Raw genomic sequence first — 72089 nt, forward strand, 5'->3', positions numbered from 1 at the left:
GACAAGAATAGCTTGGGTCATCCAGGTGTCCTCCTCAGTTATTGGCTCTGCAAAACCCCCTCTCCTCTGCGCCCTCACAAAGGCACCGTCCTTTTCTTGTTGTCGACGGGCTGTGTCCCTTATGTGTGTGTGGGAGCATACCAATGAAAGCGGCCATCCAAATGGGGAATGGCATGTTCCCCTAAAATTATAGTTTAAAGAGGAGAGACTAGTGCCGCCTCCTTGCCATAGTCTTTTTCCTTTTTTGTTTGTAGACACACATGCACAAGAAAATGTTGATGTGGTCCAAACCATATCAATGACTAATGTTGGTTAACACATGAATGTGCAAGGTTTCTGTGAGGGAGCTTATTTTATGTTCCACGATCCAATCACCTGGCTCATTTCTAAGAACTGAACTTCAAATTCTAACAAGCATTTTTTTTTTAAAGATAACATCCCTATTTTCATATTGATGAGCAATCAAAATCAAATTTTCTTATTCCAGAACTATCATGTGCCTATACAACTGAATTTTGATACAGTGTTTTCTTTTTAACAAAATAGCTTTCTAATGTTTACTTCCATCTTCACAAGCGATTCTTCTCGAAATATAGATCAATTTACGAAGGCTTGTGTGATTAAGAAAATCAACCAAGAAGGGAATGAACCAAGGGAAATGAATGCTTCTTGGCTTATTACCTGAATGTTTTCCTAGGAATTCCCTAAGCAACACAGAGAAATTACTTCCATGCAAAGAAATTCACCAAATGGTGCACCAGGCTAAGGAGAGCAAAAGCACATTACGTTATTGACATTATTTGGCTGACAATGATGATCCTATTCTAGAGACTATGGCAGAAAGCACTACTTAAAAAAGGACCCTTACACAGTTTGCTTTGGCACTTTTCGGCCACAACATACACATAGATCATTACATCCTTTTTCCTGATCCATTCTCAGCATCCAACAAGTTCAGATAAACAAATATCCTTGAGAAGATTATTACACAACCGCGATCAACTGAACAGTATGTAAGCAACCCTCAGTAATAAACATGACAACAGTTCCATTACAGCCAACGGTGACAACAGTTCCACTTCAATTAAGGTTTTCTGTTATATTGTGAGCAACTGCCCTCTTATAATAACTTATACATGCTATGTCTCTTACTTGTAAGACACGCTTTACAAATACTTTACTTTTGATGTTCCGTACAAATCCTAATAACCTTCCAACCAACTAAGCACCAGGCTCTTTTTGGTCCAGTATAGTTGACACTCTACATGTTGCCTGACAGCACATTGAATTCTTGGCAGTATCATGATGTGATAAAAAGCCCTAATTAACGACATTCTGTGAGCCATCTCACTGTGACGTATTTGTTAGATCTGAAGTATACCGCTACATACAGTCTGGTCATGCAAGATCCCTCCTTAGAGACCACACGATGTGACCTAAAGCTTTTTTACATGTAGCTGATAATAAACCGTACACGTTGCATAGAACAAAGGAATACCAGACAGTGTCTCAACCTATGAGCTACGTACAAGCTGTCCACCTATCTCCCAAAATTGCCCAGCTTTCAACAAGGGCACATTGTTAGTCATTTTTTCAAACTTGTGCGAGAAAGAATACGCTTCCCATAAGGGCTACTGCGAAGTGCTGGCAAATGTGGGCGTATAGCTTCAACCAATCCAAAATGGAGGGCCCCCTGAATAAATCAAGAAAATACAACAGTTAATTCATTAACCCTCCAGTTTTGCCTAGAAGTAGTGAAAAAGTAATAGTACAGCATGGGCTGTGCTTTTGAGTACCTTTAGGGGATAGGCTACAATAGTTGTACAGACAATTCATTGTAAACATTCACCATTAATACAAGGACTAAAGTAGGATACTTGTGAATGCTTGTGTGTTGAACTCTTCCATTGTTCATGCACCTAACCTTGCATCAACAAGATTTGTGCACAGGTTGTTCTAGAGTGCAACTCTACAGTTTGGCTTCAGAGCTTAGGCTAGCCTAGTTTTTTTTCCTCACACCCAATGTGTGTGTGGCGGATAGCACCCTTAGAATCAAGAGTGCACGAATCGGGATTGGGGAGAGAGATTGTGGTTAGTTGGCTTAGTTATCTATAAATTCTTATTCCGTACATAAGGTCTGCCTGATTAGTAAGTGCCCCTAGAACATCGAGGGAGCATAGTAGGGCTTGGGAAGAGTCAGTTTAGGTGTATGCTGATCACCAGTTGCTCCTGTTTCTTTTCCTCCTGACTTCAAATAAGATTTTGGCTGCTATGGACCATCTTGGAGCAGATACCAAGGTTTCCCCGTTCACTGCATAGAACAGAGCCACACCAAAGTCAACATCAGTGTTTCCATAATAGCCGGCATGACCAGCAAATTGAGATTTTATTAGCAGGTTATGAGTTGTGGACAGAAACACAACTGGCCAACAGCTTTTCATCTGGCCGACCTGTGCATACATGGGCTAGCTTTTTATAGGCTCCATAATGCACAGGTCGGTCAGATGCAAAGCTGTCGGCCAGTTGCCATTCTGTCCATGACTCATAAACTGCTAATAAAATCTGAATTTGCTGGTCGGCCAGCCCTGATGATGCCCACTTCTGATCATATGCTGTCAGCCAGCTTTCTGCTACTGTAGAATAGCAAAACGATGGCTAAACACTCCTGTGTGTGGGCTGGTTAGAGGCTGAGCTCGAGTGATGCTTGTGGACCTGTTTCTGAGCCTGCTAGTGCCCTAAATATATTCTATGACTGCTACCTAAATCAGGGGTTAGATCTGAGGTTAGCCATGTCCACAGCTGTGCACGTGACAGAAACAGTATGCAGAATTCAGCTATGTGTTGTTATGTGTCAGAATGCACAGCGGAAATGAAGACAACTGCTGTAGAGAGCAAAACGCAGATAAAAGAGAGAGAGAGAGAGAAGCTGTGTAACTCTGCTATATACACCAAAGAAAATCCCGGAATGACAAGTGAGAAGTGTGGGGGCAATGGGCATTTTATATGGCCCCAAGCTGCTGGTCGGCCAGCCTAAAACAGGCTGACAGCAGCACAACCAACCTTGGAATGTCCACGACTAGCAAATGAAGCAGTCGGCCAGGACACCTGACCAGGTCGAGTATCAGAACAGCAATCGGCTAGCTTCTAAGGACAGCCGACAGCCCTCCACACCTCAAGAAAAAATGGGAAAACACTAAGACGGCCGGGCAAACCCACAACAGAGGCCCTGCTATAGTGTACAGACAGGAGATGACTGCTAACACCCCCTCTCAGCTCTTGGATGTGGAACCAACCCCAATGAGCTGGAGTGCTGCCGAGCATAGTCTGAGGCATAGACTTCGTGAAGAGGTCTGCCGCATTGTCCTCCATGAAACAATAAAGAAGCAACATGTCACCAGACACGATCTTCTCACGAACAAAGTGATATTGTATCTCTATGTGCTTGGTCCAGGCATGGAAGACCGGGGTCCGAGCAACAGCGATACAACTTTGGTTATCGCACTAGATGACCGTGGGCTCCTTCTGTGGAAACCCAATCTCGCCAAGCAACCTCCACAACCACACAACCTCGCAAGCAGCACCACAAGCATCTCGGTACTCTGCCTCTGTAGATGACAAGGCAATAGTTGACTGCCTCTTGCTGCTCCATGAAACAGCTCCTGAGCCGAGGGTAAAACTGTAGCCTGATGTAGATCTCCTCGTGTCTAGATCTCCTCCCCAATCTGAGTCACTCCAACCTTGGAGTCGAACTCGGTCCTTCGTTTCACCTCCAGTGTCATAGAAGAGTCCAAGATCCTTCGTACCCTGTAGATACCGCAAGATCCGCAATCTTGCGTCCCAATGAGACTTCAACGGCATCTGCATAAACGAGCTCAAACAGCCCCACAGGAACGCTAAGTCCAATCTGGTGTTCAGCAACCAGATCAATGAACCAACCAGCTTTCGGTACGGAGAGGCATCAACTGGCTCACCAGGATCATTCACTGTAAGTTTCGTGTTCGGGTCCATCGGTGACGTGATAGGCATGCAATTCTCCATCCCAAATACCATTGTTGAGAGACAAAGAATCCCCTCTGGGTCTACTAGATCTCCAATCCAAAGAAGAAGAGGAGTAAGCCTATGTAAACCAGCCTCCAGCCTTCGGACAAAACCAAAGGGCGGTGCAAAAACAAACTTGCACACAAAACACTTCAACACCTTTGAGGACCTAGAAAAAGAAAAACAAACAAGGGGAGCTAGAGTGCTCCTGCAAACAGTACATGGACACCGATTGGCCCCAAAACGCAGTGGCGCCCCTTGCGATATTTCTTTAATTGATTATAAGAGAGCTTTGATTACAATAAGGCTGGAAACTCAACCGTCACAGTAGAACCCCTGCATCCTGCGAAGACCCTGCATCATGGCTTCTTGTCCACTCGGCATCCACAAACAAGTCCAGCCATTGTTCACATCGAAAGACTCTCTCACATTGAGTCTTGCATACAAAAGCTTTCTCCCATGATCACGGCTACCACAACCATCCATAGCCTCTCACCCTATGAACAAAATCACACCCTGACACATCTAGTGCTTCTGCATCACAATAAAGACTCTCAAATTGTTTCCAAAAAGAGAACTCACATCACAGCACAACATACCATACAGTAGGCACACCTGTACACTCCCTTTCTACCTTCCAAGGGTACTATCCATCTCAGTCATGGATTTCCTGTCCCCTGTCCAATCAGTAGCAAGGCTGTACCAAACATGTGTCCACTTCTGTGACCGCTGCTTGCATGTGACCTATCTCCTGCAGAAACCCAAATACATGTTTCCACATGAAACAAAGACTTGTTTCAGCAAACATCAGGCGACATGTTTCCCCATTAAACATTTGGTCTGGCCCAGCAGGAAACCCATGTCCTGTTTCCACGTGAAAACATTCTCGGCACACACTCAAAAGTAGTGCCAACACAACACACAAACAAAAGAGAGAGCTCTTACTGAATATGTCTGGCTGTATATGCCAAGAAACATAACCAGGTTACCTTGTACTTGCAGCCAATAGCTCATGTACATAGTGTACTTGCAGCCAAGCAAAACAGCCCATAAACAGTCTCAAAACAGCCCTCAATGGGTCTCAAAACAACCCTGGAATTGCTCATGTTCGTAGCCACATGCACTGCCACGAAACAATCCATAAACCCTTTCAAAACAGTCCTGAACCAAAGCAAAAAGAAGCTGAAAGTTCCATCAGTTGAACACCATCGACATGATGTCTGTGTTCATGTGTTCGGAACCACCAAACACCAAGCTGATGCCCCACAATTGTGTAGGAGAGAGAGAGACCCACATGGCTGTGAACTTCCTGCAGCCACCTACAGCCCTGCGCCTCCTTCCAACCTGCTGTCCAGCCCCCTTTTCTAAGAGAAAACGCACATGTTTATGCTGCCCGATTCCTAGCCAGCCAGAGTAGGCGCACAATTCAGCAATGTGCTACCTATGTGTCCAAAGAAACCAGCCCCCCTGGCCGCCTGTGTGTCCAAAGCAACCAGCCCTTCGCCACAGCCCTTGGCCGCCTGTGCGTATGTTCTGGAGTACGGCAGCCAACTAGCCTCTCTCCCCAAAAAGCAAACCAATGCTTGGTATTCAGCAGCGCCTGTATGTGTTCCAGCGCAGCCCGCCAGCAGCCTTTTCCAAAAAGCGAGAGAGAGAGAGAGAGAGAGAGAGAGAGAGAGAGAGAGAAGAAGCATGCTACTCCAACTCTCCAAAAAAAACATGTAGGCCCCCCATAATAGCATATGGGCCACGATTCCTTTTAAAAAGGGTGTTCTTTGATTTTTAAGGCTTCTAAACCTTTGTCCCCTTGGGTTATGTGAAGAGACTTTAATCACTTGGCCCCAAACTGGTGCCATTCACACTGTCCACCATGTCCCCATGCACACCTGCATACTGTCTAGAGAAAAACACAAGGTCATGATTGTTGGGGTAAAGGCACTATGCCCACCCTTATAGTGTGTACAAGCCCATAGTTATAGTACATAGTACACTTAGTACTTTTAATGTACTAAGTGCACTATGTGTACTAGTGCAATATACATGTGTGATAGGGGAGTCACACACTCACTTGATGAGTTGACTTATCCCCACAACTCTCTCTCTCTCTCTCTCCCTTGTTCTTCTCTGTGTATGTCTCCCACCTAACCCTAATTTTCTGTTTTCTCCCCATCAACTGGTATCAGAGCTTAGTGATCCCTCCCTCTTCCCTCTTCTCCTTGATAGCTGAACGAGCTGCTTGCTTTGCTGCTGTCATACTACAGGGCATCAACACTCGCAGCAAGGCCTGCAGGGCATCAACACTCGCAACAAAGCCCTTCAGTGTGAGCAGCTTGTATCAAGGTCACAGTAGCCAGGCGGACAAGGAGTCAGGCGCAGCCAATCAAGTGAAGAAGCGCAAGAGCACGCACGGGTGTAGCTGGCGCTAGGCGAATACGTGGCAAACGTGTAGCGCTGGATCCGACGGAGCTGTCCTGAGCAAGTCCAACGGAGCGAAGAAGCGATAGGCGAGAAGCGTTGAGTCGTCGGCTGGCAATCGAAACATAAGCGAAGGCAGTGAACCCAACGTAATCACTGGAGCCAGGCGAGCGAAGCGACCTGTGCTAGGCGAAGTGTTGGGCGGATGAGCGTGGAACGAACACGCGAGAGCAACGGTGGTGCCTTCAAGCGTACCCCTTCCACCTTCCGACACTTCATCTCTCGCGAGAGCTCCGCTGCAATCCCTGCCGTCGCCGGCCGATACCACCTCTACATCTCCTACGCTTGCCCCTGGGCCTCCCGCTGCTACGCCTTCATCAAGCTTAAAGGCCTCGACCACGCAATCGACATCACTAGACTAGTCGCACAGCACCAGCATTAGAAGTGCCCCCCCACCTGCACAGAACAGCAGCAGCATCATCATCCCTTTTCCTACAACAACAAAACCCGCCTGCAAATCAGAGAAAAAAATCAGAAAATTACAACGTATTTTCCTCAATTTTTTTTTGGGAATTTGCAATTGAGCAAGTACAATCAACAATTGAGCAGATAGAGGTGTCGAATTGCTCAATTTTGAGCAAAATTGGCAAAATTGGGTGACATTGGTCACAATCAGGATCAATTTGCAGAAAATTGGTCACAATCAGGATCAATTTGCAAGAAATTGAATGTCGAAATTTGGGGCTTTTGATGTAATTGTGCAATTAAGCACTCATACATGTTGTATGATGTGAGAAATCGCACATTTGGGCAAAATTGCAGCAAATTGCAGTGCAAATCAAGGGGCTTTTGTGCCGATTTGGTTGATTTGCATGCAGGCAATCGCATTTGATGCTGTGGAAAATGTGCTGATGCCTTACAAGCACTCAATGTGCCTGTAAATCAAGGGGCTTTCATGTATTTGATGTATATGTGGCCAGGGGGAAGCATCGTGAACACAGGATGCCTTCATGTGCGTCAATGTACCATGTATGATCAGCAATTGATCTCAAATCAAGGGGCTTTTCGAGTTTGTATGCTTGTTGAGCTTGGCAAAGCAGCAGGCAAGACATTTATGCCTTGAATCCTCAGAAATCAGCTTGCAGTCAAGGGGCTTTTGCCCAATTTCTGTTCGGGACTGTTTTATGCAGTGTACAGGACTGTAAAAGTCTGATTTTTACTTGTTTGGACAGCCAGGAGAGCATTTATTGCTATTGTACCTGCTGGTACAGATTTGGCACAGCTTTGTGCATGTTTTGGCATGGCTGTACACTGTTTTGAGTGACCAAAAGGTTCAATTTCAGCTGCTGAACTTGCCGGTACAAGTTTGGTACATCATTGGTGAGCACTTGGTACTGCTGTACAGTACTTTGGAAGGGCAAAAGAGCACATTTAAGGTGCTGTCCAAAATCTGCAGCAAACAGATTTTGGTGTTTTCATCACATAAAGTGGGAGAAAAGTTGCATTCTTGCTTCCGCAGTGGGAGATAAAGCTTGGGAGAACAACTGTGAGCACTTTGTGTGCTTTTGGTGCAGTGTTTGCACATTTTTGCAGGGAGTCAGGCATTGACAGGTTGCATATTGCTATGGCAACCACAGGTGAGAGCTCTTCATTGCTTCACATCAAGAAGCTTGAAGGCTCGCATAATTATGATATTTGGCAAACCCAGTGCTACAATGTGTTGCTCCAGAAAAAGCAGCACAAGCCTATCAAAGAAAGGGGTGTGATGCCCGCTTCTCTTACTGCTGAAGAGTGGGAAGATATGGATGAGCTGGCAAGATCTACTATCATGTTGTCTGTGTCAGACTCATTACTTTTCAGCATTCGTGAAGAGAAGACAGCTTGGGGAATGTGGCAGAGATTGCAGGACTTGTATGCCCAACAAAGTGCCTCAAGCAAAGTGTATTGGTTGAAGAAACTCATAGGCCTTCAGATGAAGGAAGGGGCTTCTATGACAGCCCATCTAAATGAGTTTAATAGTATTGTCAGCCAGGTCATCAATCAAAAGTTGGCAATGGACGATGAGTTCAAAGCCACTTTTTTGTTATGCACTTTGCCAGAGAGTTGGGACACATTCAAGACAGCCACTAGCAATTCGAATGCTATGCTGTCATATGCAGATGTTGATGGTGCTCTTCTTCAAGAAGAGATGAACAGGAAAAACAACTCTGTTGGAAAGTCCAATGCAATGAATGCACGTGGGAGATCCCAGCAAAGGGGGGAAAAGCCAAGAAAGGGGAAGGAGCAAGTCTCGCTCCAAAAAGGATTTGGAATGCCATTATTGTGGCAAGAAGGGACACATTAAAAAGCAATGCTACAAATGGAAAAATGATCAAAAAGAAAAGGGAAAAGGCAAAGACAAAGAGAAGGATGAAGCCAAAGATGTAAAGCCAAAGGGCAAAAGTGGAGTCAAGATTGAAGAAATCAATGTGTCACATGCAGGTGGCAGTGAGGATGAGGTCCTATTTACTTCTTCACTTGATGCCCATTCACTTCTTACAGGTGGTCATGGTATGCACTCATGGATCATTGATTCAGATGCCTCCTTTCATGTCACAGGTTGCAGAGACTTGTTTGTCAGGTATACTGCTGGCAATGAAGGAGTGGTTTATTTGGGTGATAACCATGCATGCAAAATTCTTGGCAGAGGTGATGTGAGGCTTGTATTTTCAGATGGCTCACAGCTTATGCTCCATGATGTCAGGCATGTGCCTGAGATCAAAAAGAATCTGCTTTCTACTGGACAGCTTGATGATGCTGATTATGTTACCACATTTGGTAGTGGAAAGTGGAAAATTAGTAAGGGCTCACTGGTTGTTGCCAGAGGCTCTAAGGTGGACACTCTTTACTTTATGCATGCAGGTGTTTGTCACCATGCTAATGTAAATGCAACCGAGCTGCCGGAAATCTCTATGTGGCATAGCCGGTTGGGACACATGAGTGTCAAGGGAATGGAGCAATTGTCTCGTTTGGGTTACTTGCCTTCTCTAAAGTTTTCAAGTTTTCAGTTTTGTGAGCATTGTATATATGGTAGGCAACTACAGTGCCCCCACAAGAAAGCTCTTGGACAGAAAGATGCTCAGTTAGAGCTTGTACATACAGATGTATGTGAGATGCCTCAGCTTTCTTTGGGAGGGGCAAAATATTTTGTGTCTTTTATTGATGATGCCACACGCAAGGTGTGGGTTTATCCTCTTCGTTTGAAGAGTGATACATTCTCAGTGTTTCAGAAGTTTGTTGCTCATGTTGAGAATCAAACTGGAAAAACACTGAAGGCTTTGCGTTCCGACAATGGTGGAGAGTATATGTCCAAACAGTTTCAGGACTTTTGTGATGCTAAAGGCATCAAGAGGGAGCTCTCTACTCCTTATGATCCTCCATAAAACGGGACAGCAGAGAGGATGAACAGGACCATTCAGGAGAAGGTCCGTTCTATGTTGTCACATGCTGCATTACCTCATGGTTTTTGGGCTGAAGCTGTTATGACAGCCGTTCACCTTATAAACAGGTCACCTAACACGAGGCTTGGTGGGAAAGTGCCAGAAGAGGTATGGACTGGAAAGCCTCCGTCATACAAGCACTTGAGAGTGTTTGGTTGCGTTGCGTACGTGCACATACGCAGGGAAATGCGCACCAAACTTGATCCCAAGTCTCACAAATGCATATTCCTAGGATATGGTGACAAAGGTGAAATGGGGTATAGACTTTGGGATCCCATGAATAGAAAGATCATACGCAGCAATGATGTCATTTTTGATGAAACATGCATGTATAAGGAGCCTGCAAGGCAACAGGAGCCTGGCAGAGTCATCTTTGATGATGATGGACATCATGGACAACAACAAAGGGCTGTAAATCAGCCATTACAGCAGGAAAACCAGCCCTTAAATGGTGCTGAAAATGGTCCAAATGGACAGCCAGAGATGGCAGAAGATATCCCTATGGATATACCACAGTTAGAGGAAATACCGGGCATGATTTTTCAGCCTTATGGCATGGAACAAGAGCCACCAATGGGTGATATGCAGGCTGGACAGCAACCTGCAAATGATGGTCATTGGGTTCGGAGGTCCACAAGACCCTCCAGAGCCCCTGACAGGTTTGTTCCAGGGGTTGACTACTTGATGCTCACTGACTGTGGGGAGCCCTCATGTTACAAGGAGGCTTTACAGAGGGCAGACAAGGCTCTTTGGGAGCGTGCCATGAAGTCAGAGATGGATTCTCTGCACAAAAATGGAACATGGAAGTTGGTGCATTTGCCTGCAGGCAAGAAGGTTTTGCCATGCAAGTGGGTATACAGGCTCAAAGTTGCATCAGATGCTAAGCCAAGATACAAAGCCAGGTTAGTGGCTAAGGGCTTTAAGCAGGAATATGGTGTGGACTTTGAGGAGATCTTCTCTCCAGTGGTCAAAATGACCACACTTAGAGCTGTGTTGGCTTTGGTTGCGCATGATGATCTGGACTTGATTCAGATGGATGTGAAGACTGCTTTTCTTCACGGTGATCTCCATGAGGAGATATATATGCAGCAGCCAGAGGGTTATGCAGTGAGTGGAAAGGAGAAGCTTGTATGCAAGCTGAAAAAGAGTCTTTATGGGCTCAAACAGGCACCAAGGGAATGGTATCACAAATTTGATACATTCATGAAATCCCAGAAATTCAAGAGAAGTGACATAGATCACTGCTTATACACCAAGAAAGCTTTGGATGGCAGTCTCTTGATTCTCATTTTGTATGTTGATGATATGTTGATTGCCGGGAAATCTCGTAAAGAGATGGATGCCTTGAAGCAGAGGCTGCATCAAACCTTTGATATGAAGGATTTGGGTGATGCAAATCACATCTTGGGTATGCGGATACTTCGGGACAGAAATCAGCATGTGTTGTATTTGTCTCAGAAGGAATACATTGGCAAAGTCTTGCAGAGGTTCAATATGGACGGGGGGAAGAAGACTAGTACTCCTTTGCCTCCATATGTGAAACTCAGTGCTATGGACAGCCCACAGTCAGATAGAGACAGAGCTGATATGGCCAAGATTCCGTATGCTTCAGCTTGTGGCAGTCTCATGTATGCCATGGTTGCTACTAGGCCGGACATTGCATTTGCAGTGGGAGTGGTTTCTAGATACATGGCCAACCCTGGCAAGAAGCATTGGGAAGCAGTGAAAGGTGTCATGAGATACCTGAAGGGCACACAGGATTTGTGCATTTGTTTTGGCAAACAGGATGCATTTGTGCTTGGTTACACGGATTCGGATTATGCCGGTCATCCAGATAACCGGAAGTCTACTACCGGTTATGTGTTTACATTCACAGGAGGTGCTGTGTCATGGATATCCAGGATGCAGAAGTGCACAGCCTTATCTACCACAGAGGCCGAGTATATTGCAGCCACAGAGGCTTGCAAGGAGGCATTATGGCTATCTCGGTTAGTGGTTGATTTGGGTTATACAGGGGATATTCCATTGTTGCATTGTGACAGTCAGAGTGCCATCCAGTTGGCAAAGAACCCTGTTTTTCATGCAAAGACGAAGCATGTGGATGTGAAGTATCACTTCATCAGAGAGGTGATAGAGAACAAGCAAATTCAGCTTGTTAAGATTCATACGGATGACAACCCGGCTGATCTGTTGACGAAGAGTTTGCCTCCGGAGCGGTTTGCTCATTGCAGACACTTGATGGGCATTGGATGAGGCCATTTTCAGCCTTGATATGGCCTTGTATATTATCATGTACATGCTGATTTTTTTTTTTTTCCCTTTACTTAAGGGCACTTTGCCTTTAAGTGGGAGGTTGTTGGGGTAAAGGCACTATGCCCACCCTTATAGTGTGTACAAGCCCATGAGTTATAGTACATAGTACACTTAGTACTTTTAATGTACTAAGTGCACTATGTGTACTAGTGCAATATACATGTGTGATAGGGGAGTCACACACTCACTTGATGAGTTGACTTATCCCCACAACTCTCTCTCTCTCTCTCTCCCTTGTTCTTCTCTATGTATGTCTCCCACCTAACCCTAATTTTCTGTTTTCTCCCCATCAGTGATAGCCTAAGTCGATCATCTCAAACTCCGTTGACAAGGCAGCCTTCGTCACTGCAACGTGCTCCAAATGACCGCTAGTGAGAATGAGGTCATCCACATAAAGGATGATCAACGTGACCATGCCGCATTCCCGAAAGAGATACAAGTTAGGATCTACAACTGATCTCTGAAATCCAATCCGTAGAAAGAACAAATCAATCTTCTGACTGCAAGCCCAGGGAGCCTGCTTAAGACCATACAAAGCCTTCCGCAACTTGTAAACCATCCCCTTTGATCCTGGAATACCAAAGCGTGGAGGCTGCTCAACATACACCTCCTGCAGGTCACCATTAAGGAGCGCAGATTTCACATCCATCTAATATACGGGCCACCGCTGAGAAGCAGCAAGGGCAAGAACGGTCCGAATCGTGGTCATCCTCGCTGTCGGTGCAAAGGTATCCTCATAGTCAATGCCAAGCCGCTAAGCATAACCCTTAGCCACAAGTCTGGCTTTGTGTTTGTCCACTGACCCATCTGACGTATACTTGGTCTTAAAGACCCACTTGACACCAATGACTGACCTTTTTGAAGGCCTCAGAACAAACTCCCAAGTTTTATTCTTCTCTATGGCATCCAATTCCACTTGCATGGCTTTCCTCCAAGTATCCTGTGCAAGGGCTTCCTTGACGGAAGTGGGCTCTTTGTCTCGTATAATACGAGACATCAAAGCATAATTTATTTGTAAGAGCTCCGCTGAATGACTTTTGTCACGAACTCTGTGATCTTCGAGGTCTGTCCTTTGTGGTCCATTCGGAGGGAAGCTCCGTAACACCCAACTCCCGAACTAACAACCACCTGGGTACTCAAACAGAACGCGGAGCCTCCTGTTGCTGCGGGGGCTCATCTCCAACTGCGGGCTCAACCTCCTCAACTGACTGAGGCTGTCCAGCTCGAACTATCGACTAGGAATCATCATCAGACTCATCTCGATCTCCAAGAAGTGGCAGCTCATCAACAATGGAAGCTGAAACATGTCATCAGAAACCACATCTCGACTGTCGACAACCTCATTCCACTCCGGATCATACATCCTGTATCTACTGAAGAGCCTGCAACTTGTTGATGTGCTCCCGCATCGTCAACGACTTTGCAGGATTCATCACCCACATCTGAACTTCCAAGGAGATCCTCTTCATGGGTGATACCCTGTTGTACAGAGAAGCCAAATGCTGCCATATCTCTCTGGCCAGCGTCATATCCTTTATGTGATTGATCACCTATGGTGTGCAATTTAGGAAGATGAAGGAACGAAAGCGGGCATTGACACGATCCCATAATGTGCCTGAGCCTCCCATTCCTTCCGTATAGAGGGTAACTCCCCGTCTTCCAACTCCGGCCGTGGAACCCCAACACAATGAAATCAGCCAAGTCAGAAGACTCCAAAACGGACTCCATAATTACCTTCCATATGCCGTAGTTATTCCCGTCCAAGTGTTGGTCCACCGGGAACGTGGGGAGTGTTGGGATCTTCACGTGCTTCTCAGCCATCTCAAGCAAGTTTGTCATCTCAAGGGTTCAAAAGGTCTTGTGAAAGGAGGGTGGGTGGGAAAAAAAATGAAGAAGAGGCTGCAAATAATATGCAAGGTGGCTGTCCAACGGTGATGGCCGCCTTCTACCCGATCTCCAAGTCCTGTACAGCCCAAATAATCTCTAATCAGCACCTCAAATTAGCAAACCCTTGACGTCCCACTGTCTCCAAGCTTCAAGCTACCTGGGGCTCTGATACCATGTCAAAATGCACAGCGGAAATGAAGACAACTGCTGTAGAGAGCAAAACGCAAATGAGAGAGAGAGAGAGAGAGAGAGAGAGAGAGAGAGAGAAGCTATGTAACTCTCCTATATACACCAAAGAAAATCCTGGAATGACAAGTGAGAAGTGTGGGGGCAAGGGGGCCATTTTATATGGCCCCAAGCTGCTCGTCGGCCAGCCTAAAATAGGCCAACAGCAGCATGACCAGCCCTGGATTGTCCACGACCAGCAAATGAAGTAGTCGGCCAAGTGCCTGCAAATCGGCCAGGACACCTGACCAAGTCGGGTACCAAAACAGCATTCAGCCAGCTTCTGAGGACAGCCAACAGCCGTCCACACCTCAGGAAAAAATGGGAAAATACATGGAGAGTGAGGAAAAATGGGAAAACACTAAAACGGGTGGACACACCCACAACAGAGGCCATGGTATAGTGTACAAACAAGAGATGACTACTAACATTATGCATAGTATTATTTCCATAAAGGCATTCTGTTATATGATCAAGATGATGCTTGGTTTGTCTAAGTTGTACACCCTATGTTGGGAATTTGTAAATAATGTCGAAGCATTGATAGTATTCCTAGATGTAATCCAAGTCCAAGAGCTACCATATGTAATATGGTTTGATGAGTTTTACTATATCCATAAGACAAGGATGATGCATGCCAGGCTGAAGCCACTTTCAGACCATATCACAATAGGTGAAAAGCTGGATTTAAAGATTCCAATCTTAAGTTCATTCTCTCTAAGTTGAGACAGGGATGTCCTAAGTTGGAGTACATACCAGTGACTTCTAAGTTGAAGTGAAGAACCCTAAGTTGGGAAAAGCCTTCTTCTCTAAATTGAGAATGAGGAAGTGATTCTAACTCGGTCCAGGGTTGGAACGAGATCAACCTTACTCCATAGTACAAGCCACTTTCAGCCCATGTCACAATAAGTGACAAGCTGGATTTCACAATTCCAATCTTAAGTTTATGGTCGCTGATGTCCTAAGTTCGACAATTTCCTCTCCTAAGTTGGACCAGATACTAGTGACTTTTAAGTTGAAGTGAAGAACCCTATGTTGGGAAAAGCCTTCTTCTCTAAACTAAGAATGAGGAAGTGATTCTAAGTTGAATCTTGCTCGGTCCTAAGTTGGAACGAGATCAACCTTACTCCATAGTATGAGTAAGCAAGATTCTGCAATTGCGGGCAACTATTTAGAAGAACAAGTGGTTGCCTTTTTGCAGGGTTCAGCTTGAGGCCTTGCTTTGGGACTCAAAAAAATTTATTAAATTTATGTGTTCGCACGCACTTAAAAATGTGTGTGAACAGAATAAGTTGGGCACCAGGCACTTGGGCCATGCTCACCACCCTCTACACCCAATTCTAATAGGCGCCCCTCTTTTGGACCAAACAGGTGTCAGAATGCGCAGCGGAAGACTAACACACGTAGGAGACGCATCACCATCGAGCTCCACGAACACCCCCAACGGGCACTGCAGCATCCCTCCACCGGGCTCCCATCTCTCGGTGAGCTGCCTCCCAAAACACCGGTCGGAGGAGGAGATGATTATGACAAGGTGCCACTCTAGTCTATATATGGCTCTTCAACTTCCCATGCTTCCACTTATGGGATAATCCAAGGCACCTTCTAGCCATAGATCACACGCTTGAAATCGCCAACCTTCCAACACCCTCCCTCGATTCAAGCTCCGCAAGCCACCGAGGCACGAGGGGGTCGCCCAGGACCACACACACCTGGGCTCTGATACCATGTCAGAATGTGCAGCGGAAGACTAACGCACGTAGGAGCCGCCCCCACACACACCTGAGCCACCAAGGACCACACACGCCTGGGCCCTAATACCATGTTAGAATGCACAGCGGAAGACTAACACACGTAGGAGGCGCATCACCATCGAGCTCCACGAGCACCCCCAACGGGCACTGCAGCATCCCTCCACCGGGCTCCCATCTCCCGGTGAGTTGCCTCCCAAAACACCGGCCGGAGGAGATGATTATGACAAGGTGCCACTCTAGCCTATATATGGCTCTTCAACTTCCCATGCTTCCACTTATGGGATAATCCAAGGCACCTTCTAGCCATAGATCACATGCTCGAAATCGCCAACCTTCCAACAACAGGGTCCCAGCCTCTTCTCTAAGCCTTGTGTGGGCTGCCCACACACTTGGCAGACAGCCCATGACGGTTGGCACATAGTTGGCAGCATAGAGGCTCACGTGTCTCTCTCTCCCACCTTGAAAACTTGGTCGACTCTGTTTGGCGACAATCGCCTACAAACTCCCATAGCTGTATGACCAGCCTTAGTTGTTGTACGACCTGTTTTCAGCTGTACGACCAACCTCTGGAGGCGCCTGGTGCTCATCACATGCTGCTGGCTGGCTGCTCCAAACACCTGGAGGTGCTCAAATCTGCTCGTCGACCTGATTTTCAGCCATGTCTACTGCCTGCAAGCCTGTGCTTGGTGGTTTTCTCGTGTAGAATCTTGCCCAAGAGGTGCCTAGTGCCTGGTAATATAATCAGCTGATGAAATTTCATCAATTAAATAAATTTTTTAAGCTCTTTGAAGACCTATGGCTTGGCCGTTGGGTTCATCCAGTGCTTAGGACACAGTTGGGCATTGCACACCTAGGCTGGCTTGACCATAGACAAAGGCTGTGTGTCAAGCTATCTCTAGAGTTAGTTTGCCCAGCCCTTGCGTAGTGGCTTGGGCTTGGAGCATTTGCTACTTTTTATTGGTTTTCATATTGTACATGGAAATCTGGTGTTTGGCACCCTTACTCTTGCATCTCCAATTTCTCTACTGGAATAAAGCTATTGCTAAGGGGGAGCGGCCGTTCAGGCCCTAGTGTGTGTACTAGAAATTTGAGTTAAGTTGAAGTGGTTAGTTGTTGTCTTAAAACTATTCTCTTGAATGGTTAATTAAACACGAGATTTGGGCTCTCTAATCTCGCCACATTATGGGACATGTTGGTGGATGTGTCTTTACTACAAGAGGTCATGCTAGAAAATGAGGTTTCATCGAGACAAATTTGTTAGTAGCTGATTAAACTACGGCCATAGTATTTTCTTCGGTGTACTAAAGGGAGTACTATTTGGAGTTTGTTCCACATGGAGGTGTCCATAGGGAGGACCTAGCATTGGCGACTAGCAAGCAGGGAGATGTGCGTCTAAGTATACAAGTGCCCAAAGGTAATGATGGATACATGGTTGATGAAGCAATTTTGAGGAGTCTTATGTTTCTGTTTGATTCATTCATCGATTGGCATAAGTGAGGTGTTGTGACACTAGGGTTGGTGGTCTTTTTGTGTATATTCACACATTGCTGAACGTTTTTTGGGAGTGTTCTTCATAATAGGCCGTTAGCAGCAAGTTTAGGTTAGATTTAGGTCACTGGCAAGTTTTGACAAGTCAACAAAAAAACCCATGTTCTGTGTGTCCAGTCGACTAGGTCATGTGACACCATATGGGACAAAGCCACCATTAAATAAGGTTTTGGCTTGTCCTCTGTTGGCTAACAAAGGTCAAATAGGGGCAAGGGAAATTGTCACACGCACTCTGCACTGTAGTGCATGGTGACAAGCTGGCTAATCATCATCAGTGCAACATTGTAATAGTATTAGTACCTTTCAGGATGATATTTGTCGTATGCCATGACCCATTGTATTCCTCAATCCAGGATAAGTCAGGCACGAGCTACGTAGGTCATTCTCAACCTCTTTTAATCTAAAAATTCATTATGCATACTGTAGCATAATTACATTTAAACCTCTTGTTTATTTTCAAAAAATATTTCATTATCATTCCCATATGAAAATAATTACAAAAATGTTAGCATAAACTCTCTTTCAACTTAAAATGAATAATTATGAATTTTCTAATCATAAAACAAGCTTGAATGAATTAATACTCATTTTAATTAGAATAAAAATCATAAAAATTATTAATCTCTATCTCTAGCTTGTTAAGCCTAGAGTTTTGATTAAGAAAATGAGATTAATACTAAGATCCATCGACGCATTCATGCATGTAAAGTCAGTAGAAACCTTAGGGTTTGCATTAGAAAGCATTCTGCATATTGCACATCATTCATTCATGGCATCTAGACCATTGCAGAAACCTCAAATATCATCTAGTATTTATCAGGATATTTACTAGGAATTTTTTGGTATTTTTTCCATCGTTTTCAGCATTTTATACATCTTTTATGCATTTATTGTGGACATGAGCAGTCAGCCAGCTCTATAGCCCGCCGACCAGCTCACTTGGTCGATATAAATAGATCAACATGTTATTAATCAAAAGCATTCATCATATTCAGCAGTAGAGCATTCAAGCGCTTGGCATCTTCCGCACAAGGAGCATAAGCAATTGCAGTTTCCAGCCATCATACCTTAGCGTTTTCCTCCTACAGCACTAGACACCTCAACGCATGAGCATTCAGCCCCCTACATCAGCAAAACGCATCAGTTTCAGCATTCAGCCAGCAGTCCACCTTGCGTTTTCTGCATCCGTACAATTTTCAGCATTCATCTACTCATCGTTTTGCTCCAGCCACGTGGTGAAGGTAAAACTCAGCATTCATAATCATTTACAGCATTCATACTCAATCTAGAACAGTCCCAAACAGCCCCTCTCTCAGCCTTAGCTTTGCATCCCTCCCTCATTCCATTGGGAAGAGTGCATAGGCTCAGGATTGGACATCATTGGTGCTTCTACAGTCATGTACAATTCAGCCATAGTTACCGCGGAACGGGAACGTTTCGGGAACGTCGGATGCTAGAACGGGAGCGGGAGCGGGAGCGGGAGCGGATCAGGAACGTCGCGGAACGCCACGTCATATGACATGTCAGCATATGACACAAAAAAATGTAACTTTTTGTATACGGATAGCCAAATATGCTTCATAATATTTGCTCCCCAAGACATGAACATACATTTCTGCAAGCAAAAAATAAAATAAAAATAAAAAATAAAAAAAAATCCCCCGGAACATCTTGTTTCAGGACGTTCCGGGAACGTGCCTTCGCCCGGAACGACGCTCCGGCGTTCCAGGAAGGCAGAACGACGTTCCGTGGTAACTATGAATTCAGCCCAACTCTCGGTCTTCAGAGGTCTTGCGTTTGGCTTATCGTCAGTCACACCGTCAGTCTCTTCAAAGATAATAAAGCAAATACTATCTCGGTAACGGGATAGGGGCCCCTTCAATGGGTAATTCGGGACCCCATACGGTGTACAATTCTCATCTCTCTCTCATCTCTCTCTAAAGTTTGAAGTATTAAAGTGGATTGCTAAACTCGCGAAACTCCGGATACAGAAGACGGTGTGAGCATTTGTGTGACAGGATCCTCCAATACGAATACTTCCGCTGCATGTTACAGAAATAGAAAGACTTAGTTCAATCATTATATCATGATCCCCCAAATGGAGTAGGTTAATACTCAATCCTTTAGATCAAAAAACAATCCATTTTAGAAGGCCAAAGGCCACAGTGTCATGTGCAAGAATTGCCATGGACATTCTTTGGAGCTAGTCCAGAAGGGGGAGCCGGGAAAAGATTACTAGAACCAGGTTTTGGAGCATGAAGAGCAGTTTTAGCCAGTGTTGGACTTGGAGCAGGGCAAGGAAGACATGGAAGGATGATGTCGACTGCATGAAAGCCTAAAGGAACTGTCGGCTGTACCAGAAGGAAGGCGGCTGCAAGCGCATCCATATATAGGATTTATGACCAGCCGACTGGTAGTCAGCCAGCACTTCAATGGTCCAAGAGGCCTATAAATAGGCAATTGTGCTCATTGATAGAGTCATTCACTCCCTTATAGAGTGGGTCCTTAGTGTAGGACTGTTTTGGGTGATTACACCTTTTCATGGAAGGCAGCCTATGGTTGTAGAACCTAGGTACCTTTTTGTACCATAGGAATACACTAAATTTCCAGCTCTCTCTCTCTCTCTCTCTCTCTACTCTCCCTTCTATCTGCGTTTTTTGCATCAGCATGTTCTAGATGGTGTTTAGGGCTGAAAGAAGACCCCCAGAGCTTCCGCGTGTTACATTGGTATCAGAGCATCGGGCTCAGCAAGGCTAAACACTAATTCAATCCCATATGATGGTGTACAGGTCCAAGGTACAGGAAAGTGCACGGGTATGAAGCCCAAGGCAAGGAACACAAGATCGAGAAGAGCTCCCAGGAGGTTTGTTGGTGGTGTTCCACAAAGCCAGAGGGGATGGCAATCCTGTGAGCCAGATAGTTCTCGGGCAATGGTCCCAAGGGAGGATTATCCTCCAAGGGGTGATGTGAGTGCCAGACTGTAACCGGCCTTCAAAAATTTGACGAGCGGTGAAACAAACACTCGCACACAAAACACTTCATCACCCATGGGAACCTGGAAAAGGAAACAAATAGGGAGAGCTAGAGTGCTCCTGCAAATAATACAAGGACACCGATTGGTCCCAAAATGCAGTGGCGTCCCTTGCGGTATTTCTTTACTTGAACAAAATTTGAGTACATATTACAACTCGTAGAATCCTCTACCAATAGGATCCCTCGAAGCTTTTCACCCAGGACTTCCAAATAAGAACTCTCATTATTACAGCAAAGCATTCCATAGAGAAGGCACACATGTACAACACCTCCCCGCTTGAAAAGATCTTCTCCATCATGGATCCCATAAACCCTTTCCCAAACAGTAGTAGGGCTGAACCAAACCATATGTCCTTCCCTATAGTCACAGCTTGCATGTAACCTCGAGAAAACTATAACCTGTTCACATGAATCCAAAGACATGCTTTCCACCTGAAACCAAAGACCTGTATCCGATAAACAAGACCTGTATCCCATAAACCATAGGTCTGTATCCTCGATACCAAAGTCCTATTTCTTCTCGGAAAAACAATGTCCTATTTCCATGACATATAAACCCACATATGCACCATCCAATCACAGTGCCAAAAAAACCTAGAGAGAGAAAGATAAGAGGATGTGTCAAGCAATCCCTCAATACACATAAGTCCAAGATGAAGAGCAACAACACATCTCTTCCAAGAACATCATCCTATGCATATGTAGCTCGATCCTTCACATCCTAATCTCGTAAACAAAACCTGCTTGCGAAGAGAGAGAGAGAGAGAGAGAGAGAGAGAGAGAGAGAGAGAGAGAGAAACCCCTTGGCTGTTAGCCCCTCGGTGCCTCCTTCAGCTCACCTCCGTCCAAGAGAGAGAGAGAGTCAAGCGTGTTGTTCAGCCCTTGCGCCTCTGTGACCGCCTACAATCCTCCTGGCTACCCGACTAGCTGTAGAGAGTCTCCCGCCTTGCGCCCGTTGTTGGCTGAAGCCCATACGTGCAACCACCTGGCGTAGAGAGCCTCCACCTGATACCCGCCTGGCTTCCCTGACTGGCTCCAACCCACTTGGCGCCCGTGGCAGACTGCAGCCCGCTTGCCTGTAGCCCATGTGCGCAGCAGCAGCCCTGTAGCCCTGTACGCAACAGCCGCCTGTAGCCATGTATGCAGCAGCGCCCTGTAGCCATGTACGCAGCAGCGCCCTGTAGCCATGTGCGCAGCAGCCTGCTGTGGCCCATGCGCAGCAGCGCCTTGGTCACCCGCTTGGTGGCCGCCTGGTAGCCATACACACAGCAACCAGCAACACCCGACTCCACACGGCGACCACCTCAAGGGGATGTGCCCCTATATATTCCATGCGACACTCTTCACCTTTTTAAAAGAAGTGATTCGCTTTTTCTAAAAAACGCCAAAAGCAAAGATTAAAAACACATGCTTTCAAAAATAATAATATTTTTATCATCAAAGGTTATTAAACCTTATAAACAATAAAATCCCTTTTGTCCCCTTTCACACTTGGGTTGGCCACCATATATGGATTTCCTTTTCATATCCAACTTGATGCTGTTCACACTGTCCATTCCGTGCCCGTGTCCAAAGGGAAAACCACAGGGTCGTAACACAGACTCGTTTCTCAGGAATGAAGGCCAAGACAGTATTGAGAGTCAGGGCAGGAACGGATTGGGGACTGGATGGAACAGATGCATAGATCTTATTCAAAGTCAGAGTGATTTTGGAGACCGGGTCGGGTTTCAGAGAAAAGGGTTGCCAGAGATGGATGGATGATAGAGGGACTTCGGGAATAGAATGGGATGATGACAATCATCCAAGAACAGGTTGGAATCCCGTCATCAAGTTTAGCAGAGGGAGATGTCATGTGCAAGAATTGCCATGGACATTCTCTGGAGCTAGTCGGAAGGGGCAGCCAAGAAAAGACGCCTAGAACCAGGTTTTGGAGCATGAAGAGCAGTTTTGGCCAGTGTTGGACTTGGAGCAGGGCATGGAAGACATGGAAGGATGATGTCGGCTGCATGAAAGCCTAAAGGGACTGTCGGCTGTACCAAAGGAAGGCGGCTACAGGCGCATCCATATATAGGATTTATGACCAGTCGGCTGGCCGACCGGCAGTCGGCCAGCACTCCAATGGTCCAAGAGGCCTATAAATAGGCAATTGTGCTCATTGATAGTGTCATTCACTCCCTTATGGAGTGGGTCCTTAGTGTAGGACTGTTTTGAGTGATTACACTCAAAACAGTGTCATTCACTCCCTTATGGAGTGGGTCCTTAGTGTAGGACTGTTTTGAGTGATTACACCTTTTCATGGAAGGCAGCCTATGGCTGTAGAACCTAGGTACCTTTTTGTACCATATGAATATACTGAATTATCAGCTCTCTCTCTCTCTCTCTCTCTCTCTCTCTCTCTCTCTCTCTCTGCGTTTTTTGCATCAGCATGTTCTAGATGGTGTTTAGGGCTGAAAGAAGACCCCAGAGCTTCCGCATGTTACACACAGTCAAAGATTTCTTTTTGTATCATATCAATATACTGAAAACACAGTTCATCTCTCTCTTCTCTCACGACCAGGAGGTCCTGAGTTCAAAACCTCACTAGGTGCTTCCTCAGTAGCATCGCCTATGGGGGAAGTGCCTACGGATGAATAGGCGATCGTGACACTCTGACACTTGGGCTGGGGTTGCTTGCAAGACTGTTATTCGTCCCAAACAAGAAGGGGAACTGAATATTATAAATCTGGTGTCACGTGCACAAGGCAGTGCCATGGCATAATCTCAGCATATTCCCTGGTTTAGGACAGCATCTTAGACTAGTCTAGGGCATTAGCAAGGCTTGTATATGGTCTATGAGCAATCGACAGCATCATGGGCACTAAGGCCACACATGTGAACATGAGACAGCATTTAATGCCGATTTCCATCAAGTCAACAGGCGGACTGCACCTTCGTCTGGCCGGCCAGCCTACCAAGGCCTATATAAGCATTAGACATCATTTATAGAAAGCATCTCTACCCTCTTTGGGATTAGGTCATCATGTAGTTAGTAGAAGTGCATCAGCCACCTTTTGAGCGGGCCAAAAGCCTCATGAAGTTGTAAAGTCATCCATCTTTTTGTAACATAGTAATATACTAAATACCAAACAACCAACTCTCTCTCTCTCTCTCTTCTCTGTCTAATCATTTCATTATGCATCTATAGGTGTTCCATAATCAGGCTTAGGGCTGGATCACAGAAGAAGGCTTCCGTGCATGCAACATTGGTATCAAAGCATTCAATAACCACTAGGCACACTGTCCCAAGAAGGTGTACGGATCCATAAGGAGAATGCAGCCAAGGGTAGCAAATGGAGTGGTCTACAATAGGCAAAGCTAGAGGAAAACATTCTATGGGATTATGTACTCAAAACCAGTACATCAATTAGCTCTCAGATCAATTCCAAAGGCCTAGCAACAAGCATGATTAGTTCCGACGGGTGACCCGCTGCTGTGTTAAGCGAAAGGCATAGCAAGCATGGGACATCAATGGAACAGATGCTCAGTTCTTCATCACGACTTGAAGTGGAGTTTTGAAGTGGACGGTGTTCAGTCAAAGTGTTAAAGACTAGCAGTCGAAGCAGTAAGTCAGAGTCAATAGTCTAGAGAGGACGGAAAGATGACAGAGTATCCACCCCACCATCAAGTTTAGCAGGAGAGAATGTCACGTGCACAAGGAAGTGCCATGGCATAATCTCGACATAGTCCCTAGTTCAGGACAGCATCTCAGAGTAGTCTAGGGCATTAGCAAGGCTTGTATATGGTCTTATAAGCAATCGGCAACATCATGGGCATTGTCAGCAGCATGAACAGCATCAAGGCCACATGTGTGAACATGAGACAGCATTTAATGCTGATTTCCATCAAGTCATGGACATATAAACATGCGGACAGCCCCGTGGACAGCCCCTTCATCTGGCCAACCAACTCTACCAACGCCTATATAAGGATTAGACATCATTTATAGAAAGCATCTCTTCCCTCTTTGGGATTAGGTCATCATGTAGTCACATCAACGGTTCAACCACCTCTTGGGGAGGCCAAAGGCCTCATGAAGTTGTAGTCATACATCTTTTTGTAACATAGTAATATGCCAAATACCAACAGCCAACTCTCTCTCTCTCTCTCTCTCTCTCTTCTTTGTCATTAAACATCTATAGGTGTTCCATAACCAAGCTTAGGGCTGGATCACAAAAGAAGGCTTCCGCACAAGCAACATCTGGCCTTCCAAGCCATCCCATGGCTGGTGGGCACAGCCAAGGCCTTCCCGGCCCCTATGGGGGTGGTTCTACACCTCCCCCATGCCCACATATATGTCCTTGGGGTAGCCCTATGGTCTGGCCCCTTTCCTATATATGCAAACCCTAACTGTCTACACAGTGGTCTGGCATCCAGTATCATACCAGATACACAGAACCAGTGACATCATTCCACAGGGAGACATAGCGCGGACTGGCACTGTTTCATGTGCAAGACAATGCACACCTGCTGAAACTTTGTGAGGAACTGTCTGTGTCTGCGGCCCGAGCCGTGCTTGAAGCGGTGCAAAAGGATCTATTCTGGAACCATAACCTCAACTTCATCAATAATATCTCGTTCCGCCTCGTCTTTAACTTCTGAAGGGATCGGACCTGCATATGGTTTTAACCAACTGACGTGGAACACATCGTGCATAGTCCAACTCGGAGGTAGCTTCAACTTCATTGAAACCTCATTAATCTCTCTGGATGGAAAAAGGTCCAAAACTCTTGAATGACAACTTTGGGCATCGCTTGCCCACCTGTTTCAACCGTTGCTTCATAATCCGAAGATACACCCAATCACCTTCTGAAAACTTCATATCCCTTCGGTCTTTATTAGCCTGTCGAGTGTAGGCCTCCTACGCTTTAGCCAACCTATCTTTTACTAACTCTAAAATCTCCTGGTAAGACTCCGTCAATCTGTTCGCTTCAGGTACTGAAGACGAGGTTCTGGTTAATAGCGACTGGAATGGTCTTCCAAATGCTGCCTCATATAGAGTCCTGCCAATAGCTAAAGAAAAAGAATCATTCAAAACAACTTGAACTAAAGGCAAATATGATTCCCACTTACCTTGCTGATCATGGACATTACACTTCAGCACATCAAAGGTCAACTGGTTGTAGATTTCTGTGTGGCCATCCGTCTGTGGGTGAAATGCATTGGAAAAATTCAATTTAGTACCAAAGTTATCAAACAATGCCCTCCAAAAATGACTGGTAAACTTGGCATCTCGGTCTGACACTATGATCCTAGGAATCCCGCCAATCGGATACCAATCCGAATGAACAACTGGGCAACATCCTCGACGGTCACATTGGCCCTGAATGGAATAAGCATAACAAATTTGCTAAATCTATCCACTATAATTGAGCACTGAGTATTACGCTTACCCGGACTGGGAAGCAGATTCGTGACAAAGTCCATTGAAATATCTTGGAAAGGTCCCTCAGGAATTGGCAAGGGCTGTAAAACCCCTATCTTCTTCCCACGAGGAGCTTTCACCTTTTGACAAATATCACAGTGTTGTGCATATGAAAACACATCTCGTCTGATATTTGGCCAATAATATTGCCGTTCCAATTTCTCCAAAGTCGAATTTATGCCCCTATGACCACCAATAATGGCGTCATGGAGAAGAGTTGCTTTGAACGACTTCATGACACATAGTCGGCCTTTGTAGAAAAGCCAACCATCACGTATCAAAAAGTCGCATAGTCCTATGACATCCAATGCCTGTTCCCACTGTGTACCAAATTCCTCGGAATCCGTGTACGTGTGCTTCATGTAGTCTAGTCCCGTACCAACAAGGTCAAGTCTAGTGGTATAAATTAAAGTTACTTGTCCCTTCCTGCTCAAAGCATCAACCACTGGATTGGCCTTTCCTAGAAGGTACTCAATCATACCACCAAATTGCTGGAATATCTCGCTCCAGCAGTGTTGTTGGTCACTCCACTGTGCACTTGGAATTGTCTAAATCCAACGTAATGCCTGATGGTTAGTGTGAACCTCAAAGTCACGGCCATAAAGAAAATGTTTCCAATGTTTCAAGGTCTGTATAATTGCGAGGAGTTCACGATCGTAGACTGAGTAATTCTTTTCTGCGGGCAGTAACTTACGAGACATGTAAGCTACTAGATGACCATTATGTTGTAATACACCTCCAATTGTAATGTCACATCGGTGATCACTTGAAATGGCTCGTCCCACGAGGCAAGTGCTAAACAAGGCACTTCTGATAAAGCCACCTTGAGGTTCTTGAATGCCTCCATCACTCGTGGAGTCATTCAAATTCGTTGTCTTCTTGTCTTGACACTCTTTAGCAGATCGGTGAGATCCGCCAAGAGGTCAGAAAACTTGTCTATGTGGGTGGAGTATGCCTGGCATATACCCACAAAGGATCTAATGTCATAAGCAGTCTGAGGTACTTCCCAATTGACAATCTTGGCCACCTTAGCCGGATCAAGTTGAATGCCTTCTGCACTAATTATATATCAAAGGTAATAAGCCTCGAATAAATAAAATTCCGACTTCTTCTCAATGACATAGAGCTCGTTGCTTTCCAGCAACTTCAGGACTTTCTCCACATCAATGTCATGTTGCTCAACCGTCGCTGAAAATATTAGTATGTCATCCAGAAATATGAACACACACTTTCCAATCAATTCCCAGAACACACGCATCATCATGCAGTTGAATGTGGCTGGGACGTTCATCGAGCCAAAAGGCATGACCACAAATTCATAGTGGGCCCGTTCCCTACTACGGAAGGCTGTCTTGGGATGTCCCCCTCCACAATCCTCACCTGGTGGTACTCACTCTTTAAATCGAGTTTCGAGAACACCTTAGCCACATTTAGCCTCTCAAGAATATAATGTATTCGAGGCATCGGGAATCTACTCTTGATAGTCAGCTTATTGAGTGTACGATAATCGACACACAAACGAGAAGACCGATCTTTCTTCTTGACAAACAAGATCGGTGCTGCAAATGGCGACACGTTAGGGCGGATGAAGCCAGATTGCAATAATTCTTGGAGTTGGCGGTCCAACTCCAATTCCATTGCCTTGGAAAGGCGATATGGAAACTTGCTCGGGGGTTCCGAGCCTGGGAGGAGATCGATCTTGTGGTGTCCTCCAGTCTGGATGGTGAGAGCTAGGGAGGGAGATTGTCCCAAAGAAAAATCTTCTAGAACTTTTCATGGAGAGCCAAATACTTCTCGGAAGCACTGGCCACCGTCTAGGCAGTCTGGATGTACATCATTGCACAATGTGCGCCTTTCCTGATTGCTCTTTCAGCATGCACGTGGCTTATGAGCAGAAAGTTCGAAATTCCTGGCTCACACTTAATGGTCATTGGAACGTTTGACACATTCCAATTAATCTAGAAAGTGTGCTTGTCCCACTTAACATCAGGAAGAAACTTGTGAAACTACTGAATGCCCAATATTATGTATGCTCTTACAAGAGAGACAACCATAAAATCTCGCACAAACTCTCACGTGACACTTCTGTGCCAAGGTTGATTTTGATGCATACTCGTTGAAGGTATCTCTACACCAAGTGCGGGATGCACGTGACTTTTGTGCTAAGGTTGATTTTGATGCATACTCGTTGAAGGTATCTCTACACCATGACTAAGTTTTCATCTCATAAAAAGTCTATGCTTTTTAGAGTTCTCCTGACATGTTAGGTTACATGGATTCTAAGAGTGGGGAAAAGATGTGGGAATCGCATGTTTAGATGTGCAAAGAACCCTTATGAAGCCCTAGTTTCTCAGGTTTAACTCTCATATGGGCTGTATTTTTGCTTAGCTATCTATCCATGTCATGTACTATCTATGTGTAGGCAAGGGCTCTGTAACATGCGGAAGCTCTAGGAGTCTTCTTTCAGCCCTAAACACTCCTGGAAACCATCTGATGCAAAACGCAAATATAGAGAGAGAGTAGAGAGAGAGAGAGATGTGCTGGAAATTCAGTATATTTCATATAGTACAAAAAGGATACTTTGCTACAGCCCTAGGCTGCCTTCATAAAAAGGTGGTAAACACCCTAGATATGGTCCCTACTTAGACCCCTAAGACCCAATCCCTAGAGGATTGAATGGTTCTAATAATGAGCACATGGCCCTCTTTAAGGCTTGGCCAACTGGCCGACTGCTGGTCGGCCAGTTCCACAACCATAAAACACTTCAGCTTGCCCGACTAGTGGTCTTCTTCGATCATTAGTCACAACTGCCGCCTTGTCCTTTGGAGCACCTGCAGCCGCCTTGCCCCCTCTGGTACAGCCGACAACACCAACTCATGCAGCCGACAAGGTTTTTCCCCTTGCTCATCATGCGCCAGTTCCTGCCTTCCTCTGGTTCAGCCGACCCCATTTCCTGGCTCCTAACGCGTGGTCATAAAGCTCCTCCAGGCCTTGCTCTGAATCCACCTTTGTCCCCTTGTGCTCCTAGCTGGTTCATAGTCTTTATCTGGCTGCCTTTTCTGGATCAGCGTCTGAAGATTGTCCATGGCATTGACCATGCACATGACATCTCCCTTTGCTAAACTTGATGACGGGAATCCAACCTGCTCTTGGATGACTGTCATCATCCCAATCCTTTTCCCGAAGTCCCTCTGTCATCCATCCATCCCTGGCAACCCTTTTCTCTGAAAGCCCGGCCTGTTCTCCAAACCACTCTATCTCAGACGAAGATCTATGCATCTGTTTCCTCTAGTCCACAATCCATTCTTGCCCTGACTCTGAACACCGTCTTGGTCTTCATTCCTGAGAAATGAGTCTGGCACTCACATCACCCTTGGAGGATAATCCTCCCTTGGGACCGTTGCCCGGGAACCTATCTGGTGCACAGGACTGCCATCCCCTTTGGCTTTGTAGAACGCCACCAACAAACCTCCTGGGAGTTCTTTTCGGTTCTGTGCTCCTTGCCTTGGGCTTCGTATCCGTGTACTTTCCTGTACCTTGGACCTGTACACCATCATATGGGACTAAATCAATGTTTAGCTTTGCTGAGCCTGATGCTCTGATACCAATGTAACATGCGGAAGCTCTGGGAGTCTTCTTTCAACCCTAAACACCCCTGGAAACCATCTGATGCAAAACGCAGATATAGAGAGAGAGTAGAGAGAGAGAGAGAGATATGCTATAGTACAAAAAGGGTACTTTGCTACAGCCCTAGGCTGCCTTCATAAAAAGGTGGTAAACACCCTAGATCTGGTCCCTACTTGGACCCCTAAGACCCAATCCCTAGAGGATTGAATGGTTCTAATAATGAACACATGGCCCCCTTTTATAGGCCCTCTCTAAGGCTTGGCCAACTGGCCGACTGCTGGTCAGCCAGTTCCACAACAATAAAACACTTCAGCGCTGCCCGACTGGTGGTCTTTTTCGATCATTAGTCACCACTGCCGCCTTGTCCTTTGGAGCGCCTGCAGCCGCCTTGCCCCCTCTGGTACAGCCGACAACACCAAGTCATGCAGCCGACAGGGTTTTTCCCCTTGCTCATCATGCGCCGGTTCTTGCCTTCCTCTGGTTCAGCCGACCCCATTTCTTGGCTCCTAACGTGTCAAATCCCCACGGATCTCCCCTCGTGATCGATCTTGGTTCAAAACTCGAATCCTTCAAACAAACGAACAAACAAACAAGCAAGGGGGTGCAAGCCTGACTCACCTCCCAACCATGACAGCCGTGGGCAAGCCCACAATCTTGGCTGTCCCCACCGAGCCACGAGCTGAGCTAACTAGGATGACGTACCAACCAATCTCCTCCTCGCGACGTCCCATACCGCCACGAAGCTGCCCTCGCGGGCCTCGAGACTGCTGCCGGCCTCGGCTGCATAAAGCAGGTGCACGTCTGCACTAGATCCAGGCTCCAAGACCATAGAGCTCTCACAAACTCGCGAGACACTCTATAATACAATAACTAACCTTGGCCACCCTTTTATAGGCTCTTGGCCGGTCATCGGGCGTCCACACTTGGGCGCCCGCCCATCCATACTTGGGTGCCCGCCCATTAGTATTTCCCTAACTCAGCTCGTCAATCAGCCTGCCTAGTTCCACGCTCCCCCAAGCCTCGAAACTAGTCTTGCATGCGTATAGCACACGGTAGATACACACTCTGCACATGACATAACGCATGGTCATGAAGCTCCTCCAGGCCTTGCTCTGAATCCACCTTTGTCCTCTTGTGCTCCTAGCTGGTTCATAGTCTTTATCTGGCTGCCTTTTTTGGATCATCGTCTGAAGATTGTCCATGGCATTGACCATGCACATGACAGGCTCTCTGTTGGCCGCCCTAGTCTCACAGACTCTATGACTCTGCTGTTCATCATCTGCCCTGTTGCTGCATTGTAGGAAGCCGGCATGCCATGCTTTTTCACATCATACCCATCTGCTGCCCACATAAACGAGCAGTCAGATCAAGTGTGCGCTTCTGTAGGATATATTTTGCTTCCTTGCCCCACCAAACCCTTGCCTCTATTGGGGAGAATCAATGTATAAGGAGTATTGTGTGTGTGCAGGTGTCTCTCATGGGAACAACCCCTTGCAATGAAAGTGTGCTTTAGTGTAGGAACCACCTCTTAGATAGGTTTCTTGTAAAAGCGACACCTCTCCTAGACACTTGGCATTTTATGTTGACGTGTCATAAGTGGTGGCAGCATATCCATGCATGTTGTAGAGAGGTCACACCTATAAAAGGACCTATAATCTGATGTTTTTAAAAAAAGCTTGACAAAATGTAGCATCTCGTGCTTTTTATGCTTTCCCTTCATTAATCCCCAAATTATTGCTAATAATTGGCATCAGAGTGTTATCTTCCATGCCCAACTGTCCCAGCTTCTGTATGCTTGTTGTACATCAGTGGATCTCCTCACACCAGTCTCCTCGCTGCCACCTCCTAGTCGCAACTTGTGGCCGTCCCTACTACACTGAGCCAGAGCCAACTGGATCTACATCTTGAAGTTGATACCTCATCGAGAGCGAGCACTAGCCCTGCCGATATAGCCTCCACGTCCACCCTCTCATCCTCCCTCTCCGCTCAGCCGTTGCTGAAGCCACATGGCGTCAAACGAGCTGGCCCGCAAGGTAGGCTACTCTAAGTCCCGTCTGCAGATGAAGACCTCCAAGGGTTCCTGCAGCAGCACATGATATGGGCCGGACCACCCACTCTACCTGGGCCCCTTCTCTGGTTTTCCTCCATCCTACCTCGTAGGGGAGTTCCTTGGAGACTATGGGTGGGGCACAGCGGGGCTGTCTGCGGACCTGGAGACGTTCAAGAAGAAAAGGGGGTTGGAGCCTGGAGGTGATTCATGCACGGTAGGCAATGCTGGGCACCCTGGGCTGCATCACTCCGGGGCTTCTGGCCAAGAACAGCGTCATGTTCTCGGCAAGGCCGTGTGGTTCAAGGCCGGCTCCCCAGATCTTCGTCGACGGCAGATGGGGCAAAGCCTACGGATGAACCAATATGGAAGTGATCAAAGGTGCATTGTGCCCCCTAGTGCTCAAGAGGGGATGTCCCATGCATGCCGTGAGCAGGATGCACATGGACATGAATCTCCCTTGCAGCCACCATTAAGGCAAGATTTAACAGCGTACGAGCAGCGTACGACATGCCATCGGATCCCTATATAAAGGGAGTTCAAGGGACATTTGTAAGCAATCAAAGACAAGGCTTGTAGGGCCAAGACTAAGGGCTACGAATCGAAGACCAAGGGCAGCGACCAAGGCGTCTAGATTAGCAAGATCAGCTGGGAACAGCATGACTTGCATTGCATAGGTAGCTATGCACAAATATGCAGAATAGATCTTAGTGCAGATTCTATGAACTCATTGCAAATATTCATGTTTTGGCAACATACATTAGTATAGCTTCTCTCTTGCCTCTTCTCTATTGTGTGTTCAGTAAGTAGGATTAGCATGAATCTCTGCTTAGCGTTCATTAAACCACTTGCATGTCACAAGATGCCTTGCATCCTCCAGAGTTTGACCGCATGCCACACAAACTCCTTTTCCCTAGGTCCACCTGTAGGGACACTGATCCCAGTCTTGCCAAGCTTAACCAGTTCTACCTGGACAATAGGCTTGTGATAGGAGTGGGTCAGTCGGTATCCTTGATGGCACCACTTTCTCTCACCATCCCCCATAATTCTTGACCTCGGAGACCCGTGAAAGAAAAACCACCTGTAGACAACCAAACCCCCAAGCTGCCTCATCCACAACCTTAAGGTGAGGTAACGAGTAGAGGATACATGGAAGAATTATCCTTCCCTAGCTCCACCACTGCAACACTGGACAAAATCTTGAAAAGATCAGCTTTTTATCTCCAGTCAGTAGCTCAAGTCAAGCTTCAAAACTTCCAAGAGCAAGAGTGGAGCCTCTGCCGCAGCATAGACTCATTGCAACGCTTCCAAGAGCAGAACCCAATAGCCCTTCGATCACGACACAAATGAAGGCAATCTGCACTTCATCCAGGCCCTAATATTTTAGTGGATGAAGATATCACTACCATTCAAAAGCATCTTATTAGACCCAGTGTTACATCCCAAACTAGGCTCAGACTGGTGTTCACCTTGGTTTAGAGTCTAGATGACCTGAGGTTGGGGGGGATGGGCTACCCGGATCAATCGAGGCTAAGGGTTAGGATTAAAAGCTAACCCAACATTAGGGTGCGGGCTTAACCCAGTATAGGGGCAAATTGGACATTGGGCAGGAGAGCTAGGGCTAGCAAGGATGGGGTTCTGATTGGCCTTGAGTCACGTGCACCCTGAGGCCAGCTGTTCTCTCTACGCATGTGGATAACAGTCTTTTCCGGGATTGTAGGCCCCCAATGTGGCTTTCCCCCCTCCCCCTAGAATGTGGTCTACCTCCGAGAGTGGCCAGCACCCCACCGCCCCCCCCCCCCCCCCCCCCGGCCAAAAATAAAATAAAATATAAAATAAAAAATAAAAAATCCTCCTGCGACTTTCTCTAGCTTTCCTAGCTTGCTCAAAGGGTTGTAGTCTTCTTCTGAGCAAAAGTTTTCTTTAATACTAAATGAAGGATCTTCTATTTGAAGGGAAAAAAACATGAACAGGAATGTGCATGCGTGTGCAAGTGTGGCTATTAAGAGGAACATGTGTGCAAACAAGCATGTCATGAGCACTGCCATTACCCAAACATGAACAGATATATGCATGCATGGGGAGTTCGTGGGTGTTAGGAGGAATACACATATGCAAGCACACGTGTGCTGTAATTTAGTAGCCAAACATGAAGACACAAACCTTAAGGCAATGCATAAAAAACTTCACCTTGGAGACCATTAAGGCTGACTGAACCACATAATTTGCAAAAGGATCCTGTAGCAACTGAGCAAGCCTTGTGCTACTTGTAAGCTCTCGAATAATCCGTGCCTTGCTTTCTTCTCCGGCCAGCTTCAAGCATTTCTCAACAACATTGCTGCTGAACTTCTGCATAGCAAGATGCACATAGTTTCCATCCAGACGAGCAATGACTTCCACAATAGCCCATGTCAATCCCAAGTCCAATATATACTGCACAACATAGTTTCTGCAGACAAACCCGAACGACCCTGCTTTCAGTATTGTCTATAGCATATAGAAATATTAGCCAGTAAGTATTGTCTACCCTGCTTGCAGTATTGTCTATAGCATACAAAAATATTAGCCAGTAAGAATCTTCTTTCAGTATATGAGTTTGAGACAAAAAGTTAACATGTTACCCAAAAGGATCCTGTGAAAGGACCAAGGCATTGGCTGCGATTTCTGCAACCAAGCATTCGCGCTGCTGACCAGACGAAAAGTCGACACATCGTTGAAGAACGCAGCATCCGTGTCGATGTGTGGCGATTTCAACGCAGTGAGATGCTGCAGCATCAAATATGAACTGCATAAAACCAGGAAGAAGGTCCTTATGCCTGTGCAATTAATCGGAAGTTCACATATAAAACACAAAAAAATGACAGACATACTTGGCTGTCCTCCGTGCTTAAGCGTTGCAAGCAGCGTTGCACAACGTGGTTGCCGTTCAAATCTTTTATTAGTGTTACAACACCTTGCCTCAAAGACGATATGGCTAATCCAACCTCCTCTGTAGATTTCAAGGTCTCTATCAGCTTCTGAACGGCACGTGTCCTGCATATCATTGAGTACATCTGAGCCTTGCCTTTACAACCCACGTAGACACACAGCATACTTTATAAAAAAATAAACACATACAAAGTACATATACAAAACAGCCCAACAGCCCATACCCATGCATATTCAATGAAATTGTCACAAGATGGCCCTTCCCTGTCACCCTATACAAGATTTCCATTCGCTGAGCTTCATTGCACACCTCCAGAAGCTTCTGGATCAGATAATTTCCGAATGGATCTGTCATCAATTCTACAACATGATCAATAATCTCTACAAAAATTTTCTGTACATCCTCTAAAACCCCCTCTTCAAATTTCCTTTGTAAAAAACGGCAGCCATGTTGATCCTTCGCAATTCCATAAATACGACCCTCCACCTCCTTCAGCGTGTTGTATTTCGGTGGCGGCGGTGACTGTTGCCATTGAGAAACAAGGTGTTGGGTATTTACAGACTGCAGAATTTCTGGATCCATTCCTTTCCATGTACCACCTCCATTCATGCTACTCAACTGATTTGGAGAAGACAGATGGGTGCCATTGGAAAGAACATGACCATTTGAATGACCATTAGCCAAAAGATTCTTTTTTTTTGAGGCAGGCACGACTACTGCCGGGGCAGTCTGTCCATTGCGACGCCCTTTCCGAGTCGAGCTGTTTTCTGGTACAATCAAATCATTACTTGCTGCTGAAACACTACTGCGAGAATGTGAGAAAGGGCACGTATCTCCTCTCGTGCAGAATCCATGAAGAAAATATCGACATACACTCGATGCTTGAGGAGCCTCTCGTGATAACATCACAGGAGCTACCCACATTCCTTGAGTCTGCTGATGTCCATCAGGTGTATAACCACCAATCAGGGTTGTCTTAGACGAAGGCTGCTGTTGAAGGTGGTCAAAAATGCAGGAACTGATGGGTGGTTGATGATCATGTTGAGTTCCAGGGTGACGCCTAGAGTATGTGGGCCCTGGCTGGCTGTGCAGACTAGCATAAAATCGAGCCTGCTGCTCCTGCAACTTTTGCTGCCGCAACAGAAACTCTTCCTTGATTCGCTGCCTGCAATAAATTCTCTCTTCTGTTTGTTGATGTGCATGTGCAGCAGCCGCAGCCTCATGCATTCGCTGTGCATATACCAACTTCAAGTCTGATGGGTATGGTGACAGCAGACCGCCAGGAGGAGGGAGTGGGAAGGTTCCATTTGCCGTAGGATGCTGAAAGCCAAGCTGCACTGTTGCTGCACCAGTAATAGTAGCAGCAGCAGGTTCCATTAAAGCCATGTTCTGTTCTAAAACTTGCCCTGCCCCTTGCACTTCCAAATGGATCTGCCCATTGTGAAGAAACGGCATGCCAGGAGGTTGCTGCATGGGCCGATTCTCTGTAGAAAGACCATTTTGTGCCAGGGCTAGCTTGTCAAATTCATTATGGATCTTGCTTTCCAAAAATTGAGACACATTTTGTGGAAATGGGTCCACCAAATGCAGAGATGAGGGTAGGCAAGCCACCGCAAACGATGATTCAGACGCAGATACAATGCCCATAGCATTCAAGTGAGAGAGAGAATCTGAATGGCTGCTCGAGTAGGAACCTATGATTCCATTGCTCTTCTTCCCCTTGCCTTGGTCTGCATAACATTGAGGGTCACCCTGCAAAGTCAAGCCCACATCTTGATCTATATCTGCAAAAGCAGCCTGATCACTATGAGGGATGTGATCTGATGATAGCCTCGATAGGCTGTGATCTGTTGCAAGGCCAGAATCAGCGGAATGTCGTGCTTGGGGTAGGGTATTATGCTGTTTCGGTGGCTCGAGGTGTTTGATACCATAGCTGGAGGGGGGCAGGCCACTGTAGAGAGGGGTAAGATGATTGGATGGTGATGGTGGGTCATCATATGCATGGGTACTCATGGGCAGGGGTGTTGGATGGAGCTCTGAGAAGGGTTTATATAGAAGGGGGTAATGGGTTAATGTTGGCATTATGGCGGCTTCATCAATCGATGTATCCTTACCATAAGATAACTGTTGTGGTTGTTGATGATGATGAAGATGAGCTCTTTGCAGCTCTTCAAGGTGGGGTGGAGCAGAGGTAGCTCTGGGGATCTCCCCCAGCAGTTTCTCTAGCTCTTCATCGTACCCTTGTTCCATGAAAAAACGACAATAGGACTAGAAGAAGAAAAAAAAGAAAAACAAGCCACACATCAATGCAACATGGCCATTATACAACGCAGCAGCATATGCACAATTCTACACAGTAGCCTTCCTGTGCAAGATCTGCTTTCTCCGCTGCTGCAGCACACAAGTCAAGAAATCATAGATACTACTCAAAAAGGGTAAGGACCCATTTTCAAAAATGAAATAAAATTATTTGTTTTATATCTGTAAACAAAAAACCAATTGATTGTTGTTGCTAAGCAAGACGCAGCAAAGATTTCGTTTTTTTCTATGATTTTCAGGACTTCTTTTTTTTTCCATACCTGATTGAGAAGCGTCCTGCACACGAGCTGTGACGGTGATCCGGAAGAAGAAAGTTGATTTGGCTACCTGGAGACCCAGCAGCAGGCCAGGCAATGTGCTAAATATCATACAAATAAATCATGAGTTTAGATGTATATAGCTGATCTAATAGCGCAGAGACACAGACAGAGACAGAGAGAGAGAGAGAGAGATGCGGCAAGGAGCTCGGAAAGTGGGATCTTTCTCTTTTGAGGAGAAGAAGAGTGTTTTGTTTTGCCATTAAAAAAATGAGAAAAAGGCATTTAAAAAAGGTCTTTTTCTTCTTCTTCTTGACTCCTACGTGAATTTTTTATATATTGTGAATTACTATATATTTCGCCTATATTAGTAGCCTCTCTCGCCGCTCGATTCTTGTCGCACCACACTCGCCAGCTCAAAATCGCAGGTACACCGCATGCACGCATGCATGCATGCATGTGTGTATGTGTGTATAATTATATAATTTCTGTATTTTGGGTGGTAGGTAGTAGAGACCTCCATGCCATCAACCTTCCACACGACTTCTATCGAATATTCATAAAATTAAATAACTAACTCAATAAAAATATGACCAATGAATTATATATATAAATAGCCTGTTATATATATATATAACAGGCTATTTAAAGATTTTCCGACCCCACTTCCGCTTTTGTGCAAAAAAATTAAATGTTGCATATGTGTGTATCATTGTGTATCTCTAATACAAACCCAATATATCTTTCTTCACCCAAAGATACCCTCTCATCACAATCAAAAAATATATTCCCATGGTGGCACAATTTGATGTCCTACACAAGCTAAAAGTTGTGAAATGAGCATGCTCAACCAACCCTGAAAAGTGAAAGTGAAAAGCTCAACTTTGTAAACCTAGCTTTATCTCCTCGTACCCCACGAGAGGTCGAACAACACCAAAATGGAGAGTTATACTTGCACGATATAATTTTTTACAAGGTTCACACTCAATTCAATATTTCTTATGGGGTTTTTTTGTCAATCACTTGTTCTTTCTACTCTCTCTTTGTTCTTGCTACTCTCTCTCTCTCTCTCTCTCTCTCTCTCTCTCTCTCTCTCACACACACACACACAAGTGCACATGCGCATAAACATACATTTTGACTGAGTAAGATTTGTCACTCATCTTCTCTATGACCATTTTTTCCCTTGAGAAGCAGTTTTGTTATTCCAATCTTATTTGTTGGGGCCCATTAAAACTCCATTGACTACTACAAGCTCCTAGACTACTCCCATGTCTCCCAAAATCCTCCTCAAACTAGATCGCTTCACATGCAACAAAGCATTTTACTTTTTGTACTTTGGTAGAAGAAAGAGAAACTTTACATTACTTTTTGGTGATCTTTGAGATAACTCCATGTCTAAGAGATAAGTAATAACCATTCGTCATACTGACCTCTTGCTCTCACAACTCTTGCCCAGTCTAAGTCACGAAATCAGTTATTGTATTCCCCAAAGTGTAAGTAATGTCATACTCCAATGTATCTTGGTGTCTACCTTGATTGTTACTTCAACACTCCCCATCTTTATCTTCCAACAACAATGGTTCTCTCGAATGTTATTTGACATCTTTCTAAACACAACAAGTGCATAACTAATGTTTAGTGGTGTGTTGAGAAGATGAGACTTCGATCCCCAAACAAATGCATGACCCAAGGTCCGTCATCTCGAACTCTTAGCAAAGCCTTCATCTGTGATATCTTCTTTTCGTGTTTCCTTATTAAGGTGAGGTCTTCCACATAAAGGACAATGATATGTACAATGATGTTCTTAGAAAAAACATACAAATCTATATTCAATGACCTTTTTTAAAACACCAATACCTACAAAGTAGTTGTCAATCTGCTAGTACTATGCTCAAAGGGCCTATTTGAGGCTGTACACTACCAATTTTATTTTTTGAGAACTAGGAGTCACAAACCCTAGTGATTGCACCATATACAACTCCTCTTTGAGCTATCCAGTTAGAAAAGTTGATTCCATGCCCATATGCATAATTGGCCACCCCTCCTATGCAACTAAGGCTAAGACTGTGAATTGTGGTCGATCTAGCTATGAACTTATACTTCTCTAATGAGAAATCATATATGTCCTTACCTTCATACATTACATGGTGTTGATGAACTTGCAAATATGTGGTCAATCCATAAGGTTCCAAGTGTGGTTCTTCATAATAAAATACTACTATGTCTTCATGGATTCCATCTAGTTTCAATCTTCTTGTTGAAATATATGATGTACAAGTGATGAAGGGTGAGAGAAAGAGGTGTAGGTGTGAACACACCCCAAATAAAGTGGGCGTGTGGGTGGAAAAGGGATCTAGGGTTGGCCCAACCCTAGCCCTTGGTGAACCCTATATAAAGGGCAGGAGGCTTCACTTTTTGTAACACAACACAACCAACACATGAGGGTGAAGGTTAAGCAAACTTTGGAGTGGCTGAAATAGAAGGTAATATAGAAGCTTTCTATACATCTTGTGCTCTTGCTCTCTCTCGTATATGTTGCTCTATCTTGCCATTAACTATTGCTTCCGTTATGCATACTCCCCATTATTTTGACATGGTATCAGAGCCTTGCAAAGGCTAAGTTCCCCTTCAATTCCCTTTTCTCTCTCTCTCACTATATAAGCCATTCACATCCTCATCTCAAGAAGGACGGTGGTAGAAGAAGGTGAGAAGCAAAAAGGCATCAAGAAGGACGGTGGTAGAAGAAGGTGAGAAGCAAAAAGGCATCAAGAAGGAAGGCAACAAAAGAGCTTCATCGAAGAAGAGGAACCTCATCATCGACAAGAAGAAGAAGAAGAGGAGGAGGAAAAAGAAGAAGAAAAGCGTAAAGTTCCGTCCATCTCCATTTTTCCGTCAAGGATTTGCATCAACGTTTTTTCGTCGATGCTTCTCTTGATACTTTGGAACCATGAAGAAGAGGTATGAGAAATTTTGGTTGAGCTTTTAAAGTTGCTAAGCTTGTTTCTTTTGAAAGGAGGTGGAGCATGTCATTGTTGGCCACCGTTAACGAAGCTAACTGTAGTACCATCCGTCCTTGCGTTTTTTCGTTTGCCGCCAAGTTTTTCGTCGTCGGCCATCTAGTGGCTACGTTTGTGTTCTGTGCACAGTAAGCACTATGCCTTGTGTATGGCGGATGATGTTGCTTAAGCAAACATCTATGTAATTGCAGCAAAAGAAGCAACACGAGCAATGCCATGGCTATGTAGTCTCAGCCACGCATGGCACATCATGACAACTGCATCAAGACAAAAATGCAAGCGCGTTTTTCATAAAGAAAAAAATGCAAGCGCGTTTTTCATAAAGAAAAAAAAACGCAACAGTCTGTCGCTTTTGCTGTTGTCGCCATCGACGTCCGTCACTATTTCGCTTGTTGTTTATCCTCTATAGCCTTGCTACAACCCTTGCTTGCTATAATACAAGCTAAGTAAAGCACACTCGCATAGCAAACAACAGTGCATCATCAACGAATACAACGCATAGCAAGCAGCAGTACAAATAGGATTAAAATGCAATGCGTTTTTTCAATGAAAAAAAAACACCATTTCCAAAGATTTACATTTGCGTTCTTTTATCAAAGGTTTTTTTTTTAAGGAAAAAAAAACTCTTTTTCTAAAGGTACTCTATACCTTTTTGAACCAAGCACTCGAAGGTTTTTGTTCTCATTTCTTTCAAGCTTGAGGCAAGCGGAGGAAAATTTTATTATTTTTGTGCCATTCTCGCTTGGGAAGTGCAAGGCATGCACAATTTTTGAAACTAAGCAAAATTCAACGTATCAAGCATGAAATCCAATCCTAAATTTTTTTAATGAACTCATATGCATGGAAGTCATCTATCGTATTGTAATGGAGTTAGACACTGCCCTTGTGTTGATAAACAAGTGGTAAGACCTCTCCTAAATCAATGTTCACATTGGTGTATGTATTTATGCATCATGATGAAGTGGAAGGTGGAACATGCATAAGCTATTGAAACATGGGTGGCAACCTTGTGTTAGTCTATGCGGCAGCTAGACTAAGGAAGCTAGCATGATTGGAAGGAGACATGTATGCATGAAGCATGTCTACCATGAGAAAGGATTGGAGAAGCACGAAGATGCAACCAATGAAGCCAATGTAATGAAGAATGGTACATCCAAATCCCACTTGAAGATTGTCTTTTGCAAGAAGATGGTTTCATCTAAGTGAAGGAGCAACAAGGGTGGTGCACGAAGCCACTATGGAAGAGATGGTACCAAATATATTACTAAGGTTGAGGGGAATTTTGGAAGTTCCTCACATGATTAACAACTCTTCTAGTTAAGGAGTGAAGCATGTTTGCTCGAATTGGGAGTGAATCACATTTCTCTATAACTCATCACTTTTGTAAAAGCCTAATCTATAAAGGCTACCTACCTTGTCATCTATCCTATGGTTGAGAGGGAGCCATTTTGTTCTTGTATGTCCAATGCTCACCTTGCTCCATGTTTGGCATTGTCCCATGGTGGCATTCAGAGGGGGTGTTGAAATATTTGATGTACAAGTGATAAATGGTGAGAGAAAGAGGTCATGTAGGTGCGAACACACCCCAAATAAAGTGGGCATGTGGGTGGAAAAGGGATCTAGGGGGGCCAACCCTAACCCTATGTAAAGGGCAGGAGGCTTCACTTTTTGTAACACAACACAACCAACACATGAGGGTAAAGGTTAAGCCAAATAGAAGGTAATATAGAAGCTTTCTATACATCTTGTGTAAAGGGCAGGAGGCTTCACTTTTTGTAACACAACACAACCAACACATGAGGGTGAAGGTTAAGCCAACTTTGGAGTGTCTCAAATAGAAGGTAATATAGAAGCTTTCTATACATCTTGTGTTCTTGTTCTCTCTCATATATGTTGCTCTATCTTGCCATCAACTATTGCTTCCATTGTGCATACTCCCCATTATTTTGACATTGATCCTCCTCCAAACATATGGACTTCTAGACCTTCATCATCTATGCCATGAGTGTGTAATTAACAATGTTAGCTTTAGCCCTCTTTTACTCCTTTATCCTCTTTAAATGGCATACCTCAGCTAGTGCATCAGGGATGGCTGATGGATTCTTGTTGTCCAAGATGTACTTTATACATGTGGGCAGCAGTGGTGTGCTCCATGGATTTACAAGTCCGTTATTTTCATCCTCATAATTCATCTATTGGGAAACAAGTGTAGGCAACCCTTTCACTTTCAAAAAGGAGCCATGTGGATCTACATATGATGGTTGTGACTGTACTGGTTATTAAATGAAGTGGAAGGAGCCTCTTTGTCCACCTAATGAGGATGTTCCAAACAAGAACACCACATCATGGCTCACAATCTTTCTTGCCTTATGATTATAAATCTATAAACCTTTGACTCATATTATACCATAGAAAGATGCAATTGCAAATTTTTGGATCCCACTTTAAGTTTAGAACTTGCATAAACTAGTCACTTCCAAAAGTCCCTTCTAGAATTTTGGGGAACATGCATAAAATAATCACTTCCAAGAGATAGTAACACCATTATTTAAATAAAAGAGATAGTGCTTATGCCCTTGACTAGAAATTTGGCATTATTCTTGGCTGCTAATGTGATCTTATCTCCTACTAGCTATAAATATGTATACTATTCCTTCCAATTGGTCATATGCTTGAATAATCCACTATCAATGAGTTAAGATTCATCAAGCATAGTTGAATGGTTAGCCCTTGCATAAATTTATTTGATCACCAAAAAGAGCTTCTAATCTACTTTGGCATTATTGTTAGACTCCTTCTTGATGGGCTTCAAAGTGTCATTTTTCTTATCTACTTGCCTCTTCATGCATTCATTTTGAATATTACTAGGTTTGTCATAGTAGAAACGTGTCACCTTCTTCTTCTTCTTCTTCTTTTCCTTTGAAGAAAAGGGGTTATAAAAGCCTTTACCCTTGCCTTCCTTTGTGCTAGAAAAGAATGTGCATCCACACCATCTTATGTCTTTCCCTCATCTAGAACTCCTCTAGAAACACTACACTTAAATCTAACACACCTATGTCCAAGATCTTAGTTACCATTGTGATTCTAACAGCCACCATACGATCATGCAGGTTCTTAATCCTTATGATGAATTTCTCCATTGCATTTGTACCAAAAAGCTTCTTCAAGGTAGGCTGATTCTTAAGGTTCTAAATCCTTATCTCATACTGATTCCTTGTTTGATTAGTGGTCTCGTATTGATTCCTTATTTGATTAGTGGTCTCATATTGATTCCTTATTTGATTAGTGATCTTATATTAATTCTGCTTGTTTAATTAGTGGTCTCGTACTGATTCTTTAGAACTAGCTAGGCTTCCATAGTGGTCTCATACTAATTCCTTAGAATTAGCCAGACTTCCATAGTCATAGTCACATGCTAAAGCTGATTCGATTTAGTGCCCTTCTCCTTGAGAGAATTACATAATGTCCACCCTTTAGCTGAATGGGGACACCCGGATGCTACTATGCCATGCCAGTGAATTGGTATCGTGGGTGACCCCGCATTAAATACTAGTTACCTAGTGTTAGTGAGACCATGATTGACGGGTGTATGTTGTTGAACTATAACAAGTAGTGCCATGCTTGATGATTGTGTATGGTTGAAGTGAAACATGTAGACTACGCTAGACAATTGCACATGGTCGAAGCGTAACAAGTGGTTTATGCAAATGATGTGCCATGTAATTGAAGTGTAACAAGTGGTAATATACACAATGCTAGATGATGTGTAAAATGATACTCTCATTAAAGTGTAACAAGTGGTGAGTGTATGTTGTGTTTGTGCTTATCAACGTTTCATATTGGGATTAATTGTGGAAATAACAATTAATTGGAACAGCTAATGTGTTTACATTTGTGAGATAGGTGATGAGCAGTGCGTGTGTCATACATGGAGAATCTTGTCTATATCATGTCGGATTATTATTACTCGTATGAGTTATTTTGTTGGCCATGTGCCAAATGATTGTATAATGATTTATGCATGCTTGTGCGTGGTGCTACTATATTGCTAGCACATATATTAAAATAGTTTTAGTTATTTTACACTTAGTGTGTGAACAAGCTCTAGTGTTTGAGTTATTTTTATAAAAGTGGAAAAGCAAGCTCTATTTCATACGCACAACTATTATTAGCTCCTTGGACTATATTTTGAATACAAATTCTCAAAATACATATGTCATGAAAGGAGGAGTTGCACGCATGAGGGGGAAGATTGCACATTGATGTGGTGATGTCTACTCTATCTCATGTTTTATTTTATGCTCAATCTTGTCAATTTGATTCAAGTTTATGGTTTATTCCTTAATGTATATGTGAGTTTGATTAATTTCTTCAAGAAGTACATGAGGCCCCATGATAATGATAATAGGTCTCAGGACAGTGGTAAAATCTTGCGTTTTTGAACGAGCTTCTAATTCCTTATACAAATTGCAAGTGGAAGCTCAGTATTATCATTATTTCAGTATTTTTTATTTTGACATTTATATCTGCACCTTTTATTTTTCCACATCTCTCTTTGATTATCCTCTACCCCCAACCATTCAAGAGCAAATTCAGTTACTCTAAAATTAGTTTCTAGCTGAGAAGAAGTTGAGAATGGATCTAGAGGATAGGTTATCCCACAAGATGAGACATAGACATGCTAGTGATGAATCTTCAAACTCTAATGATAACCAAATTTAGAGAACCGTGCAAGCTACTCTTAGAGCTCAACATTCTACAGGAAGAAAAGAAATTAGTCGCAAAGCTTTTACCTTCCAAAATTTTGATGGCAAGAAAGATACTCTCAGCATACTTGCTTGGCCTAGTCAACTTAATGATTATTTCTCGGGTAGAAATTCTTTGAGAAGAAGGACAAAATCAAGTGTGCTACTAATAATTTTGGTGGAGAATCTAGCATTATGGTGGAACACGACTAGAACCAATAAGCACAAACCAAAATCTTAGAAGAGATTTCAGAAGCTCATCAAGAAATATTTCTTACCCTCACACTACAAAGCTAGGGCTAAACAACAATGGTCTATCTTGTTAAAATTACAGCAATGTGATGAGCTATGGTGGATCAAATGCTAGAATCAACATCATTACAAAGAGATTAGATGATGATAAAGGCGTGATTAGTGAGCAATTAACTGATAGCTTAATGTAGGCATGGATAATCAAAAACCATCAAATTCTCATTAGGCCAATGCCTCAATTTATAGAGTTTACATCCAAGCATCCAATCCCACTGATTTCTCCTTGATTCACTCCACCTCTTTTGCTTGATTCTCGCCACCTCTCCTTGAATATCTCCACACCTCCTAAATCTCCTCATGCTACTCTTTATTCTCTCCCAGTAGATGCTTCTCACCTTTTCACAGGTTCTCTCACATTTACAGATTCTCTTTTACAGCCTCTTGCCAAGGGCTTGTTCCCGCACACACCCTATTCACTTGTATATTTCAACACCTCCCCTTAAGTGAATACTCCTAGCACACCTGGACCCTATACCAAGTTTCCCTCTTACTTGATAGTCCGCGACCAGTGCCTAGCACACCTCCTAGGGCTTGTTCCCGCACACACCCTATTCACTTGTATATTTCAACACCTCCCCTTAAGTGAATACTCCTAGCACACCTGGACCCTATACCAAGTTTCCCTCTTACTTGATAGTCCGCGACCAGTGCCTAGCACACCTCCCCTCAAGTGAATAATCCTAGCACACCTGGACCCTATACCAAGTTTCCTTCTTACTTGATAGTCTGCCCGACGACTAGTGCCTCAAGTCCCTAAACTCATAGTCCTTGACTCTCTCTCTCTCTCTCTCTCTCTCTCTCTCTCTCTCTCTCTCTCTCTCTCTCTATGTGTCCAAGGATACTACAAGTGCCCGTGACCTTGACTAAAGTGCTCACACATACATCTACCACATGGCCTACATCATCGGTAGCTCAGAGGTGGTTTTACTCTGTTGGGACAGGTTACATTGGGTTGTGGGGTTTCTCTCTCTCTCTCTCTCTCTCTCTCTCTCTCTCTCTCTCTCTCTCTCTCTCTCTCTCTCTCTCTCTCTCTCTCTCTCTGATTTTCACAGGGCTCCTCACTTCTTGGAGCCTCACATCTTCTCTTGTCTTTAGTCTTCTTGTCGTGTGGCAGCTTCTCTTCACGCGTCCATGTCTTCCTCTTCTTTCAGTCTTCTTGTTGTGGCAGCTTCTCTTCACGCGTCCATGTCTTCCTTCAATGCTTCCTCTAGCTCTTCTTCTTGGTGTGGATCTTCCTCTTGGAAAGAGATGTTCTTCTTCTTTCATGGCTGGGGCCATGAGCTTGACCGTCAGTTCTTGTTCCATGTGAGCAACATGTTTTAATGTATTGTTGATAGTTCTTTTGGGCTTTTGATGTTTATCTTGTGTCATTATGCAATGCAAACCCAAATCTATGCGGGAGGTCTTGCCTCTTGCCTTATTCAAGACAAGGGTAGTGTCTAATCCCATTTTTACAATGATGTAATGTGCCCGATACATAATGCATATAGCATTCATTCTTATGCACATTCCCAAATGCAACTTTGGTTGTGAATAATCTTGAATTTGAGTGTGATTTGCACGCATTAACCAAGGGATAAATGCAAAATGATGATTACCACAAATTTATCAGTATTATTTTACCAGAAATTACATTAAATCAAGGGTAACCAATTTGTACGGAATGGTTGGAGTATCAAACCATCGCCAAATTATAATCTAAAGTTATAGGAATCTGTATCATATACCTAATGGTTAATTTGAACCCTCAATTGTACCAAAAAATAGTGATTAGCACTTATTAATCACTTGATTTTTTAGTAAATTAATTCTTTGTTTTGTGTGCAGAAAACAGAGTATGCGGGGAGCCCAGATCTGAGGCCTTAGAGTTCAAATGATCTCATATGCTTTCAAGGCCATCAATAGCAATTAGTCTAGTAAAGGATTAAGCCAAGAAACACAAGATTTGACCAAACATTGAATGCTTAATCTTTGTTTTACCAAAGTCACCTACAGATTTGATGAAGAGCTTGGATCTCATTGTAGACTTGATCAAAGTACATAAGGTCCCATGATAAGCATCCATGAGGAAGTTGTAGAACTTGATCATGGAGAGAGGATACACCAACAACTTTAGCATCGAGAGCTCTGCTCTTAATGTAATATTTAATGTTGATTACATTAAGAGCTCTACCTTGGATGCAATATTTCACGCTAAGAGCTCTACTCTAGATGTAATCTTTATCGGTGTGGATGATCAAACTCCCTTAGCATAGGGCTATTATACACGCTGATGCCCAGCATTGAGAGCTATGCTCTTGAAGCAATCTTTCTTGGTCATGGCTAGGCTCCCTTGGCATAGGGTTATTATGCATGCTGATGCTCATATATCTTAGAGAAAGTTAGCCGTGTTAGCCTCTTGAAGTTGCGATAGTATGCCGTACAGTGGAAAGAGGTTCTCAAGCTCCTTCATGTGCTTCTTTATGTTGCTAATTTTTGTTGTTTGATTCCAAAAAGCCTTCAATCTTCTTTTACTTCAATGAAAGAAGCAATATGTACCCATAATCTTGACGTAACCAAAAGTACCCCAAATGTATTCAATAAGCATGATGAGATGGTGTTTGTTATAGAAACCTAAATAATCAAAGAAACAAGGGCAGCCACCAGAGGTGACACTTTAAGAAAATTTACATGCGTTTCAACCATATCACCGTTACCTTCATGTAAGTTCATGTAAGAAAGTGGTGGTGGAGAACATGTGTCTACAAGGTAACATTCCCAATGTGGGTCCTGGCAAGTAACATTCCCATGTAAGTTCATGTAAGTTCATGCAAGAAAGTGGTGTTGGAGAACAAGTGTGTACAAGGTAACAGTCCCGATGTGTGTGGTGGTAGGCAATGCTATATACAAGAAGCTGACAGGGATGAAATAGGGAAAAAGCAAGGCAAATTTGGGTTGCCCTTCCAAGTGTCCAGATAGAGTGACACTTCTAGCGCAAAGCAAGGTGGAGATTACAACTATGGGGGGTGGAGATGGTGGATGATTTATTGATTGAGAGAGAGAGAGAGAGAGAGAGAGAGAGAGAGAGAGAGAGAGAGAGAGAGAGAGAGAGAGAGAGAGAGATGATATGGTCGGTTGGTCATTTTGGACCAACCGACCATATGGTGGATGATTTATTGATTGAGAGAGAGAAATGATATGGTCGGTTGGTCATTTTGGACCAAGATATGGGTTGGCTGACGTGGCTAACCCACGTCCATGTTGGTACTATGTATAGACTAGTTTGGTAGCCTTAGTTCATCATTGAGTTCAAGACATCCTCTGTCTAGAGTCTATCTAGATCACCATCAAAGCTCCTTACCCGGAGCATGTGGGTGGGAAAAAACCATCAATTTCCAATAAAAGTTTGCAAGAAATAATATTGTTTGCTCTCCACTTCTTTTTGTAATTTAGTGCTTTGTATTGTGTTAACCTTACTTCCGCTATTTTGTTTATTTACATATCATATAAAAAAACATGGAAAGGAGGGCGTGTGGGGGAGCACAATGGGGACAAGTCACGAGAAGCACAATGGGGACAGGTCACAAAGCCATCCACAACTAAATCGGTCTCCTAAGGTGAAGCCATCCATTGCCTAGGAATTGCGTGGAGCATCTCCCTTAATAGAGAAAAACTACCTTGTGCCAATGAGAACATTATCAAACAACTCACAAGCACGGCTTGTGAGCTTATCCAGCTCATAAGCAGTTATGTAGCACAAATCTAGGGCATGCATAAATAATGAATTTTCTTATTTCACACAATAGTAGGATGTGGTCAACATGGGTACCCTTTGTCAAAAGTAGTGCATGGAAGGAGAGGCAGTGGTGGCCTCATGAGACTTGAGGCCCACAATAGTAGGGGAGGGTCAACATGGGTACCCTTTGTTCAAAGTAGTGCATGGAAGGAGAGGAAGTGTTATGAATAGCCTCAAGGGCTACACCACTGGCCCATTCGTCCACAACGCCACATAACTACAACATCACCATTGCATTTTGGCCACCTTCTAAGTTCTAGGCTTTGCTATTTCTACATGTTAAGAGATTATTTGCTTCCCTACCACCTTAGTAGCTTTCGAGTCATAGGTTTTAGATAGGCACTGTTTCTTGGTCAAAGGAGAGGTGGAAAGCCCATTGTGGTCTAGGTTAATAAGAGAATAAATCAATCCTCCTTCCTTTCCATCAGTAATATGTTAACTGGTGTGCTTGGGTTGCGATGGATTGAAGCCATTTCTTAATAGATTCAAAGTGACATAAAAATTGAGTATATTTTTTAATAGTAAAATTGGAGCTATTTATTTGAATATTGTGTGTATGTATGTTTCTTGGTTCTATATCAATTGTCTTATCTTAATCTAGTAATATTTTTTACTCCTAGCTAGTGTCCTTTTCAAAATGTTGTACCCGATTGGTCTTGTAGATTTTTCCACTCTTAGAATTCTTGGGTTGTGGGTAGCTAGGGCTGTGCTTATGGTGAAAAGGCTCTCAAAGGTAGGGTAAGGGATGTAGGATAAATTAAGGGGGCGATATGTCATCTAAGTGATGTGTATAGGTCTGCTTTATGCTGGAATCGGTGATGGGTTTGCGTGTCTTTTGTTCCTTCAAAAAAAGCCATACATCTAAGGTGTCTACACTTAGACTTCTTTAGAAAGAGTCGGTACAATTTTGATTTGTGCTTTGCCAAGAATGCATGCTTCTCCCTAGTGAGGCAACAAAAATATCATTGTATTTCAAGTGCAAAGATCTATCTAGTCTCCTTTTCCACATGAGATGAAGCCACATGACTTTGCACTCGTCACATCATACGGCTTGTTTTGTGAGCCCATTGGGGGTTTTGTGAGCCCACTTGTTTTGAGGATGTGAGGCCACCAAGGGCTTTGGTAGTAGAGAAAAGGTTGTATGACAAGCTTGCTTAGGCAGATTCATGTAGGCAACCTCTTTTAATTCCTCTTTGTTTGTTTTGTTCACCACATCTTCTGGATGAACCACTAGGTTAGCGAAATCACCATGAACCACATCATGAGCATGTGCCACTACTGCATGCATCCGGGGCATTTTTGCATGGGCTACCAATGCTATCTGGTTATTATCAACCAAACTAAAAATATCCCAGTTCAAGGCTTCTCTGGATACACCATGTGCATTTGCAAAGTAAGAGCCTCCTCTTTCGGATCATCCAAGAAAGTTGGAGACTCATTAAAAGCTTGCTCCTCTGGATTGTTAGGCATAGGATGGGCATCCTCATGTACATGATTGTCCTCTGACACATTGGAACAATGTCCTCTTGGAAACATCTACTCCAAAGCTAGGCCAAAACCCAATCCGGATTGATCATGTGGATGTCGGTATGTAGGAGGTATAAAGCCGAAATCTGGAAACATTTCAGTCCACGCGTTCATGACCTCTATTGCTCTGCTTGGCGAGAACATGTGCCATACATTGGGTTCATCATTGGTATGTGCTTCTTCTGGAAGTGATACAGCATCATCCTCATCGAGAAGAGGGACAAGCTCCTTATTCAGCTTATGCCAGGCACCATCACTAACATGGGGAATATAATCCATGTGCTGTTGTGCTGATCATCACTATGCTCTGCAAGGACATTATGGGCAACCAAAAGCTCCTCATTTGGGTGGTCCATCGTAGCCATATCTGCTGCATTATCATGGAAACTATAGTCAGCTTCCGGATTAGCATAAGAAGCTTCAGAGTCACTCTTCGGACTGTTGTCCAAGCTACTGTCTTCTTCCTCGAGGTTTGCAAAACTGCATGCTTGACATCAGACAAGAAGTTTTCGGTTGTAACAATCACCGTCCATGCCATATCCTGCAACACGGAGTCTCCTCTTCGAGGGTGTTGGAAATGCCATTCCAGGGCTGAGGCAACAACTTTGAGAAACTGCTTTAGCTCCGTTTTACTCTTCAGAAGGCGGTCAGTAGGTATCAGGGGCATTCTTTTGCTTGAGACATCAGTGTTGTACATCCTCAAACTGCTTCAACGATGCATTTGGGCATATACGGGAGCTATGACCCTTGAATCCACATTGGCCACATACATGGGATAAGCAATCATTGGTTCAATGGCCATGGTGGCCCACACTGCCCTACAAGTTTCGTAGTCATTAGATTGATGCTGCTTGTTGCCACAATGCTTGCATGCTTTTTGGCCCATTACTGAGGGTTACTCAGATTTACAACACATGGTTTGGATCTAGATTTGATCGAAATGGGTTGTCCATCTTGACCTGTGGTGTATCCAATTGGACTGCTCCAGTCCGATACGGGACTGCAACTTGCCTTCCAGTGGCTCATCTTTTACTTACTGATCCACCTCTGGGATTTCGAGTTTCGACAAGCGGAAGGAGTCCGTTTCTGGATTTCACTGTACATGTGGCTTTGCGTACCTCTGAATCATTGGGCTTGGCAAGCATTCTTCGCTTGTGTAGCTAAGCACCAAACTGTAGCTTAGCAATGGAGTCCTTTCCTAGGCAGGAACACTTTGGGTGTTACGTTCCCTTGTAGTGGCAAATCTGAAGTGGAGGGTATCTTCTCCCCCCTCCTTCTGGTCATTATGTGCACCTCTCTTTGACTTCGGTTTCTTGTTATTTGTCTGCTCCATATGTTGGGTGCCACCATCTTCAAGACCAAGGCATCTCTCTCTGATTATTTCATGATTCGGGTGGCCGGTTGTTTTGGCTACCTGCATGATGAAGGGTGCCCCACTTGGCTTTCGTTGAGAAAGTGGAAGAGTTTTTCTCTTTCTAGATTTAACAAGTCGGGGGTGTTGGATGCAACAACAGGTGGGGTGGTGGAGTCTAGCTACGGGGAGTGCGGAGTGCGCTTTATCCGGCTCAGTCGTCTGGGTCACAAGCGGAAGGTTGATCTGCCCTCCGGATTCATAAGCGGAGTATGGAATTTTTGGACTAATAAGTGGAATAGTTATTTGCTTCTGGTATTTAGACATGCATGCCGGTTTTCTTTCGAGTCAATGAAACGTGGCACTGAATTTGCTCGAACATTCATTTTTGAGGTCTTTAAGGGAGTAAGCACCGACAAGCGGGGTGCTTGGAGTCACGGAGTGGGGGTGTAGGACCAGGGTGGCAGAAGGAGGTCGTAATGCAAACTCTAGAAGTTGCAAAAGTATTGCAGAAAACTGGCAGAACCGGAATCTGAAAGTTGCGGTATCCAAAAAACTGGTAGAATTGGAATGTGCACGTTGATTGTTGGCAGAATGGAATCTGGAAGTTGCAAGTAGTGCAGAATGGAATCTGGAAGTTGCAAGTAGTGTAGAATGGAATCTGGAAGTTGCAAGTAGTGCAGAATTGCTAGCGCAGAAGGTGGGTGGTGGAGGGTTGAATCGTGGGTAGATGCGGAGCGGAGGGCAAAAGTGGATGGTGTGGTATCCAAAAAACTGGCGAAACCGGAATGTGCACGTTGATTGTTGGCATAATGGAATCTGGGTGGGTTGCGAAAGGATCACTAGGGTGGCTGGTTGGCGAAACGATGAGTTGTGGAGTCATGGTGGCACGGAATGCTGAATTGTTGCAGAGATCATTTTCAATAGCTCATTCTCCTTCGGCCTTTCAGTCTCACTGGGATCGCAGTAGCTGCAACGAAGCTCCAAGGTACCACTACTACTATGATTTGATACACATGTTTTTGCCTATGTACGTGATTGCCTCTGTATGTGAAGTCGTTGACGCTCTGCTCTCTCCTCAAGTTGCAACAAGTGCTTGACACAACCCCTTTACCTCTTTCCGAGAGCTAATCACTCGGCATGAGATCTATTCAGCCAAGAAACCTCTTTGCCCTATGCGCCCAATGGTGGATAGAGGCCTATTTACAAGGTCTCCCTCAAACCCCATTGACTCAGTCACTAAGAAAGCGAGGCAACTTGAGACAAGGAGAGTGATATCCGCTTTTACCTGGATCATGGTTCGTCTTGCACACATAGTGTCATCCCCAATAGGGTGTTGCTTGTAGCTAGGGTTGATAGCATCGTGGGGTTCTCTATCGTGGGTCTCCAAGGTGTTAGCGACCTTCTTGCCCTAGCAGAGAAAACAAGAAAATCACCATTGTTGTTCTCAGCCAAAATCCATAGTCATGAATATGCTTCCATACAACAACACACTCAGCTATCTCTCTCTTAACCCCAATAGTTGTTGGTGAATGATCTGAATGCCCCCAAAACATAAAGTAGGTGGGCACACCTAACTCTGGGACACCGCCTCTATCATAAAGTGTGTTGTTCCCTTGGCTCTAACATTCGGTGATGTTGATCTAGCTCGGTGGCAGGGCGCTGACCACTTGTGACAACTGTCCGGCCCCGCCAACACGGTCTATGTCTACACAAGTCATATATATGCACCTATATCTAGCCTATTCATGCATTGAGAAGTCACCCAACATGAGGATAATTTATGCAAATAAAGGGGCATATGGTGAATAACCAACCTGCAAACAAACAACAAATCTCATGTATAGGCATCCCTAGTGGAAAATAACATACAACAATGTGTAATATATGGGAGCTTGGGTGTTATGTGCACATTATATGTGTATATACTAGGAGGCTAACCCACCCTAGGCATGTGAGCATGTGAGCATGGGAACATGCTCTAGTGGGGCACGGGTTAGGACATTGATCTGGATGCATCGAGAGATTTCTTGCGTAATATGCAGGAAATGCTGACCTAAGCTCAGGATTTTATCACAAGTGCTCAGGATAGAGTACGGTTTTATGCTAATAGGAGACGCTTACCTCGGTTGTTTGATCCGGGAGCGTTGGTTTATTTGAAAGTTCTTAAACATTCTCAGAATTTGTCAACCAAAAATTGCTGAAAATTATCTCCTAGATATTGTGGTCCATTCTGACTTATATGTTGGATTGGCATAGTTGCGTATGAGCTAAAACTACCTCCATATGTCAGAGTTCATCCAGTCTTTCATGTCCGTAAACTGAAAGAGAAGCTGGGAGGTGAGGATAACACAATTATTCCTTAAGAACTCGTTGAAGTCGAAGATCTGCCTTATGTTCCATATGAACCTGTAAAGGTACTTTAATTTAGGGAAAGGAAACATTCGCAGTCGCTTAATCCTTGAGGTTAAAATTAAGTGAAAAGACATGGAAATTGATTATTTGACTTGGGAATCAATTGAGAACGTTCAGCATAGGTTTCCTTCTTTTCATTACAAGAATGCAATGTTTTGAGAGAGGGGAAGTATGTTATGTGCACATTATATGTGCATATACTAGGAGGCTAACCCACCCTAGGCATGTGAGCATGGGAGAATGGGAACATGCTCTAATGGGGCAAGGGTTAGGTTTAACCTTGGGTCGAGGTTAGGGTCAGACAACCAAGGTTCACACATGGAAATGGAGAGTCAAGAGTCACTTGAAGATCCTCCTATATAATAGGGGCATGGGGCACTCTCAAGGGAGGTTCTCTTGTGTAGAGCATGCTAGCTACTCTCTTGCCATTTTATGCTAGAGCTATGTGCTGCTGCAACAATGAAGTCATATCTCTTGGTGGTATAGGATACCAAGGTAAGGTATGTGGTACTTCATTGTATTTATGTGTGCACCCTTGGTCTTGGGGGTGGTCCCCGGGTGGATGAGTATATGCCTGGGTTATACATGTTTATGCATAGTGATTAGCTAGAGAGATCTTTAGGGTTTTAACATTGGGCATGCTAAATGCATCCACATGAAATGGACCTCCTCATTTTGCCTGACTATTGTGAGAACTTTGCATAGGTGGGAAATGTATGTGGGGCCTGAATAAGCATGCCACTACTCCTGACCCTCACACTTCCCGAGTGGTGCATGTCTGTCCTCTATACTCACATATATATCCTAATATATATTGATATTCCCCTAGTGGTGCATGTTTGCCCTCTATACTCCCATCATGATACCTCGAGTAGTCGTGTCTTTAGAGCTTTTATGATCCTGTGTATTAAAAATGTTATCTCTTTCAGCGAAAGTCTTGGCAAAGCCACATGGGTTAGACCATAAAGTCCCATTTAATTCAATATGCGACCCCTTTTGGGGCTTTAACGAGTATCTATATAAAAAGTGATCTCTCTCCCAATGTAAATCTTGGCAAGGCCACATGGGTTAGATGATAAAGTCCCATTGCAATTTTATATGCAACCCCATCCCATCATGTAGGGTATGTTTCTAGAGAGAGATTTCGTGGAGAGAGAGAGAGAGAGAGAGAGAGAGAGAGAGAGAGAGAGAGAGAGAGAGAGAGAGAGAGAGAGAGAGAAAGAGAGAGAGAGTTGACTTATATATAAGGCCATTGGTGTGTTCACACACACTTAAAGGGTGGCCACCACCATGCCAAGCATTGTGCCCATTACATAGTTTTAGCTCATTTATGGCCTCATTACAAATACAATGGAGGTTTTGATGATATAAATACAATGGAGGTTCTCATAATAATAGACATAATGGAGGTTCTCATAAGAAATACAATGGATGTTCTCATTACAAATACAATGGAGGTTCTCATTATAAATACAAGGGAGGTTCTCATTATAAATACAATGGAGGTTATCATTACAAATACAATGGAGGTTCTCATTATAAATACAATAGAGGTTCTCATTACAAATATAGTGGAGGTTCTCATTACAAATATAGTGGAGGTTCTCATTACAAATATAGTGAAGGTTCTCATTATAAAAATAATAGAGGTTCTCATTACAAATACAATGGAGGTTCTCATTACAAATACAATAGTGGTTCTCATTACAAATACAATGGAGATTCTCATTACTAATACAATGGAGATTCTCGTTATAAATATAATGGAGGTTCTCATATAGACACAATGGAGGTTCTCATTACAAATACAATGGAGGTTCACATTATTAATACAATTGAAGTTCTCATATAAACATATAAATATAGTAAAGGTTCTCATATAAATATAGTAGAGGCTCTCCTCTTGTATAAATATAGTGGAGGTTCTTCTATAAATATAGTGGAGGTTCTCATATAAATATAGTAAAGGTTCTCGTATAAATATAGTGGAGGTTCTTATATAAATATAGTAGAGGTTCTCCTATAAATGTAGTGGAGTCTCTTACATAAATATAGTGAAGGTTCTCATATAAATACACTCATATAAATACAATGGAGGTTCTCCTATAAATATAGTATAGGTTCTTATATAAATACAATGGAGATTCTCATATAAATATAGTAGAGGTTCTCATATCAATACAGTAAAGGTTCTTATATAAATACATTAGAGGTTTTTATGTAAATATAGTATAGGTTCTTATATAAATACAATGGAGATTCTCATATAAATATAGTAGAGGTTCTCATATCAATACAGTAAAGGTTCTTATATAAATACATTAGAGGTTTTTATATAAATACATTAGAGGTTCTTATATAAATACATTAGAGGTTCTTAAATAAATACAGTAGAGGTTCTTATATAAATACAGTAGAGGTTCTTATATAAATACAGTAGAGGTTCTTAAATACAGTGGAGGTCACTTTGGAGGTGAAGCGATAGGAAGAAAAACCTTTTAAGAAAGATTGTGGTTGGCCCATAATCCAAAAGGATGCTTGGGAGTTTACAAAGTGAGTTTCCAAAGCAATGTGATATCTACCACCATAGATTGGGTCAGCCCAATGCAAGATGTTCCAGATAAGCAATAAAACCTAGAAGAGCAGTAAGCTGTAGAAAAAAAGGGGATTCTAGAGGTTCCTTAGGAAAGTGCAAGTTCAAACTACATGGAGATAGGTTCACCCTAGCACCATGGCTAGAGAAAATCACTTTAAAAGCATTTCTCATAGAGCCACCAATAGAGCTATCCAAAAATCTATTTATAGAAACCATACTCAAGGAACCAACAAGTAGTTCCATCACCAACACTGATAGCAACAATAGGTGGTGATGACACTAGAGGTATTGATTGAAGTTTTTTCGATAGCTCGACCATCCAAATATTCAACAATCCACCATTCGACCTCTTAGAGACATATAACTTTTCTAGTATGGCAATTCGTTCAATTTTCCCAGCCCATAGATAGTTATTCCATTATGGCCAAGCAAAGATTTAACTAGGAGGATTATAGGATGACACTCTAGCCTCCAACAAAGATGAAAGGGATGATAACAGTAGCCAGTAAGCATAGTGTTAACTAAGTTAAGAAAAAGTAGTGGCTCAACAAGCTAGAACCCCACAACAGAAGCCTAAAGAGCCTATGAAACAAAGAGAAAAAGAACAGACAACAGCACAACAAATCATTAGTACACCTAAAACTAATAAATAAGTGTCAATATAGAAGGTACAACAAACCATAGGACCACCTTCTTAACAAACAGATACTACCCTTGCTTAACGATCCATTCAAAAAGTTCAAAGAAGCAATGCTTGCATATTGTTGAGCTCAATTGCAATTGAAAGACATAAAACATAGGATAATAGCACATAACTATCAATTCTCAAATAATAAGTCAAAGAGGTGACCATAGCAAAGCTACTAGTTGAAGATAGAGTGTCAGAACTGCAAGGGGTTGACAACGATCAGCTCAACAGAAAGATTGAAGAAGTCCACACAAACCAATTGAAACTCAAACTAAAGTCCGCAAAGAGTCAGATCAAGCACATAACAGCAAAGGATGCTAACCAGAATAGACTAGAAAAAATAAAGCTTTGACTAATTGTTCAACAACATGAGTAAGCATTAAGGTGGAATTGGACATAGTACAACTATCTAAAGTGGCAATGCAATAGTAGGAAAACATGGTGTTGGAGACCATGGGAGATGTCTGGTAATAAAACCTAGAGGAGAAAGGCAAAGCGTTAGCATACTTGCCAAAACAAGAGGAATAAAGAAAAAAGCTGCGAATGCCCTTGCTCTACCATGAATATAATTACACAATACAGGGAAGTAGTCAAACAAGGTCCAAGAATTATAGAAAGAGGCAAAAGATGCTTAGGTAATGCTCCTTAATAACAACAGTATGAAAGGAGCGACATCTTAATAGACACTGTTGTTGAAAAGCAAAGGGATATCCACCATAGATGGAATCTATAAAAATAAAAGAAGATGCTTAAACATAAAAAAACTTATATAAATAGTATGTCGACACCCTCCAAAGGGAACTATACATTTTCAAGTAAGTTGTAAAATAAGTTATAAATAAGGGAACTATACATTGTCATGTGAAGGTAGAAGTGAGTAACTTTTTGTGATACAACATATGCTTAGTTCCACGATTGTAGATTCACCAAATTGAGGGGATTTATGGTATATTGATCTGGGTGCCTCTAACCACATGACAAGCCATGGTGAGTGGTTAAAAGAATTAAGAGATTTGAAAAAAGTAGGCTATGTAGAAATATGTGATGATACATCACACCCTAAAGTCCCTTTATCTATGCAATATGGCAAAATGAAGTATCTTGCTGACCTTGGTGCTTTATGTGCTGAACATAGTAAAGAACTTCATTTCTATTGGGATAATGATTGAGCACGGTTTGTGAGTAAGGTTTAACCCTCACGGGTGTTATATGAAGGATTTCAATAACCAGTGCCGCTCAATTACAAAGAGAAGTAGAGTTAGTAGAATATTTACATTAGATGTAAGCATGCTTGAAGTGAAGACTTTAATGTTTTCATATAGTACATGTGTGGATCGTAGACATTGATATATTTGGCATAAACTTATTGGATATATCAATATTCAATGCTAGCTAAAGAATATACAAGCCCAAATTATTGCTATAGTAGGTGGGCTAAATCTCAAAAAAGTGGATAGAATGCAGAGTCTGTGAAGCATGCCAATTGGGTAAGAAGGCTAAGCATACATTTCTACATAATAAGCATGTAAGTAAAGATCTCTAGATGTTCGGGGACCAACAAAGGAAACATTAATCAAAGGATGCCATTATTATGCATCTTTAATTGATGACCACACTAGGAAAGTGTAGAGAAGTGTTTACTTTTAAGAGCTTAAAAGCTATGGGTAGAGAAAGACAAAGACATACACATAAAATGCCTAAGGTTAGATGGTGGGGGGTGAATATTTATCCAATGACTTTAGTAAGTATTAAGAGAGTATGTGTGATAAAGAGGTAGTTTATATGTAGGTACACCTTGTCACAAAATAGGGTTATAAAAAGAAAAAATACACAGTGTAAAAATTACCGTGTATGGATGAATGAGAAAAAGGAATAAAGTAGCAACTATAAGTTATATCATGAATTAATACAATAACAGTTCATAGCATGATGCCTAAACAAAAGTTTACTAGTAGAAAACCAGATTTAGCACACTTGAAAGTGTTTAGGTGCATTATTTGGGTGCATTGCTTATGTACATGTAATAAATGAGGTGAAGTAAGTTGGATCCTAAGGTAGAAAAATGTATATTCATTGGTTAGTCCATTAAGTAGAGAGGTTATAGACACTATAGCCCCACTACTATATGAGATGTTGTATTTGATGAGATGAGTGGTTGGTATAGAGGCTCAAGCAAAGATTTAGATAGGTATCTTAAATGATGAGCAAAAATCATAATAACTTAGTGGACAAGGAGAGTCCTCTAGCAAAACGGGTCTATTATGAGATCCTAGTTAGGTAAGTTGAGGTAAAATGTTAGGCTTTTTGATGCATCATGTAGTGGTACTACATGTGCTAAAAATTTAGCAAGTTCACATGTGTCATACAAGGGAAAAGAAAAGGTGGTTCAGTCTTTTATAATGCATGATGTTTCAGTATATCACTCATGTGGTGTTGATAGAGATAGTGGCTTAGAATAGAGCCTTGATAAGGAGTTTGGGATCCTGACTATTGTCACATGTTGTTATGGGCTACCACACCTCTAAGAGGGAACTCAATGCATTCACTTAAAGGAAGAGCAATAGAACACAACTGTCGTAGGGCACTTGCCAATGCTTCGAACTTCTGTCCGCATAAGGTAATCAATCACTCTCTCTCACTCTCCCACGCAAGCATAGAAGAGGCACAAATGCTAAAATGCTCTCTCTCAATCTCTCTCAAGACACAAAGAAGAGCTCTCAATAGCACAAAGGGAGATTATATCTTTTCATTATGAGAAAATGCCTTATATACATTTGGCCCTTATTCACACTTGGGCACCCAAAACTTACTTAACTAAGGCCTTGGGTGGCCAATATCTCATAATGTATAACTTTTATAGTTTCTTTTCATGACACTTATTAATGTCCTCAATTGGAGGAGGATACTTGTTAATCCAAAATGGGATTAACATCCCCCCTACCTAATGTAGGTTCTGTCCTCAGAACCTGTTATTTACCGAGGTCGAAAGACATGGTCACTGAACTCATGACGGTAAAAGTTTCAGCATGATTGAAGCTTTTTGAGGGTTCTTCTAAATGCTGAGTGTGATCGCCACCAGAACCCTATGTCCACCATGTCCTCGAATGTGACATGCATGTAGGCGAGAAGACACCGCAGGGGCAATGATAGTACCACATCATGCCCTTGTCAGATGGACCTTGATTCGTATCGAATTGCAGTTGTTCAGCTTCATATCCATCATATGGCTCCTTGGGTTGATCAATTAGGACCACGAGCAATTTTAAAAATCTAACACTGGCCACTATTGCTGGGTCGGGGATACAATGCCATGCCTGTATTATCCAAGTTAGCATCTGTTTTCTTTGCTCCCTTATGTCTATAAATGTTGCTGGCATGAAGATTGGGAAGTTATAACAGACATGCGAGTTGCGTTGCTTGGCCTCTTGAAACTCCAGTGGAGTTCATCTTCTCTTTAGTGGCATGTACAAGGGGTCAACTCACTAAGTTGGTGGCACACACATATAGACATGGCTGTATTCTGGAATTGTTAAGAATTCCATTCTCCAGTCTGCTGGCTGTATTCCAAAATCCTCTAACTTGGGATGTGCATCATCTGTGATGATTATTGCATAGGCCCCTCGTGTGTGGATTGGGTGAGCTTTCCTCCACCTGGGAAAGCAATAACTGATCATGAATATAACTACTCGGATTTCTAGCAGGTCTGCTAATTGTGGATTGGCTAATTTGGTTTGCCACCACGTTAAACCACAATGTACCCTCTCCATCCAAAGGTAGGAGTTCTTTTAAACCTCTGCGAGGTGTTCGTAGAGGGTACAGTACATAATGTTGTTTTGTTAGCGTGACCTCGGAATAGGCCTCATGTAGAACCCTTCGAGTCGGCTCAAATGGTGTTATTTGCATTAACACCTTGAACATTAGCTTTGGCTTTAGCAGTGGATTGCCAGCTTGAATGAAGCCTTCATACTATGCACCAGATAATGACTCCAAAATTGTATCATCAGTAAAAACTTCAATATTGTCTTGGGGGAGAGTATGGTCTACCTCCTGAGTTTGTTGTGGGGGAGACAGGTGAGGTGCCAATATCTCCTCAGGGGTGAGAGGGTTAGTGGGAAAATCTATATGTTGAGGAATGAGAGTAGAAAAGATGTAGTAGGCTTGAGACTTGTACGTGATGAGGTGTGAACGTACATGCACATAAGTGGAAACATACGTGCATAGAAGGAAACATGCATGCATAGATGGAAATGACATGCGTAGATGGACATGTGCATGCGTAGATGGAAACGTGCATGTGTAGATATGAACGTACATGTGCATCTTGCATTGGGTTTTTTCCCCCCTTTTTTGAGTAATGTTGAGGTGGTGGTATTTTGATCATTGGCAATCAAGGCAATGGGCCATACCATGGGCTAGGTGTTCACCTGCCATGGCTCCCCTATCTAAAGATGTACCGAGAAGGCTAGTGATTAGAGAACCAAATGTGGGCATTCGGCTTGACTCTCTATTTGGCAACAACCTTCTATTTTTGGGTTCTCCACACTAATTTCTTTGACACTTTTTATTTGCTTTTTTAACATTTGTGAATGAGATTTTCTGATCAGTGCCCTTCTTGATCTAGCAAGGGTGAGGTACCTATTTTTTGGCCTATGTGGCAAGGCTTATAGCTAGTGAGTGAGGCCGGTGGGGCGGTAGGGGATTTGGTGGTGCAAGGCTCTTGACTTGATAAGAGGAGGCTGCGTGCGAGGTGGAGGGAGTATCATGTCATAGGTATGTGGGGAGATGGTCTTGGGGCTCAATCTTTTTCCTTACCTTTTGCAAGGGTTTCCATGTTGCTGGGAACCTTGGGTTGCCATTTTTGCCATCACTTCTTGGTGCCTTTTGTTATGACTGAAGAGGTTGGGGTAGTTGATGGTGTGACCTTAGGGACCCAAATCATAATACCCTTGGGCCACTAGAAGCGTGTCAGGCACCCACCATCTTTGTGGAGCACAATTTCATGGAGTTTGGCTTGCTTAACAAGGTGTCATGAACTATGCTTCTAACATAGCAACCTTGGGCATCCAATAATGCTCTTTCAACCAATTGTGTTTTTGGTATGGGGTTCAAATTTTGGTGTTAATGGTAGTGATGTTAGTTGGGTTAGTTTTTGGAGAGGCCACTTACATCAAGGGGGTATTTGATGAGAAAGGTGGATCTTTTATAGTTAAGGCTTTTATTAGAGCTTGGTTACTCACCCTTGCAGTCAAGGATAGGAGAGGCCACTTCTTAAGTGGCTTGACTAGGGCATGGGGTACCTTTGGATGTTCAATGGGTGCGAGTGCTTCTTTGATGGGAGAATGGTTCTCTGGTGTTGAATTTTGACCAAAACCGGGCTCTTCATCCATCGTAAGGACCATTACCTATCCAAGATTTAGTTGCAAGGGAGTCCTAATCTATGTGGCAATGATTGTTTCCCATCCATCCACATTTGAGAAGCACTTATTCAGGCATGGTACCTATAGGCATGACATAGAACTTTCCTTCTAAGGCATTATTTCCAATGTAAAACACAGTAGTGAAGGATCCTATGTATGGGTTTTTGACTGCGTCTACTCCTTTAACTCACGCATTTGTGGATGTTAATAATGGTCGTTGCCAAGTTACATGGGGACATTAGGTGATGGTTTGCACTTGTGTCTAACGAGGGTAACCTTGTGTTCTAGGCTACTCTTTGTGGTCATGCCCAGCTAGTCTAGCGGGCTTCACCTCTCAGTCCTCCTCTTCTAGGTCAACAACTTGTTGGGCCATATTTATTGAAATGTGGTGGCTATGCAACTTTTATTGGAAAGCCTTAGCTTCTCACTGGGCCTCTCATTTTAGTGGGGTTTTTTTTTTTGATGAACAGCCTTCAAGGCATTCTGAGTCAAGGGGCCATAGTATTGTCTAAGTTTGCTACTACCATTAAAGAAGCCTTGCATTTTGACATTGCTAAGTGTTCCAATATGTGTTGATCCTTTTGGGACAAGTTTGTAGATAAGGAATGGTCCTAACCCCTTATACTTAACCTTGCACTTTTGGTTTTTAATGCTATATACGAGAACCATGTCCCCAAATTTGATATTTTTATCCTTGTGCTTTTCATTGAACCATTCCTTGTGCCTTAGATTTTCGACTATCATTCTGTAGACAACGTACAATTGGGATTTATCTAAGCATTCAAGTTCAAATAATTGGTTAGTTGCGACACATTCCCTTTGAATCTCTCCTTTTGACGATAATTCTTAAGGTTGGTACCAAGAATTCCATGTGCATGACAACATGTGTTCCATATGTTAAGTGAAAAGGCATCGTGTGGATGGCGACTTTAGCTTCTATTCCAAGTCATTGCGTGAGGCTCCTACCATCTTGGTCAAGATAGCATAGATAATCTTATTAGTTCTTTTTGGCTGATCATTGGCTTGGGGATAGTGGGGTGAAGATTTGGAATGCACGACAATGAATTCACTTGGGAATAGTAGGGTGAGGATTTGTGATGCACGACCATGAACTTGATTACATCATTGATGAAGTAGGTTCCCATGTTGCTTACTAGTTTGAGCGGAAACCCAAATGTAGTAATTATGTTCTCGTAAAGGAATTTGCCAGTTTCCCTTGCATCAACCTTTTGGGTCACATGGGCCTCTACCCACTTAGTACAATAGTCTATGCTAGCGAATCATAAATTGTGCTTGAGTACTGCAAGCCACCAGACTAATTGGTCCAACAAAGTCAATGTACCACTTTCCAAATGGTTGAAAAGACACTACATGGTGTAGGGGCATTTTATTATGGTTGTGAACACCAAACGAATTACTGACATTCATCTCATAACCTTTTACAAATTCGACCGCATCTTGTAGCCTTTTATGAATTTGACCACATCTCCAAAAAAGTGGTCCACCACAAGTCTACATGTAGACCTTTTTGGGTGGTGGTTTCTGTGGAGAAATGTCCTCTAGCTACCTTAGAGTGGGCTTGCTCAAGGATGCCAATATATTCAAATTCTTGAGGATAAAGCCTTATGATTCTGTCTTGTCCCAACTTGTATAGTTATCGTGCAAACATTCAATTGGTAAGGGGCTCCCTTTTTTGAGGATAAAGACTTATGATTTTGTCTTGTCCCAACTTGTACAGTTATCGTGCAAACATTCAATTGGTAAGGGGCTCCCTTTTTTATAAGGTGTTAGGCTCTATCACGATTGATGGGTCCCTCTCGAGGAAGGCCATTAGCCAAATAATGGGTGATCTCTTTAGCCCATTTGAGAACAATGCAATCTAAAGAGTGGGGCATCAGGAAGTTCGTCGTCCTCTACTCTGATTGTGGTGGTTCTTTATTAGGAATGTGCGATAAGTGATCAACATCCACATGCTATGAGACTTTCCACATTGTCTCACCTCGTGAAATCAAACTCTAAAAAGTATTAAGAGTCATTGGGTTATCCTCCCCATGGCACAAGGTTTATTGTCCAAGTAGAGAAGTGCCTAATGGTCTACGAAGAATATGAATTTGATGGGTAGATAATGGCAATACTTCTTTATGGTATAGACCATTGAAAGTCCTTCTCATTTCATGGTAGTGTAGTTTTTTTCAACATCATTAAACTTTCGGGTTGGCAAACCTAACAGGGAAATCCATGTTATGCTCTCTTGATTGTGCCAAAATACCAATTGTGGAAGCCAAGGCATCTATCTACATGCACATGGAAAATGATATCCAAATTGGGAGATCGTAGAATTAGTGCACTTGCTAGGGATTTTTTGAGAGTGTCATAGGCCTTTTGACACTCATTCATTCACTCAAATATGACAAGTAACACGTACAAGGGTCCAAATATGTCAACATACAAGATTATAAATCGTATATAGTATTTAACATGTCACATGAAACATTAGACACCCTTAAACTTAGTGGGTGGTGGAAGCTCAAGAATTAGCTTCACCTTTGTGGAGATGCCATGTTTGGAAATAATGTGGCCTAGTATTATTCCATGACTCATCCAAAATTGGCATTTGAGTGAGTTGAGGGATATTCGATATAATTTGCATTTTTTTAGTACATTCCTAAGGCACTAGATATGTGCTTTTTATTTGGAATTTACACAGAGGTCATCCATGAAAACTTCAAGGAGAACTCCCTAAGGTATTCCTTATGTGTTGTGCACATAAGCCTTTGGAAAAATCCTAGGGCATTGTGGATAGGCCGAATGGCATAACTTTGTATGCATAAGTGCCCCACTTTGTGGCAAATGGAGACTTATGTTGATCATTCAGGTCTATTTCCACTTGGTTATAGCCCGAGAACCCATCAAGGAAGTTGTAGGCCTCCTTGCCTGCTACTCATTCCAACACATGCTCTATGAATGGTAACGGGTAATGGTCCTTCACATCGGGGCTGCATTAACCTTTTTGAGATAAACACAAACCCAGATCTTCCTATTTTTCTTAGGTACTATGACTATTGGGGATAGCTATTCTATGTGCTCTATCTTATAAATGAATCCAGCTTTGATGAGTTTGCTAATCTTGTCCTTGACCATTCTAGAATACTTGGGATTCATTTGGTAGGCCCTATGCCTTGATGTGAATATGCTCCTTCCATGATGGGAGTGGTGTGCTTGACCACCGCCTTCATGTTTGTATATTTCTAAGCAAAGTAGTCTTGGAATTTTGTGAGTAGTTCGACGAGGTCTTTTTCTTCTTCAAGAGATAGGTCTTTCCCAATTTTGATCCTCCTGAGGTCTTTTTCTTCTTTAGGAGATAGTCCTTTCCCAATGTATATAGGTTTGGGATCCTCCTAAGGTCTTGCTAGGTTGACCTCTTTAACCTCAATCGATCCATCATCGTAAGATGTCCCAGGCTTCCCGTCAGGGGTTCTCTTTGCTTTTTCAAAGTGTACAAAGCACTCACTCACATTGTATGTTTTGAAATGCTTAGGCACCTGTCTAAGTTCTTCCACATAGGTGCTCTCTTGTTGTAGGGTGCACTTAGCTTCTTTTTCAGTTTCGCGGCTAAGGCTTTGTTCTTTTCCCTTCCTGCGGAGTGAGAGAGTTTTATAGACTCACTCAATCCTATGGGGTCATCTCTCTCTGTGGCCATTAACTCGATCAAAATTTTAGAAAGATTGAGCTCTTTTGGCCACACCACCGATGTGGGAAAAATCTATATGGGAGTCTATGGCTTCGACGTATCAAATCCAATGGTCTTCTTTACCTCCCTGTAAAATATATAGGTCATCCCTTTTAATCTTTTAGAGCCCTAAGCTACCACCTCTTGGTGATGGATATCACCTTCAAATTTTGCCACATGTTGCACTGGTTCAATGAGCAACATATATACAGAAGTGATTTTCTTGCCATCAATCATGGCATATCTTATGCCTATTCTCGTCTCAGGAGGATATCCATAGTTACAAGAATGTGCATCCAATTTTCAGAGTCTTCTATAGCTTTGGAAGTGAGGGAAACTCTGAACTTTCACATTCTTCATCATCCAACATTTTATGATAGGTTTGACACATGTTTAGCTCAGTGGTGTTATTGATGGAGTCTTTGGCAAAAGGTCCACTAGTCATTGAATGAGTTTTCCATGTTCGTAGGTTCACTTTAAGGATTTCATTTCTTTTCCAAACATAAATGTGATATATATCCCAATCATGGATTATTGGAGTCACTCCCATGAAGGGTTAGCCTAGGATGCAGTGATAGGAATTAGGCTACTGAGAAAAGTTCATCATCACAAAAGAGTGGCAAAAATTTAGGCCAAAAGTTTCAATTCTTAGGTTTCACAATAACTCCATGGGTTTTGGTATGGCTCCACTAGAGCGAGCTTGACTATTAGGCTAGTGGTATCTAGTGATGCCCCCACTTCTCCCTGCATTGCTTGGTAATGATTCTGTGACCCCCCAGCCCTAGGAGTAAGCTTGATTATCAGGTTGGTGGTATCTAGTGATGTCCCCACTTCTCCCAATATTGCTTAGTAATGATGCTAACCCTAGCCCCACCATTTAAGATGGTAGTGACTTGGTTGTCCTTGTATTTCACTAGGGAGGATGTATTCATGTTGTCACTTTTGAAGTAGTGACCTAGCTTATTCACAGTGGTATCTTTGGAAAGGCTTGGTGACAATGGCCTTGACCGCGGTAGAGGCAGGTTCATCATTTTTAGACTCGTCCGAGGAGTCTTGAATCAGTTTTCTTTCATTCCTGCTTTTAACTTTCCATCCATCCAATCCTTCAAGTCCTTTGGACTAGAGAGCCAATATAATTTTTTACTTCGAAGGAAAGGAAGGCGAAGAGTCCACCTTTGTCTCTAGGTGTCTGGGGTCATCCAAGGAGTCTTGAATCAGTTTTCTTCCATTCCTACTTTTAACTTTCCATCCATCCAATCCTTCAAGTCCTTCCATAGGCTTAGAATTCCTTGGAGTAGCAAGTCAATAGAAATTTTTACTTGGGAAGAAAAGAGGGCAGAGAGTCTAGCTATGTCCATTATTGCTTCCATAGCTTTTGGGGTCAATAATGGTGTATAGAATGTGTACAGCTCGTTGAGTGTGGTACTATTTGGTCATTATTCAAGAGTTTGGAGGCCATGGCCTCTAAGCTTTTGTTCTCATCCCCTAATCCTTATTTTGAGTTTCCTTTAGTCATGGGACAGATTGGTTCTTTACTTGCTTGAGCAAGGTGAAACTACTTTCAACATTAGCATCCTCTCCAATGGTTAGGAACACTAGAGGTTTAGCCTCCATTTGAGCTTGGCATGCTCTTACCAGTTCTTGGGCTTCTTGGAGTGTGCTTTTTTCCTCAATAGGATTGGGATACTTCTTGGAGTGTGCTTTTTTCCTCAATAGGATTGGGATACTTTGCCAGCTTCTTAGGTAGGTTGCTAGGGTCTATGATTTGTTTCTCCACATCTTTGGCAGGCCAGGGATTCACTTCTTTCTCTAAAAAGAAAGAAGAGATGTTGGAAATTTTGTCCTCTCCTGATCCCTTTTGAACTGCCATGCGGTCTTCCCCTTGTCCTATTTTCTTGGTTCTTAGTGTCTTTTGGTCTTGGGGGTAACTCTAGCCTATTCTAAAACTTCATCTACAGGTAGGACTCGGGCTGGCTTACATGCCTTGAGTGCTGGGATCTAAACCTGTCTAGCTTCATGTGAGCAATGGCTCTCCTTCTATTCTGCATTCTAGTTACAACATTGAGAGGAATTGTTTATAACAACCCATCCTTGATGCTTACCAAATTAAGGCTCGTACTTGGTTTGTGCTCATGGATTAAACCTAGATTAGATGCTCTTAATGGGAAATCCTTATACATGTGGTCAATGTCATATCTTGTGCAAAGTGGTACTAATGGTTATGGGTTGGTTAGTGTGGATGCCATAGCCTTCTTGATGGGACACTCTGCCACTCGGTGGGGTCCCTTGCAATGATAGCATTGTAATGGATGCGGGATCCTAGGGCATTGATGTCCCTTCCCTTATTTGACTATATTGGGGTAATATATATGGGGTAAACACTATCACCATCTCTTTAACGTAGTGTCTTAGGATTTGACTTGGGGGACAATGAGACTTTAGTGGTTCTAGGTAGTTAGTGTCCCTTACTATTCCCTCTTCCTCCCCTTAGGGATTTCCATTAGGGTCAATTGGCTCATGGGGGTCACTCAGGGAATGTGTGGTTGTTGTGGTAATATCAAAAGTGGTAGGGGTAGTTTAGGGGTAGTTCTAGGACCTTAGGACTTGTCTTTGGGGCACATACTACCTTGAGTGAGGTGAATTGGCAAGCATAGGTCTTACTCATGTGTGGTTGTTGTGGTAATATCAAAAGTGGTAGGGGTAGTTCTAGGACCTTAGGACTTGTCTTTGGGGCACATACTACCTTGAGTGAGGTGAATTGGCAAGCATAGGTCTTACTCATGGAGTAGGCAAGGCCAGGTGTTGGCTTGGTTGAGCTGGTGTGCAACCATCAGCAGGGCAGACAATTGCTACCTTTGAGGTTGACTTTTGTAGCAATGGATAGTGTTAGGTTTTCCAATCCTCATGCTCCATGCTTGTATGGTTGGCATGTCATATTGAACACTAAACCAACTCACATTTGGGGTACAGGTGTGGGTAGCCTATGTTATCTTTCCTTAACCCGACCTTCCATTGCTCACTCATTTATTGGATGATCATGGCCACTAAGTCTTCTATGGTTGTTTGTGTGGCTTGTGGCTCTTTCCCCTTAATGGCTACCTTGGAAGGTATTATGCTAAAGGATAAGGGGTCCCTTTAGGGAGATTCCTAGAAGAAGTTACCAAGAAGTTATCATCAAAGTTTATGGCACTTTTATAGCATGGCTCAAGGTTCTTATGATTTTCTCAGTATAAGGTGTTATGCAAGGTCGAATTGAGGATTCCTTTTAGGAATCTCCGAGTTAACTATTCATCAGAGAATTTGTCACTATCTAAGCATCATGAGTGAAGGTATCTCACTCTATTAATATAGTCTTTGATGGATTCTTTCTCTTACCATTTGACATGGTAAAGGTGATCGATTAAGTTCCATCGGGCTCCCTAGCGGGAGTATCCGTTGTGAAAGTAGTCTTCAGGGAGTCAAAGTTAGCCTTGTCTTCTAGTTTTAGTGATCAAAACCATTTTCCTTGCCTTCCATGGTAAGGCCAAAAGCACTTACTCGTATACACACAAGGTCATGAGGCTGTTTGTATGTGGCACATATCTGATCAAACACTTCTAGGTGTGTAATGGGGTCTCTAATTCCATTTAATTTGGACATAAATTTTACGATTTGCATGGGCTTGATAGTATTTTGGTGTCTCGGGTTTGGTCATACTTTGCTGCTTTTGCAGCCTATGGAGGTGTTGTTGCTAGCCCTATTGCTACCCCCTCCCTATTTAGGTTGCAATCCTCAAGATATCTTCCATGGTTAGAGGGTAGCGGTGTAGGTGGTGGTTGAGGTAGTGGTGGCTATGGATGGTAGTATGGGCATGGGTAGAATTATTGAGGTAGTGGTGGCTATGGGTGGTAGTATGGGTATGGGTAGGTTGGTGGAGGCATGGTATATGCTTGGTGTTGCCCTTGTTCTTGACGTAAGTTTGGATACTATAGAGGATAGCCGTGCAAGGTTGGTTCATACTGTGGCACGTATGCTCCTCCTATAGGATAGCTGTGCAAGGTTGGTTCATATTGTGGCACGTATGCTCCTCCTAGAGATGGATCTAACTTGGAGCTCCTTGCTCCATATATGTTGCATGGATCCCATGGTTGTGCATATTCAGTAGCTTGAATGAACTCTTTTGCCCTAGTAGCTTGAGTGGTTGTTGTGGCCTTTGTAGTCATGTTGAACCTAAATCCCCCTGTGCTTGGGGTAAGATGTAGCAAAGCCAGAGGGGATAGTGGGTCTCTAAGATGTTCTCTGATCACACCAAGGTTCATGTTCTATGAGAGCTAGCTGAGCCAAAACATGATGACGTAGTTGTTGTTGTCTTAGCAACCATTCCTATTGTGGTTCTAGTAGGAAGGATTACTCCTTTCTCTATAGAGTTAATGCTTCTTGTTCCCCAAGGCAGATTGGCTATGGTCCATATCGGGGGCTGATGCCTTTGTCTTTCTAGCAGTTGGTCTCTCACTTGCTAATCAGTTTGATGAGTCTTAGACTTTTACTCCTCTGTTGGATTGCTTGTGCTGATATTTCTAATGATGTCTACAAATCTCCTTTGTGTAGTTATAGGGAAGTAATGCACTCTAACTTCTTAGTCCATACATGTCTCTTAAGAAATTGGTTCCCAAGAATAGGCCTCACTTAAGCTTAGCATCCTCGCTATCACTTGAATGCTCGGTATTTAGAGTTGCTTGACTCCTATGGGGTTCTTGGGATTGTGAAGTGTGCGGAGATTCATCTTGAGAGGGTGATCTTGATCTGGTGTCATTTGAGGTAGTCTCCTCATGCATGGGATTGAGTCAAAAAATCTTGCATGACCTCATGTTTATCTAAGGGTGATTAGTTAAAAGCACCACTCCTACTAACACAAGTCCAATAGTGGTCCTAGATATTATGGATTCAACTAAACTCTTTAAGTTTTTGTCTCTATTAGACTTGTGAACATGTGCTCACAAGTTACGCACGTTCTTTGTGGGGGTACATGCACGGCTAAGTGACTTAGGAACGCATGACTAGGTCAGGTCCCAGTTAGAGTTGCAAACATGTGTTCATAACTATTAGAACTTACGTTTTGAATTAGGAATATGTATGGCTAGGAAGGTTAGGAACATACATGGCCACCACCAGGGACTTATGAACATGCATTCGTAAGTGAGA

At 43.3% G+C, this 72089-nt stretch overlaps 1 protein-coding gene across 3 annotated transcripts; it reads right to left on the minus strand.

Annotated features, from left to right (window-relative positions):
- Positions 1 to 1054: 1054 nt before the first annotated feature.
- Positions 1055 to 37615, minus strand: LOC147603425 (uncharacterized). Of its 3 annotated transcripts, none has more exons than XM_086796997.1 (6): positions 37336 to 37615; positions 34980 to 37147; positions 34698 to 34860; positions 34449 to 34612; positions 34018 to 34276; positions 1055 to 1693 (listed from the first exon to the last, which is right to left on the minus strand). In XM_086796997.1, exons 2-6 carry the CDS (start codon positions 37004 to 37006, stop codon positions 1586 to 1588), a joined length of 2721 nt encoding a protein of 906 aa, XP_086653123.1. In that variant the 5' UTR covers positions 37007 to 37147; positions 37336 to 37615; the 3' UTR covers positions 1055 to 1585. The 3 variants fall into 3 exon arrangements, with proteins under 3 accessions (XP_086653123.1, XP_086653124.1, XP_086653125.1); XM_086796998.1 differs by having other exon boundaries at positions 34980 to 37024; positions 37336 to 37556; XM_086796999.1 differs by lacking the exon at positions 1055 to 1693 and adding an exon at positions 2174 to 2311.
- Positions 37616 to 72089: the final 34474 nt, after the last annotated feature.

The sequence above is a fragment of the Cibotium barometz genome, chromosome 64 (genome assembly GCF_041138505.1).
Source record: "Cibotium barometz isolate CiBa-2024 chromosome 64, ASM4113850v1, whole genome shotgun sequence".
Taxonomy (NCBI): domain Eukaryota; kingdom Viridiplantae; phylum Streptophyta; class Polypodiopsida; order Cyatheales; family Cibotiaceae; genus Cibotium; species Cibotium barometz.

Coding starts and splice junctions, on each gene's coding strand:
- LOC147603425 (XM_086796997.1), bottom strand. CDS start 37,006: ATGGAACAAGGGTACGATGAAGAGCTAGAGAAACTGCTGGGGGAGATC. Junction 34,277..34,448: donor CTTTCACAGGATCCTTTTGG/GTAACATGTTAA, acceptor GTTTGTCTGCAG/AAACTATGTTGTGCAGTATA. Junction 1,694..34,017: donor CAGCCTTAATGGTCTCCAAG/GTGAAGTTTTTT, acceptor TGATTTATTCAG/GGGGCCCTCCATTTTGGATT.